A 72,089-nucleotide genomic window follows, 5' to 3' on the forward strand; every position below is an offset into this window, starting at 1 on the left:
CCTCGTGGAGAGTGGGTTTCCTGGGCCTGTTCTCCCACTGTCGCACAGCAGTCCTTCTAGCTTCCTTGTTGTCCTGTGCCTCTGTCCCCTGAACTGTGTGCCCACTGACCCCAGGTCTCTGTTCTTCCTGGGTTTGTGGGGTTGCCTGGGGTCCCTGTAGTGGTGGACTCGCTGCTGATTGATGTGCCCTGGGGACAGTGGCATGAGCCCGCTGGGTAGGTGCTGTGGTGGTGTTTCCTGAGGGGGGAGGCTCTGTGATGGATTGGGACTGTGGCAGGGGAACCAACTGTACAGAGGCCCCTGATGGGCCAGGTTGGTCATCCTGATCCAGGCGTGCAGAGCTGCTGTCATCACTGTGGGCCTTTTCAGGGGGGACTGGATGCAGCTGGCACCTCCTCTCCAGTGACCTTGAGTAGGGGTGCTGTTGGGATGCAAATGCATTGTTAATGTATCTGTATGGGCCACATTGTGAATGGGTAGGTTTCCATCTCTGATTGTGATTTCTCTGTTGGCTTGCCCTTGTGTGAGTTGCAATTTTGTGGGCTGGGTGAGTCTCTCTGCTGGTTATGCTGTGGTTATGGGTGTCCATGCAGGTCTGTGATGGGTGTCCATGCATTGGTGTTACATGCAAGGCTTGGTATTGGGAGGGGTGGGTTGTGAAATTGGGGTAGATGTGAGTTGGTGGAGTGATGGGTAGGAGTTTGTGATGGCATGCAGGTAGGGTGGGGGGGATATAATAGTAAAGATTTGCCTTACCAGACTCCAGTCCTCCTGCTACTCCTGCCAGGCCCTTAGGATGCATGATCGCCAAGACTTGCTCCTCCCATGTTGTTAGTTGTGGGGGAGGAGGTGGGGGTCCACCGCCAGTCCTCTGTACAGCTACCTGGTATCTTGCAACCACGGAACACACCTTCCCCGTAGGTCATTCCACCCCTTCCTGATGTCATCCCTGGTTCTTGGGTGCTGTCCCACGGCGTTGACCCTGTCCACGATCCTCTGCCATAGCTCCATCTTCCTTGCTGTGGACGTCTGCTGCACTTGTGATCTGAAAAGCTGTGGCTCTACCCGGATGATTTCCTCCACCATGACCCTTAACACCTCCTCAGAAAACCTGGGGTGTCTTTGGGGTGGCATGGATGTGGGGTGAGTGATATGTGTGAGGATGTGTGGGGTGATGTGTGGGATGATGTGTTGTGGTGTATGCTGTGATGTGGGTGAATGGTGTATGGGTGATGGTGGCCTGTGCCTCTGATTGAGTGTTTGCCTCTTGCTTGTCTCTCTGTGCTTGGTCTCTTTTTATTCACTGTAAGGGGTTGTGGGTAATGTGTATGTGTGTTTTATATTGGAATGGGTGTGTGGGTGTGGTGTGTGTATGCGTGTCAGGTATGTTTTTTTTTAATTGTCCAATGTGGTGTAGTTTTGTAAGTGTGTGTGTATTTTGAGTGTGGTAGTGTGTACCGCCAATGGTTTACCGCGGTTGAAAAGACCTCCCCGGTGATTCGTGGGTCGTGGTACTGTGGGCGTAATGGTGTGGGTTTGGCTATCGCCATTTTATCACTGACCTTTGGTCTGGCGGACTTGTGTTTGTGTCTGTATAGTGACGGATTTCTATGTGTGGTCATAATACCCTTGGTGGATTACCGCCGCACTCATGGTATGTTGGCGGCTGTCAGCACAGCGGTATGCGGCATTTACCGCCAGTGTTGTAATGAGGGCCTATGAGCCTTTTTCTATCATCTTCCAGGAGAAGGTAGACAGTTCTTATTTGCTGCTGCAAATGGAATAGGAGGTGAAACTGTTGTCTCTATCCTGGCATACCTCCATGCTTGGATTCGGGACTAGAAGACTGATTATCCAGGTGAAGCTACTCTCCTGAAACTTTCATTAAAAGGGAAGAAGTTGTTTGGAGGCTAGCTGAATGCTACCACTACAAAGTCTTTCAAAGACTAGAAGAACACTTTTCCCTATAAGGGAGCTGCCCCAAATCCTATAGGTCTTGGAAAAGGGACCATTAGGATTTTTTTAGGAGGGGGATCCCACAGTTGGAGGGAGATTGTTGGGCTTTGGGAGCTTTTGGCATGCGTCCATGAGAGATCAACGGGTGCTCAGCCTACTCTGGTGAGGCTATTTGATTGAGTTCATTCCGAAACCTCTAGATTACGGAACTCTCCTTACCTCTACTCCCGGGAATCGACTACAGAGAGAGGCTTTATGGTCCAGTGTTGTAACTCTCTTGAAAAAAAGGACAATTGTGGAAGTTCTCACAGTGGAAAGGAAGATTTTTGCAGTCTGCAATAGGTTCATTGACCTTTCAGTTTCGGGTGCTCCTCTTTGGTCTAAAATCAGGACCAACGGTCTTTGCCAAAGTCCAAGCTCCTCTGAAGGGTTTTCAGCATCAGAAGGGCATAGCACTCCTTCCATATCTAGAACACTACCTGGTCCATGCTTGCAGTATTAGAACATCATGGGCTTCTGGTAAATCAGAAGAAGTCTTATCTGATGCGTGCTCAGGACCAGATTTTAATTGGTACAAGGTTTCTAAGCAGTGTAGTATTGGTTTTACTGACAGAGAAGAGGATCAACACGATTCACTCACATTTGTCTGAATTGATGGGGCAGGGCAATCCAATTACATCAGACTGAATGCAGGTGCAGGGTGAGCTTGCAACAACTGTTTTTCTGGTACCATGGGCCTGGTTCCATCTGAACTGGGTGGTGAGACACATTCTGACTCATTGGTCCCTGGTATCTCAGGATTTAACCATAAAGATACTGATTACAAATGTAGTGAGAGAGGAGCTTTCCTGATGGATGGAGTCTTCACACATCAGGAAAGGGATCAGCTTAATGTCTTAGATGCTGGTCATCTTGAAAATGCCAGGTTGGTGGGCGGGGGAGATTTAATTGGTGCACAGCAGGTGCAGGGGCTCTCGTCCTGGTAGGGATGGGCAACAACACATCCAAGTCTTGCCTAAAAAAAAAGGTGGGGCACAAGATCTCCAAATTGACAAGGATCTCTGATCACATTTGTCTGTGGGCACAGGACAGCTTACAGGAGCTGAGAGTGAATTGCATTAAGGGGAACTTGAATGTCAGTGCAGAAAAATTGAGCAGGGAAATTCCCTCCTTTCAGGATTTTTGTCTGACCAGGTGGGCCTTTCATAGGATTTGTCAGGAGGACAAGTAGCAGGTTTGTTCACTTCAGCACAGAATGCCCTTCTTCCCCTGCTCTGTTCGAGGGTGAGGGGAGGAGAGAGCTTAGGCAGAGGATGTCCTGTCTTGTCCTTGGCTAAAGGGGATCCTATATGACTTTCTGCCTTTCCCTTTTCTTCTGAGGTTCTTGATCAGGTTGAAGCAAGAGGATTCAATGGTGATACTGATAGCTCTACAAGACTCTGCTCTGCTTGGTACCATCTGTTGTCTATGAGGAGCAGTGAGAGGTTGCTTCTTCCAGGAGTTCCATCCCCATAATGTTTTCCTATCTTAAGAGCAAAGCATTGAGAATCCTGAGACTGACAGTATGGAGGGTGAAAGGGTAAGATAAAAGGTAAAGGGGGTCTCTCTGAAGGTGGCTTCCTCCATTCATGAATCTAGCAGAGTTTCCACACTTTCTTTCTATTAAAGATATTGGGCCAATTTTCAGAAATCGTTTATATCTAAACATTTAATCTCACATTCAGTTGAGCTGGTGAAGGTGCTGGATTTCCTACAGGATGGTTTTTGCTTTACTCTGGGATCAAAGATTTCTACTCTCAAGATCCAGGAAGCAGCCATTAGGGCTCTTTAGATGTCTTGGAGTAATTTGCAAGATGCAGATGGGCTCACTCAAAGGCTTTTTAAGGGTTTCTGAATCTGGTGTGCCCATAGTAGGATCATTTTTTTCATTCTGGAGGGGTTGCAGAACTCTCCTTTAGAACCACTTGAGAGGGAGGATTTGATATTACTTACCTTGAAAACATTCTTCTTGGTTGCAATTACATCAGGGGGGATGCTGGGGGAATTGGGTTCCTTATTGTTAAAGCATCCCTTTTTTAGGGTGTTCCAGTATAGGGTAATCTTACTTCCTGATCCTTATTTTAACCATAAGATAAGTTCAATATTTCACAGAGTGCAGAAGGTTATTTTACCTGTGTTTCTTCCTAATCCTTCTTCCCCGGAAAAGGTGTAGTTACATTCTTTGGATGTTACACAAGCTATTCTGATTTATTTCTATAGGGATTCTGATTTCAGGGTTTCTTCTTCTTTGTTTGTGAATTTTGGGCAAGCTAGGAAAGGGTCTACACCTTCGAATAAGACTCGGAGTAGGTGGATCATATCTTGGATAGCATGGCATATAGGGAGGTAAGAACTTCATGCCCATCAGGAATGGAAGGTAGATCCCATAGAGCCATGTCTACTTCCCTTGCAGAGACTCAAGGAGCATATTTGGTTGAAATTTGTAATGCTGCAACATAGGCTAACCTATCTACTTCTATGTGATGTTTTTGAAGTGATGCAGGAATTTGACCTGAGGAGGATTTTGGGTCAAAGTTGTGTATTTTATGAAGTAACAGGATGTTTGATTCCAGGATTAAATAAATTGAGTGTTACATGAATAATTAGTTGCCCTGATCAAAGTTATTGATAGTTAGTTCTCATTTTATAATTAATTCGGGGGGAAATGTGGGAGGTAGTAATGCTTTAATTACTTACTGGTAATTGCGTTACTCCAAGTATATTTTTACCCTAAGTAATTAAACCCTCCCTCCCTGTGATCACAAGGCCAAATGTATTAGGTGGGGGTGTTGTGTCAACTAAAACAGGAGGTTGGAAGGTGGGTAGGTGCTTTTAAGTTTGAAACTTGAAGTGTCTGTGAGGCATGGCCGTCTAATTTTGTAATTAATTATGGCAATTACAGTCAGAGTAATGCAATTACTGATATGTAATTGAAGCATTGTATCGTTATTTAACTGATGCAATAAAAAGCATCTGGTTTTTGACAGACTCCGAATCAGAGACCAAGCATTTTAACCTAATGGAAAATATGACTGTACAAATGCAAGTAAATGAAGCATCCACATCACAGGAAAAGACCACAAATGTGTAACAACATGAAAAAGGAAAAATGTGGCACAGTGACTTCAGGGTTATCAGTATAGGACCTCCTTTACAGGAGACATGACTGCTTCTCACTACATGACTAACTTACCTACAAAAGAGACCCAATGATTGGGCCATTCATGGATGACACACGAATTAAGAATGCTTCTAATTCATATAATTCAGTGTTCTTCAATGACAGGTTTCTGAATATATGCATATGATGGCCTGATGATGTTTTTACGCAAGTGAAGTCTTTCATAATTCTTGTTTTCACATCTATTTCACATAATTCTTCAACCCTCCCAGTTATACATTTGCACATAATTTTAATTGAGCAGTTACTGATTAATGCAGAACAAGACTTGCTGGACCAATGAAAGGGATGTCTGCCATCGGCTGCAAGACATTTTTGGCTTAAACTATTTTCTGGTGGGTATCTTAAGGGACCTTTGCATGCAAACTATGTCCTTGCATAGAGTTTTAACACAGGTGACAGTAAGAGTTTAGTAATCTGCATAATTCACATGAAAATTATGACCATTTTTTAAAGCAAAATATGCCACAGTGGGGCATCCACACATATGTAAATATACATATGGACCATGTACAGTGCTTGATTTGTAAAAAAAAAAAGAATCAGTGCCGGTGCCAAAGCATTTCTCAGAAGGCCATGGCTGGTGAACTTAAATGTGAGTGCATCAAATACCAAGGCTTTGTAATCTTTAGTCCATCAAATGTTTCCTTAATTCGCTGCCAGACACCCCTTCCCCCTTTGTGCAGGTTTCTGCTTTCTCCCTTTGTGAAGGTTTTTTTTTTATCTTTAACTTCCTCCTCCTTTCACCTTTGTGTGTTTTCCCTCTTTTGCTCTCAGGAGATGGCCGGTCGTTAAAATAAATTCCGGTTTCCAAAAATAAGTGCTGGTAGTCCCCACCATCAACCATTGGCTCAAATTAAGCACTGTCAATACAAAAGGACACATTTTCACTTGATAAAGGATAACATTTTAATTTTTAATGAAAATTCATAAGCACATGTCATGATTGAGCTAGCTTGGCCATGCTTTTCAAGCTTATGCAAAATCAGTTCAGCTCTGCCCTAAAATGAAAAGTCCAACCTATAGAGCAAGCCAGTGTCAAGTAATTCCAGTTGCATTTCGTTAGCTGCTGGCCAGAGATTCACTAATGTGATGTAGCTTTATTTCAAATGTACAGGAAACAAGGTATCATGGTCTGAAAACTCTTCACTAAAATGGAGATAAAATGGAGACAAGATAGGGTCAGATGTATAAAAGATATTTATGGTTGTACACCTTCCAATACTTTAAAAAATAGGACTTGAGACTGCAAACACCCTTTTTCATATGCACTAAACCATTTGGTATTTTGAAAAAGCTTTTTTTCTGAATTGCAAAATGGGTTCAGAAATCATTACCAAATCCAAGTATGGAAACAGCATGTTAGGGGGTTCCTCCCGAATTGCAATTTGGAAATCTCTGATCAATGGTTTGCAACAGTAATCGCAGTCACAAAACGTTCATCAGTCACTAAACCACGTTGGGTAGTAACTGATTCACAAAGGAAAAGGACTGCTTCCCCATTGGGATTCTGATGGCAGCTTCAGGGGAGATAGGGAGTGGTCCCGAGTTAAAGTGCATGTGCTCTTTCCCTAAAACATGTTAACATTGGCTTACCCACAACTGGCATATTTAATTTACTTATAGTTCCCTAGTTAAGCCTACTACATGTGTACAGGGCCTTCCAATCAAATGCTACTGGTGGGCCTGCAGCAGTGATTGTGCCACCCACATCAGTAGCACCTTTACACTTGTCTCAAGTTTGCCATTGCAGAGCCTCTGTGCACAGTTCTAAATCTCCATGTTGACCTGTCAAGCTAAACTTTTTGCCAGGCCCAATCCTTCCTTTTTAATGCATATTTTACCCTAAGGTAGGACCTGGACAGCCCAAGGGCAGAGTGCAGGGTATTTAAAACTTTAAACTTTAAATATAGACAGGTAGACTCTTGTGCATTCCATCCAGAAAGCCACACACAAAACGAGCTTAGTTGTGAATGAGTGGCCCCATCTGCATGTTTATTTCCTTCCCATCTTCTGCTACTACTACTACAGCTTCTGGATGTTGCAAATTGTGAGTTTTACCTTGCCAAGTGGTGCCAACCCAGTCCTGGATCCTTGCAAGTGGGGTCTGCAGCTGTTTCTAAAGAAATCTGCATATTGTCATCACTGCACCAATTGGAATCTCACATCTCTCTTCAATGCTGACAAATCACTGCTGGCACTGAGGACAAGGGTATCACAGCACCAACTGCAGGGCTCAGAAGTGGCGCCCTCAGTCCCGATGCATCACCTTTGTATCATCGGTTGCCTGGCTTGATGCCGCTGCATCACGTTCATCTGAAAGGGTTCACTGCCACACTGCTGCTCAATGACATTGCATTGATAACTGTGTGGCTCGATGATTTCGTATCCATAACTGCACAGATGAGAACTGGCACATCGCCTTTGCATTGCCCCCCTCTGCTCCTCGCATCGGATCTTTGATGTCGATGCAACCCTCAACACAAGTGGGACAAGGTTGATCCCTGGTTCTAGCCCATGCTTCATTGTTGTCAGCCTCATCTTTTGGATTTACCCCTCTCTAGTGTGACCAGATTGTCCCAGTTGGCTCTTTAAGTTTCTATTTGTAGATATTCTTTAAAAAATCATATCCCAACTTTTACTTAATAGATTCATGTAGTTTTGGTCTTGTTTTGTTTATTAAATTAAGGTCTAGTTTTCTGTGCATTATTTTTGTATGGTGTTTTCACTGTTTTACTGTGTTGAGGGTTGCACAAATACTTTATACATTGCCTGCTAAGTTAAGCCTGGCTGCTGTGTGCCAAGCTATTAGAAGGTTACCACAGGTTAATTTATAATGTGTATCAGACTTACCAAAACTAGGATTGTGGTTACTGCTTGGACAGGGTGCATACCTCTGCCAATCACAAACCCAATTTCTAACACTGTGAGTTCAGTCAATCACAAGTGCAATTGCACTTGATGCCATGCTCCAATTGCACTTGATGCCACTTTCAGAGTAACAATGTCTAGTGTTTCAGATTATTTATGAAATCTAAACATAAATGCCTTGCACATGTCTCAGAGCTGCTGCCGGCACAAACACTGCTGTCAAGTGCATCTATGTCATGTGACACCTTCAGGAAGTCATAACTGTTTGCCAACAACACTTTCCATTCTGTCTCTCATAGTTTTCTTCATTCCATTATCAGCATACACTTAAAATAACATCATGCACAATTATGTTGAATAAATATCCAGGACAGTGCCCCACATGATATAGAGGTAGGCAGCACTTGTGCACATTGAGCCCTAAACCTGCTTTGTAAGGGAGTCTTAACCTGTTGATAGCTTACTGTGCTCTACCTCGTTTGGTGGGCAGGCTGTGCTGCTTCATCTACTGTACCTGTTTTGTATTACAGAAGATAGGGAAATGATGAAAGGGAGTGAGACAGACAGACGGAAATGAACAACGGAGAAAGGGAAGAAAAAGAAGGATAGAGTGAAAAAAACTAGTAGGATAAAGAAACAGAAAAGGCACAGAATTAAACAACAAGGTGATGCAGAACAATTTAGAAAGGCAATCAGCAGGAAGAACCTAATAAGAACGAGTGAAGGGTACAGTAGAAAAACAGTGGAAATTGACCTCTCTTGATGTCTTAGTGGTAGAAAAGGTTATAAAGCTTTGCAATATAATAGCTCAATGAATGTCACAATACTGGGAAATCAATGCATGATATACGTCAAAGTGTGATGTTGTGTCTGGGAATTTGAGGCATTGTCTGGTATTCGGATACAGTTGTTGGGCATTCTTGTATATCTGAGGACGTAAATGGGCATGTGAAAGTTAATCCTGGACATTTGAGATTTCTCATGCATATCAGGTTTTAATTGGGCATTTAAGTTTCTACATACTCATTGTCTAGCATTTTACATATGGACATGACTAGTTTACTTTTTTACCCCTAGCTAATCTTGCTGCTCCCTGTGCAATGTTCATGTGGCACCTTAGCTACTCCTTTTTTCTGATTTAGTTTATTTTTACATTATTAAAACATATAATTGACCTTGCATTTATTGTGGTTTTTGACATTTATGTCACTTCCTGTGATACCGTCATGGACAAATGGCGTATTGGTGGTCATTACAACCCTGGCGGATGGTGTTAAAGTGGCGGTAAGACCCCCAACAGGCCGGCGGTAAAAAATTTGGAATTACGACCGTGGCGGAAACCGCCAACAAAGACAGCCACTTTAACACTCCGACCGCCACGGTGGTACAAACAAACAGCTCGGCGGTCACCGCCAACAGACAGGCGGAGGACAATGTACTGCCCACACTATTATGACAGGCCAATCCACCACCTTTTCCGGGGTGGATTCACCGCGGATAAAAACACGGCGGAAACAGGAATTTCAAAGGAAAAACGCTCACCTCTACACACTCCACGAGGAAGGAGGACACCATGGACCCGGAACTCCAAATTCTCCCTGCGATAGTCTTCCTGCTCCTGTACCAGGAGCACCAACGCCGGCGGCGAAGACCACGGTGAGTACTGCACCTACGACACAGGGGAGGCAAAAAACAGCGACACACACACGCAGCCCGCAACACCCCCACCCCACCCTCACCCACTACAACACACACGCTAATGCATATCTATACATTATAGTTACGCCCCCCAACCCCCCCGGAAGAATGCAAAGACAAAAGGAAATGAGTGTAAACAATGTAATATATCAAAATTCAGTAAGCAAAAATATACATATATACACTATTAACAAAATATACACCAAGATTAGTAATCCAGGTATTGCACCATTCGTAGTCCGTGGACCACTGGGCCCAAAATGCATGGGCGAGGCCCACACACAATACCAGATCAAAACAGAGAGAACACTGCAGGGGCATCAGATAGAAATACAACAGGCACCTCAGGGGGGAGGAAAGAGGGGGCACCTCAGCCGGATGAGTGCAAGACGCCAGATCCACGAGGGGCCTCCATGCCCATTGATGTATCCTGGGGAGTGAAAAGCCACAGTCTCTCAAGTAGATAACATTCTCCACTGGTTTCTGGAGGGGGCTTTGTGCCCAGAGTGCTTCATCCTGCTAAGGACAGACGTAGTGGATGTGTTTCTCCACTGGTTCTGGAGGGGGACTTGTGCCCAGAGTGCTTCATCCTGCCAAGGACTGAGGTAGTGGATGTGTATCTCCACTGGTTCTGGAGGGGGACTGGTGTCCAGAGTGCTTCATCCTGCCAAGGACAGACGTAGTGGATGCATGTCTCCACTGGTTCTGGAGGGGGACTGGTGCCCAGAGTGCATCACTCACCCCGTGACGGTCCCTGTTGTGTCAGTGCCCCTGCCGCTCATGGGCTAGCGGTGCTTGAGTTGGCGGTTCTTACCCTGTTCAGCGGTGCTGGAGTTGGCGGTCCTTGCCCTGTTCAGCGGTGCTTGCCCTGTTCAGCGGTGCTTGAGTTGGAGGTCCTTGCCCTGTTCAGAAGTGCTTGCCCTGTTCAGCGGTGCTTGAGTTGGCGGTCCTTGCCCTGTTCAGCGGTGCTTGCCCTGTTCAACGGTGCTTGAGTTGGCGGTCCTTCATTGCCCAGCTGGGCTGGGCCTGGCGGTCCTTCATTGGGCAGCTGGGCTGTAGCTGGCGGGGCCATCCTGGGCAGCTGGGCTGTGGCTGGTGGGGCCCTCCTGGGCAGCTGGGCTGGGGCTGGCGGTGGCCTCCTGGGCAGCGATGATGGGGCTGGCGGTGGCCTCCTGGGCAGTGACGATGGGGCTGGCGGGGGCCTCCTGGGCAGCGACGATGGGGCTGGCAGGGCCCTCCTGGGCTGCGACGATGGGGCTGGTGAGGGCCTCCTGGGCAGCAACGATGGGGCTGGCGGGGGCCCCCTGGACAGCGGGGATGATGTTGGTCTTCTCCTCCATGCTGCTCCTCCCAGACTTGCTGGGTTTCTTCTGGCCCTTCCCCACCTTGGGAGGAGTCACAGCTGAGTCCACACTCCCACCGGGACCCCTGGGAGCGGCTTGGGTGGCTGGAGTCTTCCCCTTCTCCCGCCGGGCACTGGCCAACTTCTGGTGCTTCACCGGGGGGGGGGGACTGGCTGTGCTGTGGCTCCGTGCCACACTGGGTGTCCTGTTGGCCGGTGCACTCCACATACCTGTGTCAACAGGCACCACTGGTCCCGGAGATGTTGTGGCTGAGGTGCTAGTTCGGGACCTATGAGTTGGACAGGGGGGTGGTGGGAAATAGTTTAAGGGTGGACAGGAAAAGTTGTTTGGAGACACTGGGATGGGTAGCTGGAGGGGGTTTGGGAGTGGAGGAAGAGGTGGTGGTTGTAGGAGGTGTACGTTTTGTGGCTTTGGGTGCAGGTGAGTGCGCTGGCGGCTGTTGTGAGGTGGATGTATGTTGGGTGGGTGTGTGCCTGCGTTTGTGTATCTTCGGAGGGGGCGTCACAGACACACTGGGAGAGGACACAGGGGACGTGTGAATGGTAGTGGGGTGGTGACTGCACGTGAGTGGGGTATGGTGGTGGGTGTGCTGGTGCGGGACGTAGTGACTGTAGAGGTAGTGCATGCAGGTGTGAGTGTAGACGAGACTGGGAGGGAGGAGGGAGACGACGAGGAGGGGGACAGAGTGGAGGCAGTGGATGTTGGTGTGTCTGTATGTGTGCGATTCTTGCGTGAGTGCCTGTGGGATGTGTGATGCTTATGTTTGCATGAGCTTCCCTTGTGTGGTGAGGTGTGTGCAGGCTGGTCTGATGGTGTGCTTGGGATAGGCAGAGGTACAGGGGATTGGGTCTGGGTGGAGGAAGTTGGAGGAGGGAGGCTAGACACAGGGACAATGGCTGCCATCAGTGCTTCGGCCAGAGTTTGAAAGGATCGGTGAAGGGCCGCCTGACCAGAATGAATGCCCTCTAGGAATGCATTGGTTTGTTGCAACTGCCTTTCTACACCTTGGATGGCATTCAAAATGGTAGACTGCCCAACAGGGAGGGACCTGAGGAGGTCAATGGCCTCCTCACTGAGGGCATCAGGGGTGACTGGGGCACGGGCTGAGGTGCCTGGGGCGAAGGTGATGCCCACCCTCCTGGGTGAGCGGGCACGGGGCGAAGGCTGAGGGGCTGCTGGGAGGGCGGTGCTGGGAGGGGGGTTGCGGCTGTACCTGTAGAAGTGGGGGCCAGAGATGTTGCCGCCACCACAAGGGAGCTCCCATCAGAGGACGAGTCTGTGTCGCTGGTTTCAGCTCCTGTCCCCTCCGTGGTGCTCCCCTCGCCCTCTGTCCCACTGGTGTTTTCTGAGTCCGTAATGTGGCCCTCCACGGCCATGTGGGATGCAGCTCCCCCGTGCTCCGGTGCCACTGCTCCTCCGCCTGATGATGCTATTGCACACAAGAACAGGAAGACCGCAAAAAAGGGGAGGGACAGAAGAAAGACATGTTGAGTGAATGGATTACCGCTATCCTTGGTGGACAAGACAGACACAGAAGCCCCCTGCACTACGTCACGCTGTTGGGCTCTACAGTGCAATTCCTGGGAAATGGCCTACAAGGCTATGGATGACATATGCACACATAGATGACACAGGTGCATGAATAGCTGTACTTGGCACTCTACAGAGGTGGGGTGGGGGGCCACAGGGCCATGCCTTACGGAGGGACCTAGCCTACGGAACTCGCCCTGGCCTAGGGAAAGCCACAGCCCTCCTCCCCCACCCAGACACCTCCACTGCACGCAAAGTCAGCTGAATGAGAGTGTACTCACCCCCTTGTGTCTGCGTTGATGCCCTCAAGCGCCCATCCAACTCCTGGTAGGCCACCACCAGGATCCTGAACATCAGTGGGGTCATGGTTCGACGGGCACCCATTCCACGTTGGGAGGCCATCCCCAGCTGAGCCTCTGCCGTTTTCTTGCTCCAGCGGCAAATGTCCTCCGATCTTTTCCAGCAGTGGGTGCTCCGTCTGTGGTGGACCCCCAGGGTACGGACGTCCTTGGTGATGGCACGCCAAATATCCTTCTTCTGGTGGGCACTGACCTACATGAAATATACAGGGGAAGAAGAGAAGTCATTACCAACTGCGCCGTCCAAGTGAGTGGCCCCCATCCCTACCCTTGCCATGTGGCACATTCACCCACCGTCATTCATGCATGCAGAACTCTGCCCCCTTCCTTCTTACAACCAGCCCTCTCCACACAGGCATAGCCCATACAACATGCTCCCTGTGTACTTACCTGTTGGTCTGGAGGACCGTAGAGTAGCGAGTACTGGGGGAGGACCCCATCGACGAGCTTCTCCAACTCCTCCGATGTGAAGGCAGGGGCCCTTTCACCGGACGCATGAGCCATTGTCTCTTCCAGACCGAGGTCACAGCAGCACTTGCAGTGTAGGTCCTCTCCTGTCGAAGATCAGGTATTGAGTGATTCAACAGATAGAAAATGTCGGTCACGTCCGCGGCGGTCACCTCCGCGGCGGTGCGTATCATCACCGCCGGCGCACTTCACCATGGCTCCTGGGACCCATAGGGTCCAATGTTAACCAATGCAGCATTGCGCCGCGGTCTTCGACCGCCTACCGCAACGGTGTACAACGCCAGCGCAGTTACCTCCCACTTTACAGGTCAGGCAGCCGCCTTTTCAGGGGCCCACATGGCCTAATTACCAACTGCATCACACATACCTAGGCCTAGTCTCAACACACATACAGGCCAGATTTTGTGTATGAATGGTGTTCTGGGTAGACTGTGGGTACATACCTCTGAGATGTTTGACTCTGTGCTCGCTGTTGTCCTTCATAGGCACCGTCTGCTGGGACATGTGAGGAGATAGCGGAATCCTCCGGTGTACCGACCGCTGGTGGACCTGTCGACAATGGAGGAAAGAAATTTGATTATCACCTACAGGTTTGACCGTGCCACAATCCAGGATCTGTGTACCCAGTTGGAGCCTGACCTGATGTCAGCAATCCGCCATCCCACAGGAATCCCCCCTCAAGTGCAGGTCCTATCAGCGCTCCATTTCCTTGCCAGTGGGTCTTTTCAAACAACTGTGGCCATGGCTTCAGGGATGTCCCAGCCTATGTTTTCAAACGTATTGTCCAGAGTGTTGTCTACCCTGCTGAAACACATGCGGAGCTACATCGTTTTCCCTCAGGAGGAGGTTTTGCCTACAGTGAAATGTGACTTCAATGCCCTTGGACATATCCCCAACACCATAGGTGCCATTGATGGGACCCATGTGGCTTTGGTCCCCCCCCCACAGGAGTGAACAGGTGTACAGGAACCAGAAGAGTTATCATTCCATGAATATACAGATGGTATGTTTGGCAGACCAGTACATCTCCCATGTGAATGCCATGTTTCCTGGCTCAGTGCATGAAGCCTACATCCTGCGGAATAGCAGCATCCCTTATGTGATGGGTCAACTCTAGAGGCACCGTGTGTGGCTATTAGGTGACTCTGGTTACCCCAACCCGTCACGGCTACTGACCCCAGTGAGGTATCCCAGGACAAGGCCAGGTTCAGGTGCCTCCATATGACAGGTGGATCCCTATTCTACTCACTAAAGAAGGTGTGCCAGATCATCGTGGCCTGCTGTATGCTTCACAACTTGGCTCTGCGACGACAGGTGCCTTTTCTGCAGGAGGATGGTCCAGATGGCGGTGTTGTGGCAGCTGTGGAGTCTGGGGACAGTGATGAGGAGGAAGCAGAGGAAGAACACATGCAGAACAGGAACTCAGTCATCCAGCAATATTTCCAGTGAAACACAGGTGAGAATACATTCCTGCCTACTACATGTACTTTTACACTTCTACCTCTATCCTGTCTGTCGATTTCACCCAGTGTATGGTCACTGAGTTGTCACTTTCCCTTACGGTTTCACTGGTGTGGGTCCCAACGTGTGTCATCTGCTTAGATTCCTCATGGACTAGAGCTGTGTGACATAGGTATGTTGACATTACTATTTCATGAACATTTTGTCACTGTAATTGCAAATACACTATTTCGAAATCGCAGACAGACTCCAGATCTTTTAGTGCTTTAGATGTGTTTATTTAACTACAAAATATTGGAGGGGAAGTTAAGTGGTGAAGGGTGACGGCGGAGGAGTGTCCATGGCAGAGTCCAGTTTATTAGTCTCACAGGTGCATTGCCCATATGGGCATAGGAAGTGGAGCTGGGGCAGTTTCAATATGGACAGGGTGACAAAGTGGGACAGTGGGATGACAATCAGGGTGGTCTCATTTATTGGTGGGGGTCTTGGCATCGTGCTCTGTCTTGTTCCTGGATCTCAGAGACCGTTTGCGGGGTGGTTCTCCGTCTGCAGGGGGTGGGGTGCTGGTGTGGTGGTCCTGTGGCGGTGCCTCCTGTCCACTAGCGCCGGCGGAGATGGTGGGCAGTTCATCGTCCATGCTAGTGTCAGGGGCCCCTTGTAGTGCCACAGTGTCCCTCCTGGTGTTCAGTACTTCCTTCAGCACCCCTACAATGGTGCCCAGGGTGGAGCTGATGGTTCTGAGCTCCTCCCTGAGCCCCAAATACTGTTCCTCCTGCAGGCGCTGGGTCTCCTGAAACTTGGCCAGTACCGTTGCCATCGTCTCCTGGGAGTGGTGGTATGCTCCCATGATGGAGGAGAGGGCCTCGTGGAGAGTGGGTTCCCTTGGCCTGTCTCCCCCCTGTCGCACAGCAGCCCTCCCAGTTCCCCTGTGTTCCTGGGCCTCCGTCCCCTTGACCGTGTGCCCACTGCCACTGCCCCCAGGTCCCTGTTGTTGTTGGGGTGGTGGGTTATCCTGGGTTCCCTGTAGTGGTGGACACACAGCTGATTGACGTGTCCTGGAATGGAGGTATGGGCACGCTGGGTGGGTGCTGTGCTGGTGTTTCGAGAGGGGGGAAGGTCTGTGGTGGCCTGTGCCTGTGTGAGGGGAACCAATTGTCCTGAGGCCCCCGATGGTCCGGGCCGGTCATCTGGATCCAGGTGGACAGAGGTGCTGTCATCACTATGGGCCTCTTCTGTGGGTGGAGTGGTGATGTCTGGACCCTCCTGTCTGGTGACGTTGGGTAGTGGTCCTGCAGGGGTGTAAAGGCATGATTATTGCATCTGTGTGTTTCATGGTGTGCAAAGGGTGGGTGACCATGTACCCCAGTCCTGGCATTCCTGTGTGTGAGCTTGTGTGATGATGGTTTAGGGGGGTGTATGGGTATGTGCAGTGGGCATGCTTTAGTGATGGGTGTCCATGCGTTGTTGTTGCATGCAGGGCTTGGTGTTGGGATGTGTGGTTTGTGATATTGGTACATTTGTGGGGAGTTGGAGTGATAGGGGTGGGGGCGAGGGTGGGGGTATGTGATAGCATGCAGGTAGGGTGGGGGATGTAATAGTTAAGATTTGACTTACCAGAGTCCATTCCTCCACCGACTCCTGCGAGGCCCTCAGGATGCAGAATCGCCAAGACCTGCTCCTCCCATGTTGTTAGTTGTGGGGGAGGAAGTGGGAGTCCGCCGCCAGTCTGCTAAACCGCCTGGTAGAGTCTTGAGACCACGGAACGCACCTTCCCCCGTAGGTCATTCCACCTCTTCCTGATGTCCTCCCGATTTTTTGGGTGTTGTCCCACTGCGTTGACCCTGTCGACTATTCTTCGCCATAGCTCCATCTTCCTTGCAATTGAGGTGTGCTGCACCTGTGATCCAAATAGCTGTAGCTCTACCCAGACGATTTCCTCAACCATGACCCTGAGCTCCTCCTCCGAGAACCTGGGGTGTCTTTGCCGTGCCATGGGGTGGTGTCGGTGAAGTGTGGGGTGGGTTGTGTGGTGATAAGTGTGGTGATATGTAGTGGTGTGTGGTGTTTTGTGCGTGGAAGTAGTGTGGGTGATGGTGTAGTGTGCCTGTGGATGCTAGTTTGTTGATGGTGGTGTCTCTCTCTGGCCTTCTCTCTGTAATTGTGGTTGTAGGGGTTTGTGGGTGATGTGGGTGTGTGTTTTTTATTGTATTGAGTGTGTGGGAGTGGTGTGTGTATGTGTATCAGGTGTGTGTATTTTGAATTGTCCAATGTGGTGGTTTTTTGTAGATGTGTGTGTATTTTGAGTGCGGCGGTGTGTACCGCCAATGGAATACCGCGGTTGAAAGACCGCTGCGTCGATTCGTGTGTTGTGATAGTGTGGGCGTATTTCTGTTGGCGTGATGATAGAGGTTTTGTTTTCGCCAGTTTATCACTGACCTTTGGTGTGGCGGAATTGTGTGGGTGTCTGAATTTTGTTGGATTCCGAGATGTGTGTCATAATAGCTGTGGCGGAATTCTGCGTCGGCGGGGGTGTGTTGGCGGTCTTCTGCACAGCGGTAAGCGGATTTTACCACCAATGTTGTAATGACCCCCATAGTGTCATCAGGGTCGAAGGATGTGTGATTTTACATCTTGTGATGTCATCAGGAGCAGAGGGCATGTGATGTCACTTCCGCTTCCCTTGGCATTTTGATGAATTGACATCCATAAGTCACACTCAGGGAGGCCAAAATATATGTTGTCAGCATAGTTTAATCTTCCACCAATAGCACAAGCCATACTGGTCTTTGTTAGAAATGGGGTCTCTAGTTGGCAGAGGTATACACCCTTGTCCAAGTCGGGACCACAATCTTATTCAGGGTAGGTCACAAGCAATCCAAATAATCATGTGCCCACCCTCTGGTAGCTTGGCACTGAGCAGTAAGATTTAACTTAGAAGGCAATGTGTAAAGTATTTGTACAATAAATCATACAGTGAGGTACTGAAAACACCCCAAAAATACACCACATAGGTTTAGAAAAATAGATAATATTTATCTCATATAAATAAGGTAAAAACGACAAAGATCCAATAAGCACAAGTTGAAATAGCACTTTAAAAGATTTAAAAGAGTCTTAATCCGTAGAAATACAGTATTCTTTTTGTTACAAACATTACCTGGTGTGCATCAAAAATAACGATGCACGGAGACCGCAGAAGAGGAGATGTGTTGAAAAATAAGGTGTGTGTCAGATTTTCCGACGTGGCAAATACGATGCATTGCTCCTTTCCATGCTGCAACAGGCTTGCATCATTTTTCAGCGTGCAGTTTTGTTTCCTTACTGCGATGCAGGGATATTTTGACACCCCGGGACGATGCAAGTAAAAAGCATTGATGCGTTGGAAGAAGGCACGGGCACTGCATCTAACTTTCTGTTGCAAGGCATGTGCTGTGTCGAATTTCCACTCGGCAAGTCAGGGCTGCGTTGTTCCGATCAGCTGTGCGACGATTTTTCAGTCGCAATGCAGGCTTCACGCTGATTTCGATGCACAAGGAGTTTTTTGACACTGAGACTTCAGAAAACAGGAGGCAAGCTCAATCCAAGCTCTTTGAGAGCACTTTTTGGGGAAAGCAGAGTCCTTCTCAGTAAAGTTAGAGGCCAGAAGGGCTGCAAGGCAACAGCAGGGCAGCAGTCTTCCTTAGCAAAACAGTCCAGAGGAGTTCTTTGGGCAGCCAGGCAGTTCCTCTTGACAGGATGCAGGTGTAGGTCCAGAAGTGTCTGGTTTGGTGGGGTCAGAGACCCACTTTATGTACCCAAAAATGCATTTGAAGTATGGGAGACATCAAAGATGTTTTTTAAGTGCACAAGTTCCCCTTTCAGCTCAGTCCTATCTGCCAGGGTCGCAGAAGGGAGTTTAGCAGTCCATTGTGTGAGGCCATGCCATTGGCCTTTGAAATGTAAGTGTCAGTCCCTCCACCCTTCCAGCCCAGGAAGACCCTTTCAATATGCAGATAAATGCAGGTGTGACTGAGTGTCCTGTGTTTGTGATTGTCTGGGTGAAAAGCACAAGGGAGCTGTCAACTAGCACAGACCAGACGTTGAATGGAGACAGTTTTAAGTATAGAGACATGCTCACTTTCTAAAAGTGGGATTTCTCAAATAGTAATATAAAATCCAACCTCACTAATAAGCAGGATTTTAAATTACTATTGTGGCCATACTAAACAAGACCTGCTTACCCCTTACAGATCAGAATCTACCACTCTGTGAGAGAACAGGGCTGATTGCAGAGGCCCCCTAACTTTTTGCCCCCATTTTCCACATTTTGCTGGTGTTTTCCTGACTCTGATGGTGCCTGGGTACTGCTAACCAGTCCCAGGGCCTGTGCTCTGTATAAAATCAGTATTCAAATTAGGCTAATTATAATTGGCTAAGTCAACCTACCTATAAGTCCCTAGTTTATGGTAGGGCATGTAGGTTTAGGGACCCTAGCATAGTTTGTGCACCCATAGGTGCACTGCTGAGGTGCCCAGTGTCATTTTAAAGGCTGGCCTGCCTTGCTGGCTGCTTTGAAATTAAAGTTAAATGCAAATTCGACTTTGGAATTAAAAGTAGTTCCAAAGACTTAAACTACCTTATTTTTACATATAAGTCACCCATAAGGTGTGCCCTACGTGGACCTAGGGCTGTGTGCCATGTAACTATAAGCAGGGACCTTATAGAATAGTTTTATAAGCCCTGGTGAGGTAAAACAGCCAAATGTGTTTTCCCTCATTGAATTGAATGGTCTCCATGGGCTAGAATGGGGAGACTTTATTTTAATTTTTAAAATCCTCTTAAGTAACAGATACAAGAAGTTTGGTATCAAATGAATTGTTATAATAAATCCCACAACTTCCAGTTGTGGGATTTAATATAACTTGTTCAGGTAAAGAGTTTTAAACTTTACCTGAAAAGTTGCCAACTCCAGCCCTGCAGTGTTTCTGCTGCTCTGCTATGATTGGCCAGCCTCTGGAAGCCTGACCAGGCTGCCTTGATGAGGTGTGAAGTGGCCTGGCTCCACACAAAGAGATGTGCCTGGGGGAGGAGATCTCCCCTCAGCAGATGGGGAAGCAGGAAAAGGGAGGGCTGACAAACTGGTCTTCAAAGGCAGAGAAGGACATTTGGAGCAACACCCTCACATCCTGCAAACCCAGACAATTAGGTGCCCCCTTGATTAGATTAGGAGAGGGGTGTGTTTAAGATTTTTAGCCACACCAGTGGGTGGGCTCAGCCAGATGTAACCTTCAAAAATCACTTTCAGCCATTATGGATTTTTGAGGAATGTTGCTCCCTGGGATTGATTTTTGCCACACTTCCCAGGAAGTGGTCATCACAGGGGGAAGGACCCTGCCCCTGATTGGAGAACCAGGACCCCCCTGTTTTTCACCCAGGAGCAAGGATAAATCTGGCAGACCTGCACCCACACCTCAGATACCTATCAGATTCCAGCAAGGATGAACTACAGGAGAAGAAGGACTACCCTGCTGGACCCCTGACCTGCACCTGGACACTGCACTCTGGAGGACTGCACCAGCTGCACACTTGGGCTTCACCACTTAAAGGACTTTACTTGCCTTCTACTGCTTCAAGAAGGGACTCCCTGTTTGCTACAGGTACAAAGGAGCCGTCCAGAGTCCCCTGCATCAAGTCTTGCAAGCAGAGCACAGCTGACCAGCGTCCAGTGGGCATTTGAGGATTCTGACTAGGTGCATTCTGGGAATTGTAGTCCCAACTCCCAAGGAGCAACTCAGAGCTTCTGGAACCTTGGATCAAGTTGTAGGCACTTCAAGGACACAAAAAGGACCTCTGGAAGAAGATCCAGAAGTTTGGAGACATTGGAGCAACTCCATAAGTTGAAGAGGTGCATTGTGGGAGTTGTAGTTCCAGACCCCAAGAGGCACACCAGAGCCTCTGAAACCTTGGCTGGTGCTGTGGACCACTTTCCTGAATCAAACACTTCTGAAAGTAAGTGTGACAGTGTTACCTCATTGGTGGCCTGAACTCTAGACTTTGTCCCTTTCCAGTGTGACCTTTTTAACCCTTTGAGCGCTAGTTGCTTCTATGTGCTAGAAAGCATTAATTCTTTAAAAAATTCATATCTCCAGTTCCCCTCATCCGATTTTATTCGTGTTGGTGTGATTTAAAAGATAAAAATATAATCTATTTTTATAAATTGTTTTGGGATTTTTAAACTGTTTCCTGTGTTTCATTTAATTATTGTTTTGTGATATTTAAATGTTTTACGCTTTGTCTCCTAAGTTCAGCCTTGTCGCTTGTTGCCAAGCTACCAAGGGTTGAGCTATGTTTAATTTACTGAGACCTAACTGGACCTAAGTGGTGGTCAGTGGCCTATTGCTAAGAGTAGGTACTTACCTGCCCTTACCAATAACCCATTTTCCAACACACCCAAAAAGTATATTAGGGCAGTTCTAATGCTAGTCTATGAAAGGTACAGGCCTCACAGTAGTGGAAAATGAATTTCACAGTTTTTCACTACCAGGACATATCAAACACATATGTACATTTCCTGCCTTTTACCTACATAGCACCCTGCCCTATGGATTACCTTGGGTCTACCTTAGGGGTGATATGTATTAAAAGGGGAGTTTAAGGCTTAGCGAGTACTTTTAAATGCCAAGTCGAAGTAGCAGTGAAACTGCACACACTGGCCTTGCTATGGCAGGCCTGAGACATGGTTAAGGGGCTACTTTTGTGGGTGGCACAATTGGTGCTGCAGGCCCACTAACAGAATCTAATTTACAGGCCCTGGGCACATGTAGTGCACTTTACTAGGGACTTGCAAGTAAATCAAATATACCAATTGGGGATGAACCAGTGTTACCATGTTTAAGGGAAAGAGCATATGCACTTTAGCACTGATTAGCAGTGGTACAATGCGCAGAGTCCTAAAATTAACAAAAACAGTTTCAGAAAAGTGGAGAGAGGCAGGCAAAAGGTTGAGGGATGACCACCCTAAGGTTGTATAACTGTTGTTATAGCTTTAGATGACAATGAAGGTCGAATCTTCTTAGTAGTTCACAAAATGAATATACATTTCAAACCAACCACATTTTTTTGAGGCCTAAAAGAAAGCTGTTGATCAACCAGCACCCAAAAACTTTTTACAGCTGGCTTTTGACTGAAGGACTCGTCCATATTGAAATGTTTTTATTTAACACAATGATTTATGTGTATTCAGGGTCTATTTTAGATGGTTATTGCTTATCCAAGAGCTAACAATGCACATCATATCTTTTAGACCTAGCATTCTTTGCATGTCTCCCCTGACTTATTTGACTTCTGACTTCCTGTATGCTGACTTCATGTTTTCTGTGCACTTTACCGATGCTAACCAGTGTTAACTTGCATGTGCTCTCTGCTTAAAACATGGTAACATTAGCTTATTTACAATTGGCATCCATACACAAAGGAAGCTTAGGTGTGATGAGCGGCCATCTGCATGTTGTTGGGTCATCCTGGGTAGGATGTGTGAGAGGGGCTGACACTTACACCTGAATGGGCTGGGTCCAGTTACCACACAAAGGGCTGCGTAACCCCCTGTATCGAGTCTAGAGCCAGGGCAGGAAGAGCAGGGACTCTGTGCACTGCAAAGGCCTCTCTTTGAAATCTTCCTAACTTCAGAGGTATCGCTGGGTATGAGAACTGGACTTCTGACCCCACCAAACCAGTAAACCTCGGGACCTGAGGACATTCTGCCAGGAACAAGGACTGCTGTGCTGCTGAAGGGGCTCTCACTCTGGTAGACTCTGCTGGAATTTGCTGGACTCCTGCTGTGCTACACCTGCCCTATGACCTGCTGTCCTCCTTGCCTGGGAATGAGAAGTACTGGACTCTACATCCCCAGAACCAAAGTGACTCCATGGTCTTGCCGGCTTGCCTTCTGTTCAAAAGTCTCATAAAAAATGTCAGTTCACCCTGCAACAGCACCTGGACTTTTCTTTGTGCATGTCTTGCCCTGTGAAGTGGTGCCAACCCAGTCCTGGTCCCTTGGAAGTGGGTGTAAACTGCTGCAACTTTAAAATCCATGCATCACCATTGATATGCCAGTCAAAACTGATGCATCTCCCCTTGATGCTGATGCATCGCCACTGCCGCTGAAGACAAAGACATTGCATCACCGGCTGCACAATCAACAAGGATGTCAATGCCAAGAAACCCCCAACGATGTATCTCGGATCGCACGGCTCAGTACCAATGCATCACCTCCATCCAGCCAGATCAACAGCAACGCATTGCCTCCCTTGCTCCATGCATCGGGCATTTGACTTACCCTGACTAGGTCTGTGGTTCCTAATTGGACAGGGTGCATACATCTGCCAACCAGAAACCCACTTTCTAACAATGGCAACCATTACAAGTTTGGCGGGCGGTGGAGGCCACCTGCCAATTTTGTACCACCATCAGGCCACCTGTGCGGCCTAAACACCAACAGCCCTATTAGGAGTTTGCTGCAGGGCCTGCGGTGAACAGGGCCTTAACACTGACACCGGCTCATAAACAATGCAGTGGGTGCAACAGCCTTGGTTGTGCTTTCCACTGCCCTTAATTCAGGCAGTGGAAAGTGCGACGGAGCTGACCATGGGGACTCCTGCACAGCCCATGCCAATTGCATGGGCCGTGCAGGGGCTCCAATGGGGCCCCAAGCACCCCATTTCCTTCAGACTTTGCATGCAGGGCTACTGCCATGCCTAGGCTCATGGAAAAGGCACTCGTAATCCCCAGGCCAGTGTTGCAAGCAGCACTGCCCTGGTGGATTACAACCGACGAGACCACCAGGCTGTTGCCTAGCAGCAACCTGGTAATGCCAGCGGTCCTACCGTGGCACTTTTGCCATGGACATAATGTCATGGCCAGACCGCCACTTTGACGGCGGTCCCAGTGCGACTGTGACCCTGGCGGTCTGGGACTGCCAGGATCATAATATAATTAGGCACAATGGGGGTCATTACAACATTGGCGGTAAAAGCTGCTTACCGCCGTGCAGAAGACCGCCAATACACCGCCGCGGCCGTAGAATTCCGCCACAGCTATTATGACCCACAGCACGGAATCCGCCGAAATTCAGACACCCACAAAAGTCGGCCACAACAAAGGTCAGTGATAAACTGGCAAAAACAAAACCTCCACCCTCACGCCAACAGAAACACGCCCATGCTATCACGACCCACGAATCCATGCGGCGGTCTTTTAACCGCGGTATTCCATTGGCGGTACACACCGCCGGGCTCAAAATACACACACATCTCCAAAACACCGCCACATTGGACAATTCAAAATACACACACCTGATACACATACAAACAACACTCCCACACACCCAACACGATATAAAACACACACCCATATCACCCACAAACCCCTACGACCAAAAACTGAAGACGAAGGCGACAGACAGAGACTACAGCAATAGACAACCCCACCACACAGAGGCACCCAACACCATCACCCATACAACATCCACGCTCAAAACACCCCACACCACCACACATCACCACACTCATCAACACATACACCACTCCACACATCACCTACACCACCCCATGTCACGCCAAAGACACCCCAGGTTTTCCAAGGAGGAGCTCAGGGTCATGGTGGAGGAAATCTTACGGGTAGAGCCACAGCTATTTGGAGCACAGGTGCAGCACACCTCCATAGCCAGGAAGATGGAGCTATGGCGAAGAATCGTCGACAGGGTCAACGCTGTGGGACAGCATCCAAGAAATCGTGAGGACATCAGGAAGAGGTGGAACAACCTACGGGGGAAGGTGTGTTCAGTAGTCTCCAGGCACAACATCGCGATTCAGCGGACTGGCGGCGGACCCCCACCTCCTCCCTCACAACTAACAACATGGGAGGAGCAGGTCTTGACCATCATGCATCCAGAGGGCCTCGGAGGAGTCGGTGGAGGAATGGACACTGGTAAGTCAAATCTTAACTATCTAACCTACCTGCATGCTATCACACACCCCCACCCTCACACCCTCCCCTATCACTTCAACTCCTCACTAATGTACTAATAACACAAACCACACATCCCAACACCAAGCCCTGCATGACACAACTAAGCATGGACACCCATCACTAAAGCATGCTCACTGCACATACCCATAACAACCCCCCAACCATCATCACACAAGCCCCAACACAGGAATGCTTGCACTGGGGTACACGCACACCCACCAATTGCACACCATGACACACACACATGCAATAATCATGCTCTTATACCCCTGCAGGACCACTACGTAACGTCACCACACAGGAGGGTCCAGATATCTCCACTCCACCCACAGAAGAGGCCCACAGTGACGACAGCAGCTCTGGCCAACTGGATCCAGATGACCAGCCAGGACCATTGTGGGCATCGGTACAGTCGGTTCCCCTTGCACAGCCCAACACTGACCTTCTACCCTCTGGTAACACCAGCACAGCACCCACCCAGCGGGCCCATACCTCCGTACCCAGGACACGTCAATCAGCTGTGTGTCCACCACTACAGGGAACCCAGGATAACCCACCACCCCAACAACAACAGGGACCTGGGGGCAGTGGCATTGGGCACACGGTCCAGGGGACGGAGGCACAGGAACACAGGGGAACTGGGAGGGCTACTGTGCGACAGGGGGCGGACAGGCCAAGGGAACCCACTCTCCACGAGGCCCTCTCCTCCATCATGGGAGCATACCACCACTCCCAGGAGACAATGGCTACGGTCCTGGCCAAGTTTCAGGAGACCCAGCGCCTGCAGGAGGAACAGTATTTGGGGTTCTGGAAGGAGCTCAGAACCATCAGCTCCGCCCTGGGCACCATCGTAGGGGTGCTGAAGGACATAAAAAAGACCATGAGGGACACGTGGCACTCCAAGGGGCCCCTGACACTAGCATGGACGATGAACTGCCCACCACCTCCGCCGGCGCTAGTGGACAGGACGACCCCGCCACAGAACCACCACACCAGCACCCCACCCCCTGCAAACGGAGAACCACACCGCAAGCGGTCCCTGAGATCCAGGAACAGGACAGAGCAAGATGGCAAGACCGCCGCCAGGAAATGAGACCACCCTGATTGTCCTCCCACTGTCTCACTTTGTTACCCTGTCCAGATTGGAACTGCCCCAGCTCGACTTCCTATGCCCGTATGGGCAGTGCACCTGTGAGACTAATAGACTGGACTATGCCATGGACATTCCTCCACCATCACCCATCACCATTTTGCTACCCCCTACAATAATTAGCACTTCAATAAACACCCTTGAACCACAAAACAATCTGGAATCAGTCTGTGATTTTGAAAATGTGTATTAGCAATGACAGTGACAAAATGCGTTTTCAATTGTAATGCCAACATACCTATGTCACACATCACAAGTCCATGAAGGATGCAAGCAGATGACACACGTTGGTAACCACACCTGTGAAACCGTAATGGAAATGTACAACTCAGTTACCAAATACTGCTTCTAATTGACAGACAGGATAGAGGAAGAAGTGTGAAAGTGAATATAATAGTAAAAAAGTTGTTCTCACCTGTGTGTCACTGGAAATATTGCTGTATGACTGACTCCCTGTTGTCTATGTCTTCTTCCTCAGCTTCCTCCTCATCACTGTCCACAGGCTCCACAGCTGCCACAACACCGTCATCTGGACCATCCTCCTGCAGAAAAGGCACCTGCCGTCGCAAAGCAAGATTGTGAAGCATCGAGCAGGCGATGATGATCTGGCACACCTTCCTTGGTGAGTAGAATAGGGAACCACCTGTCATATGGAGGCACCTGAACCTGGCCTTCAGGAGGCCGAAAGTGCATTTGATCACCCTCCTAGTCCGTCCATGGGCCTCATTGTAGCGTTCCTCTGCCCTGGTCCTGGGATTCCTCACTGGGGTCAATAGCCAGGACAGCTTGGGGTAACCAGAGTCCCCTAATAGCCACACACGGTGCCTCTGGAGTTGACCCATCACATACGGGATGCTGCCATTCCGCAGGATGTAGGCATCATGCACAGAGCCAGGGAACATAGCATTTACCTGGGAGATGTACTGGTCTGCCAAACATTCCATCTGTACATTCATCGAATGATAACTCTTCCGGTTCCTGTACACCTGTTCACTCCTGCATGAGGGGACCAGAGCTACATGGGTGCCATCAATAGCACCTATGATGTTGGGGATATGTCCCAGGGCATAGAAGTCACCTTTAGCTGTAGCCAAATCCTCCACATGAGGGAAAACGATGTAGCTCCTTACGTTTTTCAGCAGGGCAGACAACACTCTGGACAACACGTTGGAAAACATAGGCTGGGACATCCCTGATGTCATGGCCACTATTGTCTGAAATGACCCACTTGCAAGGAAATGGAGCACTGATAGCACCTACACTTCAGGGGGTATTCTTGTGGGATGGCGGATTGGTGAGATCAGGTCTGGCTCCAACTGGGTACACAGATCCTGGATTGTGGCACGGTCAAACCTGTAGGTGATGATCAAATGTCGCTCCTCCGTTGTTAACAGGTCCACCAACGGTCGGTACACCAGAGGATTCCGCCATCTCCTTAAATGTCCCAGCTGACGGTGCCTAAGAAAAACAACAGTGACCACAGAGTCAACAAATTCTAAGGTATGTACCCACAGCTACACAGAACACAACACCAAATACAAAACTCTTCCTGTATGTGTGTTGAGTGTAGGTCTAGGTATGTGTGACGCAGTAGTAAATTAAGCCATGTGGGCCCCTGAAATGGCGGCTGCCTGACCTCTAAAGTGGGACAATGGGATGTGAGGTATCTGCGCTGGCGTTGTACACCGTCACGGTAGGTGGTCGTAGACCGTGGCGCAATGCTGCATTGGTTAACATTGGACCCTACGGGTCCCAGGAGCCAATGATGAAGTGCGCCGGCTGTGATGATACGCACCGCCGCGGACGTGACCGCCGCGGACGTGACCGCCATTTTCTATCTGTTCAATCACTCGATACCTGATCTCCGACAGGAGAGGACCTACACTGCAAGTGCTGCTGTGACCTCTTTCTGGAAGAGACAATGGCTGCTGCGTCTGGGGAAAGGGCCCCTGCCTTCACTGCTCAGCAGATGGAGAAGCTAGTTGACGGGGTCCTCCCCCAGTACACGCTACTCTACGGTCCTCCAGACCAACAGGTAAGTACACAGGGAGCACGTTGTATGGGCTATGCTGGGTGGAGAGGGCTGGATGTCAGTAGGAAGGGGGCAGAGTTCTGCGACCATGAAGGACTGTGAATGCATGTGCCACATGGCAAGGGTAGGGATGGGGGCCACTCACTTCGACGGTGCAGTTTGTAATGACTTCTCTTCTTACCCTGTACATGTCATGTAGGTCAGCGCCCACCAGAAGAAGGACATGTAGCGTGCCATCACCAAGGACGTACGGACCCTGGGGGGCACCCACTGCCATAAAAGATGGGAGGACATTCGGCTCTGGAGCAAAAAGACGGCGGAGGCTCAGCTGGGGATGGCCTCCCAACGTGGGAGGGGTGCCCATCGCACCATGACCCCCCTGATATTCCGGATCCTGGCGGTGGCCTACCCGGAGTTGGATGGGCGCTTGAGGGCATCACAGCAGACACAAGGGGGTGAGTACACTCTCATTCTGCGGACTTTGCGCGCAGTGGAGGGGTCTGGGTGGGAGAGGAGGGCTGTGGGTTTCCCTAGGCCTGGGCGAGTTACGTAGGCTAGGCCCCTTCGTAAGGCATGGCCCTGTGCCCCTCCACCCCACCTCTGTAGAGTGCCAAGTACAGGTATACATGCCCCTGTGTCATCTATGTGGACAGATGACACTCATAGCCATGTTAGCCATATCCCAGGAATTGCATCTGCAGAGGCCAAGAGCACGGCGTAGTGCAGGGGGCTGCTGTGTCTGTATTGTCCGCCAATGGTAGCGGTAAGCCATACACTCAACCTGTCTTTCTTCTGTCGCCCCCCCCCCTTTTTGTGCTCTCCCTGTTCTTTTGTGCATCAGCATCATCAGGCGGAGGTACAGTGGCACCGGAGCACGAGGGAGCTGCATCCCACATGGCCATGGAGGGCCACACCACAGACTCTGAATACACCAGTGGGACGGAGGGCGAGGGGAGCTTCACGTTGTTCACCGGATCAGCAAACAGCGACACAGACTCGTCCGCCGATGGGAGCTCCCTTGTGGTGGCGGCACCATCTGTGCCCCCCACTTCTACAGGTACAGCCGCCACCCCCCCTACCAGCACCGCCCTCCCTGCAGCCCCTCAGCCTTCGCTCCGTGCCCGCTCACCCAGGAGGGTGGGCATCACCTTCGCCCCAGGCACCTCAGCCCCTGCCCCTGTTACCCCTGCTGACCTCAGTGAGGAGGCCTTTGACCTCCTCAGGTCACTCACTGGTGGGCAGTCTGCCATTGTGAATGCCATCCAGGGTGTAGAAAGGGAGTTGCAACACACTAATGCATTCCTGGAGGGCATTCATTCTGGTCAGGCTGCCCATCATCGAACCCTGCAATCTCAGCACTGATGGCAGCCATTGTCCCTGTGTCTAGCCTCCCCCCTCCAACTTCCTCCACACAGACCCAATCCCCTGTACCCCAGCCTATCCCAAGCACACCATCAGACAAGCATGCACACACCTCAATTCACAAAAGTAGCTCAGGCAAACATAAGTACCACACATCCCACAGGTACTCACACAAGCATCACCCACATACAGACACAGCAACATCCACCGACTCCACTGTGTCCCCCTCCTTGTCATCTCCCTCCTCCCTCCCAGTGTCGTCTACATTCTCACCTGCATGCACTACATCTACAGGCACTAGGACTCGCACCAGAATACCCAGCACCACACCCCGCTCACCTGCACTCACTACCCCCACTACCATTTAAACGTCCCCTGTGTCCACTCCCAGTGTGTCTGTGACGCCCCCTCCCAAAGTACACAAACGCGGGCACCCACACACCCAACATCCATCCACCTCACGACAGCCTCCAGTACCTGCACCTGCACCCAAATCATCTAAAGTTACATCTCCTACAACCACCTCCTCTTCCTCCACTCCCAGACCCCCTCCAGCTACCCATCCCAGTGTTCGTCAGAAACTCTTCCTCAGCAACGTTGACCTCTTTCCCACCACCCCACCCCTCCAATTCATAGGTCCGTAGTAGCACCTCAGCCAAAAAATGTCCGGTATCAGTAGTGCGTGTTAAAGGTGTGTGGAGTGCACCGGCCACCAGGGCAGCCAGTGTGACTCGGAGCCAAAGCACTGCCAGTCCACCCCCTGTAAAGCACCTTAAGTTGGAAAGTGGCCGACGGGAGAGGGTGAAGACTCCTGCCGGCAAAACAGCTCACAAGGGTCCCGGGGGGAGTGCCGAGTCAGCTGTGACTCCTCCCAAGGTGGTGAAGGGGCAGAAGTCGTCTCCAAAGTCTGGTAAGAGCAGCACGGCGGAGAAGGCCACCATCCTCCCTGCCGGCCGGGACGCCACCGCCAGCACTGTCGTCACTGGTCCGGAGACCACCGCCAGAGTCAGTGCCCTGGAGGGCAGGAGTATCGTCACTGGTCCGGAGACCACCGCCAGAGTCATTGCCCTGGAGGGCACCAGTATCGTAACTGGTCCGGAGACCACCGCCAGCGTCAGTGACCTGGAGGGCCCCGGCAGCCACAGCCCCGCTGGGCACTGAGGGACCGTCATGCCACACACCGCTGCACAGGTCAGAGACAGCAAAGGCAAGCACCGCTGAACAGGGCAAAGACCGCCATGGTGAAGACCGCTGAACAGGGCAAAGACAGCAAAGGCAAGCACTGCTGAACAGGGCAAAGACCGCCATGGTGAAGACTGCTGAACAGGGCAAAGCACCGCTGAACAGGTCAGAGACAGCAAAGGCAAGCACCACTGAACAGGGCAAAGACCGCCATGGTGAAGACCGCTGAACAGGTCAGAGACAGCAAAGGCAAGCACCGCTGAACAGGGCAAAGACCGCCATGGTGGAGTCCGCTGAACAGGGCAAAGCACCGCTGAACAGGTCAGAGACAGCAAAGGCAAACACCGCTGAACAGGGCAAAGACCGCCATGGTGAAGACCGCTGAACAGGGCAAAGACAGCAAAGGCAAGCACCGCTGAACAGGGCAAAGACCGCCATGGTGAAGCCCGCTGAACAGGCAAAGCACCGCTGAACAGGTCAGAGACAGCGAAGGCAAGCACCGCTGAACAGGGCAAAGACCGCCATGGTGAAGACCGCTGAAAAGGGCAAAGACAGCAAAGGCAAGCACTGCTGAACAGGGCAAAGACCGCCAAATCAAGCATCTTTAGCCCATGTGCAGCTGGGACAGTGACGGAACTGGGAGTAACACAGGGAGCGTGATGCACTCTGGGCACCATTCCCCCTCCAGAACCAGTGGAGACCTGCATGCACTTCCTCGGTCCATAACAGGATGAAGCACTCTGGGCACCAGTCCCCCTCCAGAACCAGTGGAGACCTGCATCCACTCTTTCTGTCCTTCACAGGATGAAGCACTCTGGGCACCAGTCCCCCTCCAGAAACCAGTGGAGAGACTGTGGCTTTGCACTCCCCAGGATGGTACAGTGGGCAAACCACCCACTGGAGAGACTTGAGAGACTGTGGCTTTGCACTCCCCAGGATAAAGCAGTTGGCAACCCACCCACTGGAGAGACTTGAGAGACTGTGGCTTTGCACTCCCCAGGATAAAGCAGTGGGCAACCCACCCAATGGAGAGACTTGAGAGACTCTGGCTTTGCACTCCCCAGGATAAAGGAGTGGGCAAACCACACACTGGAGAGACTTGAGAGACTGTGGCTTTGCACTCCCCAGGATAAAGCAGTGGGCAAACCACCCACTGGAGAGACTTGAGAGACTGTGGCTTTGCACTCCCCAGGATAAAGCAGTGGGCAAACCACCCACTGGAGAGACTTGAGAGACTGTCGCTTTGCACACCCCAGGATAAAGCAGTGGGCAACCCACCCACTGGAGAGACTTGAGAGATTGTGGCTTTGCACTCCCCAGGATGGTACAGTGGGCAACCCACCCACTGTAGAGACTTGAGAGACTGTGGATTTGCACTCCCCAGGATGGTACAGTGGGCAAACCACCCACTGGAGAGACTTGAGAGACTGTGGCTTTGCACTCCCCAGGATGGTACAGTGGGCAACCCACCCACTGTAGAGACTTGAGAGACTGTGGCTTTGCACTCCCCAGGATACATCAATGGGCATGGAGCCCCGTCTTGGATCTGACGTGGTGCTGTAATCCGGCTGAGGTGCCCCCCCGTTCCCTTCCCCCTGAGGTGCCTGTTGTATTTCTATCTGATGCCCCTGCAGTGTTCTCTCCGTTTGTGGACAGGTATCTAGTGTGGGCCTCGCCCATGCATTTTGAGCCCAGTGGTCCACGGACATGATGTGCATACCTGCAGTACTAATTGTGATGTATGATTTTCAACTGTTTATATATATCTGTATGTATTTGGTTACTGTATTTTGATACATTACAATGTTTGAACTGATTTCCTTTTGTCTTTGCATTCTTCCGGGGGGGTTGTGGGTTGTTACTGTGCTGTTTGGAAATGCATTGGTGTGTGTGTTGTAGTGGGTGAGGGTCGGGTTGGGGGTGGGGGTGTTGCGTGTTTGTCCCCCTGACTTTTGCCTCCCCTATGTCGTAGGTGCAGTACTCACCGTTGTCTTCTGCGCCTACGTTGCTGGTGTTCGTAGTGGAGCAGGAAGACAAGCGCAGGGAGTATTTGTAGTTTGGGCTCCATGGTGGCCTCCTTCCTCGTGGTGTGTGTTAAGGTGAGCGTTTTCCCATTGCAAAAGCTGTTTCCGCCGTGTTTTTATCCATGGTGAATCTGCCCCAGAAAAGGTGGCGGATTGGCGGGTTGTGATACTGTGGGCGGTACATTGTCTTCAGCCTGTCTGTTGGCGGTGACCCCGGCGCTGCTTGTCTGTACCGCCGTGGCGGTCGGAGTGTTAAAGTGGCTGTCTATGTTGGCGGTTTCCGCCACAGTCATAATTCCCTTTTTTTGTCCGCAGCTTTAACACTGTCCGCCAGGGTTGTAATGACCACCAATATCTTTAAAATTATCTTGAACTGGTGCCAGGATATAAAGTTGAAGTAAGATCTGACAATCATTTGCAGAGCTAAAAATCTGACAATCGCTTTTTGACAATTCCTTTTGTGGTGGGCTAAATATACATATTAAAAAGATGGAGGGGAGAGAGCAGACCCTTCTGGGGCCCAGAACTCAATTTTTATTTCTGGCACGATAAATGGAGTACGTTGGATTGCCATGTCCTATTCTCTAAAAAATAGGTAAACAAATTGAACTCAGTCCCTGTGAGTCCTGCAGTTTCCAATTGATCATGTAGGATTTTATATTCTATCGTATCAAAAACTGCAAATAAATCAAGTAAAATCAAGGCAGGGTTATGAATATCATCCAAATGCCCTCTCAAGTCAACTATGACTGATAGACTCACTGCTTCCGTATTATGTTTAGGTTGGGAAACTGCTGGGTAGGAATCCAAATATTTAGGGCCTGATTTAGATGTTTACGGTATTACGGCCAATCCGACGCCTGGCAGTCCCAAGTACTCCATCAAGCTAACGCTGCTCCAACCACCATATTTAGTTCTATGGCTGTTCAGCTGGCGTCTGCTTCTGCAGAGTGTACTCCATTGCACTAGCTGTAACCCCGAGCCGACACAGTGGACTCCAATACTGGCAAGTAGCACTCTGTCACCGTTAGGATGGCAGCATTGCACCAACCATATTTATTTGTCATAGTCAAGCTTGCTGTGTAATGGGGGGGTCCCATGATTGTGGGAGTCCATTGCTGGACCCATTCAGCATTGGACTATGGCTGCAGCTATTGGATGAATGTAAGCAGCCCACAACTGATGTATATTGGACAATTTTGATTGCCTGCAAAACACACTGTAAAACACATTCCGTTTCAGACCAGGATCCTTTGCTATTCCACTGCTGACCACCATTCTGAGGATGACCTAACCACTGAGCAGCCAGTTTATTTTTATTTTTTTGCCTTTGTGTTTTCACTTTATTTTTTCCTTATTTTTCAAATCACTGTAGGGACACTAGTATATATATTTTTTATCACAGTGGCAGGGAGGAAGAGCCCACGTTTTACGAAAGGAGAATCGACAATCGTGGTGGATGAAATTATTAGAGGAAAGCTACAATTGTTTGAGCACAATAACAAAATGCTACAATATCTCAGAAAATGCAAATGTGGGACATAGTAGTGAACAGAGTGAATGCTGTAGCTAATAATCTGTGCACACAGGAGAAAATTAGGAAGAGGAGGAATGATCTGCGGGGGAGAGTCCAATCCCTATTTATACTATACACATAGGTGCACATATTATAAATGTGTTTTACATGTTCACTGTATTAATTTATAAAGGTATGTGTTACTCACTTTTTCACAAGTATTGGCATTAGTGTTTACAAATGCCTCCAACAACCATGAAACCCTGCTTTTGTCTCTGCAAAACAATAGTGCTGTGATGTTGCCCAATCTTCCTTTCCTTCCACATACGCACAAAAGACAAAGCTTTATGTTGTTGTCATTCACCATTACATGTATGTATAAACATTTCATCTGCTGTGTTGATCCAGTATGTTGTCATCTATTTGTAGCTCCATTGAATTCACCTTCTTGCTTGCAGAAATAATAGTGTGCATATTCTAAGGTCTCCAATCATGTTCTGTGGCATGCTGATTATGAGTATTATTGATACACAATTTAATTTGCAGTGTTCATATGATGACCAATGCCATTTAATCTAATAAGTTGCACCATGGTTTGTTTTGGAGACTGTTAGGCCTTGAAATGTCTCTGCTCTCAAGGCTCCTCTCTACTGTTTTGAATTGAACGTCTGGTGCATGGAATATACACTTCCTAAAAATATTTTCATTCTAGGTAATCTCTCCATCATTGATATTGAAGTGTGCCTCGGTGTACGTTAACCTGTATGAGTAAAATGTGAATAATCACACAAAGACCTCAAAATCTCAATAATCATATGTTTTTTCTTTTCTTCATGTTGCATCATCTGTAGCTGAAGAAAGATTTAAAGTACAATATAGACCTTTAACCCCTTCTGTGCACTGGACGTAATGGTTACGTCCAACGGCACAGTGCTCATGTGCTGAGGACGTAACCATTACGTCTTCGGCACTGAGCTCAGAGGGGGCATATTGTCCTATTTTTATGAGGCCATAAACCACTAGACACCAGGGAGTTTCTTTTTTTTATTGCAAATTCACAGAAGGGGAGCGACCCCTCAGGCAAGGGTTGCTCCCCGGGGGGGGGTGAATTTATTTTAGGCCATTTCTGCCCCCCCGCGGCAGATTGTCCTATTATTATTAGGGATAAAAAAAATGTTGTTTTGTTTTTTAGAGGTGGGGAGCGACCCCTTAGGCAAGGGTCGCTCCCCTGGGGGCAAATTGTATTTAAATAATTTCTGCCCCCCTTGGGGGCAGATCGGCTGATTTTTGTGAGACCAATCACCACTAGGCACCGGGGATCTTTTTTTTTGTGCCAGTTTCACGCAACAGGAGCGACCCCTTAGGCAAGGGTCACTCCCCAGGGAAAGCAAATTTATTTAAGGCCATTTCAGCCCCCCTTTGGGGCAGATCGGCCTATTGTTATTAGGACAATCTGCCCCGGGGTCAGAAACCTCTAGGCACCAGGGCAAATTTTTTTTGTTTTTGTTTTTTAGAGGTGGGGAGCGACCCCTTAGGCAAGAGTCGCTCCCCTGGGGGGCAAATTGTATTTAGACCATTTCTGGGGGCAGATAGGCCGATCTTTGTTAGGCCAATCTGCCCCCAAGGGATGCAGAAACCACTAGGCACCAGGGATCTTTTTTCTTTTTTTTGCCCCAATTTCATGGAAGGGGAGCGACCCCTTAGGCAAGGGTCACTCCCGGGGGGGGGGGAGGGTTGGGGAATTTATTCTAGGCAAATTTATTCTAGGCCAATTTAATATTGTTATTAGGCCTATCTGCCCCTGGGGGGGGGCAGAAACCTCTAGTCACCAAGGATACTTTTTGTTTGTTTGTTTATGGGCATACCCCCACCCTAAATAAATAGGGCCAAAGTTGTTTTGCCTACCAGTGGGCAGATGGGGTAATTACCCCAGCTCCACACCCCGGGTGGGGGGGGGCAGAAAGTCTACTAGATGCCAGGGAATTAAAAAAAAAAGAAAATATTGGGGTGGTGGCTACCAACCAGTATGGGCCTAGTTATGCCCCCACCTCAAATGAAGGGGTAACAGTCTTTCAGCTCTCCCCCGCACTCTATAACATCTTATCCCACAGCAAGCAAGAAGACATTTGATTACTTTGGGTTTTGGTTTTACACATGGGCCATGAGAGCTCAGCTAACTCTTAAAATCGTCCCACTTGGAATGGTGAGGGCTGCATTTTATGGACTTTGGGACACTGCCATGTACAAAAATCCACAAGACCTAGACACATATGACAACTAAATATCTGGGTGATTCCATGGTGGTGTGTTTCACATGCACCCACACCATTTTCGTACCCACAATGCCCTGCAAACCTCCAACTTTGCTGGAAATTACACATTTTTCTAAAGTTTTTGTGATGGAACCTTCCAGAATCTGCAGGAATCCACAAAATCCCTACCACCCAGCATTGTATCATCTATACCGATAAAACTTCTGCTGCACTTGCCAGCCTAAAAATTTTTTTTTTGCAGACTGCCCTTTTGGACCCCCTTTTGTTCCCCCTCAATATTGACATGTTTTTGGCTCTTCCCTTTCATAAGCACTTGGCTAACCTACACAAATGAGGTATCATTTTTACTGGGAGACTGAGGGGAACGTTGGGTGGGATGAAATTTGTCCCAGTGCAGTGATCCGACACAGAAATGTGGGAAAAATGGGATGTTTGCTGAGGATTCTGGGTAAGAAAACATTGGGGGATCCACACAAGTCACACCTCCCTGGACTTCCTCGGGTGTCTACTTTTCAGAAATGTCTGGGTTTGGTAGGTTTCCCTAGATGGCTGCTGAGCCCAGGACCAAAAACGCAGGTGCCCCCTCACAAAAACAGGTAGCTTTGTATTTGATAATTTTGAAGTGTCCGGGTAGTGTTTTGGGGCATTTCCTTTCGTGGGCATTAGGCCTACCCACAAAAGTGAGGTACCATTTTTATCGGGAGACTTGGTGGAACGCTGGGTGGAAGGAAATTTGGGGCTCCTCTCTGATTCCAGAACTTTATGTCACTGAAATGAGAGGAACAAGTGTTTTTTGGCCAGATTTTGAGGTTTGCAAAGGATTCTGGGTAACAGAACCTGGTCAGAGCCCCACAAATCCCCCCATCTTGGATACCCCTAGGTGTCTAGATTTTAAAACTGCGCAGATTTGCTAGGTTTCCCTAGGTGCTGGCTGAGCTAGAAGCCAAAATCAACAGCTAGGCACTTTGCAAAAAACAGCTCTGTTTTCTTTGTGAAAATGTGATGTGTCCATGTTGTGTTTTGGGGTATTTCCTGTCGCGGTCGCTAAGCCTACCCCCACAAGTGAGGTACCATTTTTATCGGGAGACTTAGGGGAACGCTGGGTGGAAGGAAATTTGTGTCTCCTATCTGATTCCAGAACTTTCTGTCACCAAAATGAGTGTTTTTTTGGCCAAATGTTGAGGTTTGCAAAGGATTCTGGGTAACTGAACCTGGTCAGAGCCCCACAAGTCACCCCATCTTGGATTCCCCTAGGTGTCCAGTTTTCAAAACTGCACAGGTTTGCTAGGTTTCCCTAGGTGCCGGCTTAGCTAGAGGCCAAAATCCCCACGAGGCACTTTACAAAAAACAGCTCTGTTTTCTTTGTGAAAATGTGATGTATCCTCGTTGTGTTTTGGGGCATTTCCTGTTGCAGACTCTAGGTCTACCCCCGCAAGTGAGGTACCATTTTTATCGGGAGACTTGTGGGAACACAGAATAGCAAAACAAGTGTTATTGCCCCTTGTCTTTCTCTACATTTCTTTCTTCCAAATGTAAGACAGTGTATAAGAAAGACATCTATCTAAGAAATGCCCTGTAATTCACATGCTAGTATGGGCACTCCGGAATTCAGAGATGTGAAAATAACCACTGCTTCTCAACACCTTGTTTTGTGGCCATTTTGGAAATACAAAGGTTTTCTTGGTACCTATTTTTCACTTTTTATATTTCAGCAAATGAATTGCTGTATACTCGGTATAGAATGAAAACCCATCGCATGGTGCAGCTCATTTATTGTCTCTGGGTACCTAGGTTTCTTGATGAACCTACAAGCCCTATATATCCCCTCAACCAGAAGAGTCCAGCTGACGTAACGGTATATTGCTTTCTAAACTCTGACATTGCAGGAAAAAGTTACAAAGTAAAACGTGCAGAACAATTGCTGTTTTTTCACCTCTATTTCAATATTCTTTTATTTCAGCTGTTATTTTCTGTAGGAAACACTTGTAGGATCTACACAAACGACCCCTTGCTGAATTCAGAATTTTGTCTACTGTTCAGAATGCTTTCTGGGATCCAGCATTGGTTTCTTACCCATTTCGGTGACTAACTGGAAGGAGACTGAAAGCACAAAAAATAGTACAAATTGGGTATGTCCCAGTAAAATGTCACAATTGTGTTGAAAAATAGTTTTTTTGTCATTCAAGGCTGCCTGTTCCTGAAAGCTGGGAAGATGTTGATTTTACCACCGCAAACCCTTTGTTGATGTCATTTTCAGGGGAAAAACAACAAGCTTTCTTCTGCAGCTCTTTTTCCCATTTAAAAAAAATAATGACATTTTAGCTGTATTTTGGCTAATTTCTTGGTCTCCTTCAGGGGAACCCACAAAGTCTGGGTACCTCTAGAATCCCTAGGATGTTGGAAAAAAATCACACAACTTTGTCGTGGGTAGCTTATGTGAACAAAAAGCTATGAGGGCCTAAGCTTGAACTGCCCCAAATATCCAAAAAAAGGCTCGGCATGGGAGGGGAAAAGGCCTGGCAGCGAAGGGGTTAATGCCTTTATATTTTGTAATTCATATTAGGACCAACACCTAGGACCAGTGGACCACCGTCTGCAACTCGTGATACCCCCACTCCAGGCTAGGATCAAAAGTTCAATGATGACACCGCTCCTGTAAGTCTGGATGATGAAGTGATGCTGGTCCATCTGGCCTGTCTGGGCAGACAGCCCAGTGAGTCACACTCAGCCCACACTTACACCTCTCACCCAAGCTGCTATAGCAACTACACATATGGATACTTCTACTTACTGTGTCCAGAGGAACACAACTCCCATCTTGTGCCCCCCAGTCCTAGTGTCATGACCACACAAACTTGCCAAGTCAAATCAAAGAAGTGCATGAGAAAAGCAAAGAGACATCCTCAGTGGAGACAGCAAAGCCCAAACTGGAAGAAGGTTTGCAGAGTAATCTTGCGCTTATTTCAAAGGAAGAATTAAGAAGAGAAGATCCAAGATGGCCGCTGTGAGTCCTGAAGGTTAGTTACAGTTCTAGTCTTGCAATCGGTTGGTTGCTAGGTTACGAGCTCTCCAGCTGGAAGCCTTGCACTTCAACTGAGGTCTGACAGGAATTAGCTGTGTGTAGAGAGAGCGCGCTTCAGAACAGAAACTCCTGTGAGGTAAAATTACATTTGAAGATTATATTACAGAAAACAGATAAATATTGTCAAGGTTTATTCGAAGAGTTTGATAGTAGACCGTTCCCGTGGAAGTCGGCAAGGCTACAGAGTTAATGTATGAATTAACCTTATGCTTACAAGGTTCTTGTTTAAGATATTAAAGTCAAAGAAAAAACGAACTTTAAAAGAGCAAGTATCTACAAATGTCAAGGTTATAAACAAAGGCCAAGTTTAAAGGAGAAACGAACTGTTAACAAATAAGCATTTACAAATTCAATGGTAATAAACCAAAATAGAGTTTAAAAGAGAAACAAACTTAAATAAACAAGCATTTACAACTAAAAGTTATCGACAGATGTCGAAGTAAGGAAGGAGAAACTAACTGTAATAAACAAGCATTTACAAATACAAGTTATCAACAAATGTCGAAGTAAGAAAGGAGAAACAAACTTTAATAAACAAGCATTTACAAATACAAGTATTGACAGAAGTCACAATAAGACAGGAGAAATTAAATAATATCAGCTGATTTGAAGAACGCATTATCACCAACTATATATATATATATAGCAACATAAAACCAATCTCTAACAAAGGTTGAGAAGTTCTTCCAGAATCAGTAATAAGTATTTTTTAAGAAGAGCTATCATTTATAGAGAGAAGCAAGGCTACAGAGAACTCAGGGTGAGTGAAGAAATAATAGAATGAAAGAGAATTAAGTGTTGAGAGTAGAAAGTGAAAAACTGATGTTGTATGTCCCTAGTAATTGCGACTGTGACTCTTGCAGGTGCTGTATCCAATCTTAGATGTGAAGAGGCAGACTGAGTACTGGCGTTCATCATCTCTGTGGCAGTCTCTCTACCATCCCATTCCCCTTTCCCCCTCCGGGGTACTCAGCACAAAGGATTAATATTCGTTGTGAGTAGCTCGGGTCGGGACTGAGGAGTTATCTTCTGCTTCTGAGGAAATCGAATTGAAGTATCCTGACACCTAGCTACCATTGAGTAATCACCACCACCTCCAGTTGTGCCAGTATACAGACAACACTGTCTCAAGGGCACAGGGTAGTCGGGTAGGCCTCATGGGAGGGAATCACTGGGCCAGGAAAGTGAGCCCACTGGCATAATTGTCACCCAGGCCACGATTGACCAAGTTTTGGGAGCAAGACAAGAGCCCCAAGATGTGATGGGCCAGGTCCTAACAGAGACCCGGGACCTTAAGCAGGTGCAGCGGGAACACATTAGTGAGCTATAGAACCACAAATCCAATTTGTGATCCTTGACTGGGTGATGTTTCACATTTACCATCACTTGTTCAGGGCTTTTCCAGTACCATCCATCCCTGGCATGGTTCTTCTACATCAGGACATAATGCACCTTCTGCAGCCACAGACACGAAGGCCCTGCTACAACAGGAAACTGATCCAGCCACCCCATCTCTGCACCTGTGCTTACCCCAGGAGAAACCATTCATCCAGTAGAGGATGGCAAGATCTCCATCACCACCTCCAAGAGATGAAAAACCTATCTTCCTGCAGTGTGTGTCTACCATTCACTCTGTGGATTATTTCATGGACATGTTTTCCTTTTCAGAGCAGAGATGTACTTTGGACTCAAAGTAATTTGTGCTCAACAAATATAGTTTGTTTGATCCAACATGATTTACTTTTGTTTTTCATGACTGTACATTTTTCTTTCTAGTTTCAAAGCTTTTGTACTCATGTTTTCGTTCAAAATAAATACGCATAAACCATAGTGAAAGTTGTGTATTTATTGCGGTAATTTCTTTTCTATGTCTTCTGTCAAACAATATGATACTAAAACAAACAATAGATACCAACTTGGTAATATGATCCCCATGTTAAAAAAGATGAGAAAGAACTAATGAAATATGAATGTATTGGTGTCATACATTTCTAGGTAACAAGTCTGTAATACAATCAAATATGCATTTCACAAACCATGAAGAAGCCAAACAGTCTGCGCCAGTTAGAAGTTGACAATCAAGAACCTTGACGCCATGGATGAAAGGGAATATTTCATTAAATCAAATTAAATAGGCAAACTATTATTGATGCATGACCTCAGCTGGAGATGGACATCCTTCACAGTCTTCGACCTCTGCGAAGATTGGGATGTTTCATCACAGGGCAATGTTGTGCAGTATGCACCCGGCAACCATGATATGGCACACCTTATCAGGTGAGTAGAGGAGGGCTCCACCGGTCCTGTCCAGACACCGAAATATGGCCTTCAGGAGCCCAAAAGCCCACTCCACGGGTCTCCATGTTCTTCTAAGGGCCTCATTGAAGGGGACTTCCTCTGGCGCTGTTGGATTTCTCAGGCATGCCACCATCCACGGTTGGTTAGGGTACACTGAGTCTCCTACATGGAAGCAATAAATTGATAGATTAAAATCATATACATCCACTGTATATCCCTAAACTGGGATGAAAGCAAATGATCCTCAAGTCATACTGTACTTACCAACAAGCCAGGCCCCCTCATGTCCAAGGTATGACATTTGCAGGAGTATGGAGGTGTTCCGTAGTACAAAGGAAAAATGTATTGACCCAAGAAAGTGGGCACAAACACATGAGATGTATTATTCCAGTAAGCAGACAACTTGCACATTGATGGAATGGAAGTTTCTCTGATTGCAGTAGACATGTTCCCTGGTGTGTGGTGGCACTAAGGCAATATGTATGCCATCAATTACTCCAAACACATGTGGTAGGCTACACACATCATAACATTCTCACTTTACACTGGCCAAATCCTGAGCTCTTTCAAACTGGATGAGGCTGTTGATGTGTCTCATCATTGAAGCAAGGACGTCTTGTAGCACACCACTGAAAGTTGGCTGTGACATGCCTCCAGATACTGCCACAATATATTGAAAAGAACTGGTGGCCACAAAATGAAGAACTGCCATGCGTTTCACTATTGATGTTATTGCTGTTGTGTTCCTATTGTGAGGCATGAGATCAGGCTCCAGCTGCTGACACAATTCCAATATATTTTGTCTATTTAATCAGAACTTTTTGATTATGTCCCTTTGCTTGTTGGTGGCAAGGTCTGAAAACAGTCTGAAGACTTGAGGAAAACTTATTCTACCTATCCCTTGGTTCACATGTCTGCATTTAAGGAAAACAAACTATCAATAAAAATTTGTCACAAAAGACTTTCACAATCAACACACATCTTTGCTACTGCAAATCAATGTTTTTACATTTCTGACATGTTTTACAAATAATGTGGGAATAATACAGATATTATTTGCTGTTAGACATTTCATCCTTGGTGTGGTCTCCCTAAACTTTTTGCCTCTGATTCCCAGGTTGTTGATGTGTGCTGGACTCTGTTTTTGCAGTTTTTGTTGCTCTGGGTACTTTACCAGTGCTAACCAGTGCTAAAGTGCAAGTGCTCCTATACAAAATGTTTATGCAATTGGATCATCCATTATTGGCATATTTGATTTACTGTTAAGTCCCTAGTACAGTGCACTAGATGTGCTTAGGGCTTGTAAATCAAATGCTACTAGTGGGCCTGCAGCACTGGTTGTGCCACCAACAATAATATCTCTGTAAACATGGCTCGGACCTGCCACTGCAGTGTCTTCGTGTGCAGTTTTGAACTGCCAATTCGACTTGGCAAGTGTACCCACTTGCCAAGCCTAAACCTTCCCTTTTCTTACATGTAAGGCACCCTTAAGGTAGGCCTTAGGTAGCTCCATGGGCAGGGTGCAGTGTATGTTTAAGGTAGGACATGTACTAATGTGTTTTATATGCCCTAAGAGTGAAATACTGCTAAATTCCGTTTTCACTGTTGCAAGGCATATCCCTCTCATAGGTTAACATGGGAGCTGCCTTTAAATATGATTAAAGTGTAGATTCCCTTTGGGAGCAGATTGACATGTGGAGTTTGGGGTCTCTGAGCTCACCATTTAAAAATACATCTTTTAGTGAAGTTGATTTTGAGATTGTGTGTTTGAAAATACCACTTTTAGAAAGAGAGCATTTTCTTGCTTAAAACATTCTGTAACTCTACCTGTTTGTGGATTCTCTATCTGGGTCAGTTTGACAGTTGAGCAGTTTGCACCTCTCTCTAGACAGTGACACAAAGGGAGCTGGGTGTAGCCTGCATATCCCGATGAGCCATCTGTGCCAGGAAGGAGGGGAGGAGTGGTCACTCACACCCGAAAGGGCTGTGCCTGCCCTCACACAATGCAGCCTCAAACCCCCTGGTGTGTGATTGGGCCTGGGCAAGGCAGGATTTCACAAACAAGAGAGACTTTTCTTTGGAATAAGCATACTTCAAAGGGCAAAATGGGTATAAGTAGGGCACCCAAAACCGCAGACTTTAGAATACTTCTGGAAATCAAGACGAACCTTTGCCTGGAGAAGAGCTGAAAAGCTGCGGAAGAAGAGCTGCCCTGCCTGTGACTGTGCTTTGTGGAGCTATCCTGCAGTTGCTGCTTCTGCTTGTGCTTGTGCAAGAGGACAAAGACTGGACTTTGTATGCTTTCCTGCTTGTGAAGAACTCTCCAAGGGCTTGAATTAGAGCTTGCCTCCTGTTGTCGAAGTGTCAGGGACAGCAAAGACTTCTCTCTGCCAGCACCTGGAGCCTCTGCTGCGACTCCTACCCTACCAAGTGGTGCCCATCCAGTTCCTGAGACCTGAAAGGAGAAGCTGGCAGAACAAGAGTAAGAAATCCACGCACAGACTGCCGTGCGGGAAAAAGAACAACGCAAATCAGACACACGGCTGAAAAATCAACACGTCGCCGGCTTTGCGGCTGAAATCGATGCTCGTCTGCAGCGTGGCTGGAAGATCGATGCACGTGGCTCTAGAAACGAAACACATCATTGCTGACAAAGGCTGGTGAGATCGCAACCCGCGCTGCATGGTTTTCGAATCATTGTGCGGCAGGATTTCCAACGCAAACATCGCTGAGCATGCAAAAACGATGCAAAACCTGCCCAGACCCAAGAGTGCTGTTCGGATCGACGCATTGCTCTCCTGCGGAGAGAAGAAATGACACACACCAACCTGACCGAGGAGAAATGACGCACGGTCTTGTTCGTGAGTGATATCGACACATCGCAAGCCCCTTTTGACGCACCTTCGCCTGTGCGGGGTTATTTTTGATGCACCCAGGTACATTTCTACGCTAACAGCATTAGCGTTGTGTTTAAAATCACATGAAGACTCTTTTTGTTTTTTAATTGATAACTTGTGTATGGTGGATTTTTGTCGCTTAGGTCTTGTTTTGTTTAGATAAATATTTTCTATTTTTCTAAACCTGTGTTGTGTCATTTTATAGTGTTTTCATTGAATTACTGTGTGTACGAATAATTTACACCTAGCACCCTGAAGTTAAGCCTGCCTGCATGTGCCAAGCTACCAAGGGGGTGAGCGGGGGTTAGCTGAAGGTGATTCTCTTTTACCCTGACTAGAGTGAGGGTTCTTGCTTGGACAGGGGGTAACCTGACTGCCAACCAAAGACCCCATTTCTAACATTGGTGATCAGGGGATGGGATTGGACTTGTATTTCTACTTGACATCTAGTGATTACGTGTACACTACTGTTTTGAGTTCGGACCACTACGTGACCACATACTGCTTGTCTTGTGATTTTTGCTTTTCTCTTTGGGACTTCTTTTTGTTATATTTCTTGTGAGATCCCTTGATTGACTTTTTCTTTTAAACTTCATTTTGGAACTTGTTTTTCTGCCTTTGGAACTTTGCACTTTTTTTAAAACTCTTAACCATGTCTCAATCTGGAGATGCATCAGCTGGAGCTGCTTTTAACACAGAGAAATTGGAGAGCTACACAGTGGCTCAGTTGAAGCAGTTCTGTAAGGATTTTGCCTGCCCCATTAAGAGCTCATCCAAGAAGGAGGAGCTGAGGGCCTGGGTGACAGCCAAACAAACCGAGGGTCACACAGAGGAGGAGCAGGAAGGGGAAGAAGGGGTGCAAGTCACTCACAATGATGTAGTGGATGGGCCTGTTATGTCCAGGGAGAGAGTCTCCAGGGCAGGTAGCAGTGTGTCATCCAAGGGTCTAACTCCTGAAGAGTTACAGGACAGACAGGCAGAGAAAGAATACCAATTGGAGGTGGAGCTCAGTCTAGAGATGGAAGAGAAAAGGATGGCCATTGAGGAAAGGCTCATGAGCTTAGCTTAAAGGAGCTAGATCAGAGAAGCCAGTCTAGTAGAGATGGTGGCAGGAACAGCACAGTGTAGCCTGAAAGGAGGGTGCACATTCCTAAAGACCTTGTGAAGGATTACAACAGTGAGGATGACATATACTTGTGGTTCAAGGGGTATGAGTCTGCTCTCCACATGAATCTGGACCCTGAAGCTCATTGGGGGGGGGGGGTGGCGGGCCTGTGGAAGTACTTTGAGGTAGAGGGGAGGGATACACTGACAGCCTTAGATGATGCTCAGAATCTCACCTACACTATCATGAAGGATGCCCTACTCACAAGATATGGTCTCACTCCTGAGCAAAATAAGGACAAGTTTAGGTCCTATAATAAGAAGGAATGCCAAACATGGTTGGAATGTGTTGATTCTTTTTGCAGGTCACTGGATGGTTGGGTGAAGGGCAGTAAGGTAACAACGTATGAGGGACTTTACAATTTGATTGCTTGGGAGCACTTGTCCATTTTATGTTTTCCAGAGCTGCGCCAGCACCTGATTGACAGCAAGCTGACTGACCCCAGGAAGCTTGCACAGGAAGGGGACCGCTGGGAGAGCACCAAGGTCCAAAAGAGGTATGGGAGAGACCACACCAAGGGTGGACAGGGTCCCTCTCAGAAGAAAGGGGGATAAGGGTAAACAGGGGGAGTTCTCTAAAGGGCCCCAAATTGATTCCCAGGGTTAAGATTCCCAGCCCCCCAGTGAGAAGGAGCCATGGTTCTCCAAAGGGAAGCCAGTGGCAAGGGGGTCTCCCATGTAAGTGCTATGCATGTGACCAGGTGGGTCATGTGAGGGGGGACCTCAAATACCCAGAGAGTATACCAGAACACACTGGTGCGCAGTTCCAGGGTTTGGCTAGTGTAGCACTTGGGGAGGAGCTGGTTCCAAGTGGGTGGGAGCCAGCTGAGATGACCCTTGTCTCACTAGGGGACAGTGAGATGGTCCAGAGAACCCTCCTGTCTGAGAACACTAAAAAGTACAGGCAGTGGGTGATTATCAATGGACAGAGAACGGAGGCTCTGAGAGACACAGGAGCCAGTGTGACCACAGTGAGGAGTCACTTGGTGTCTGAAGAGCAGATTGATCCCCGGATACTTCACCAAGTAGTTGCAGTGGACAACTCAGACCGCCTGTGGCGCAGGTTCCTTCTGAATGGGGGGGGGTCTCAGGTTCCTTGAAAGTAGCTGTGAGTCCAACCATGTCTTTAGATTGTTTGCTTGGCAATGACCTGGAGGATTCCCCCTGGAAGGAGGTGACATTCGGAGATGTTGGGTCTGCCTGGGTGGGTATGCGTATTTACCAGGTCAATGGCAGCCCCTCAGGCTGGTCAAGAGCCCCTGGAGGACCTGCCTGCACCTCATTCCTGGTGTCTAGTGGTTGGCATAAGTATTGCGTGTGTGTCTTGTAATTTGTATCAGTGCTTTTGTTTTTCTGTGCTTCTTTTCTATTTATTGCCTTCTTCGGTTCTCTGCCTGTTTTATTGCCTGTTTTTACTGTCCCCTGCAGCCCTGCTCCCTCCCACCCCCATTTGCCACTGCCTCCCGCCTCCCAGCTGCTCCTCCCTCCCACCTCCCCTTCTTAATGGCAGCCGCTGCGGGCCAGAGGCACGCCATAGGCAAGCCTGTCTGCACCCTTCCGCTCCTGGACTGCACCCAGCGCCAGTCCCCCTGCCCTTCGTGCCTCCCATGCCACCAGACACCTCTACAACGCAACAGAACTCATCGCGCTCAACCCAGGCCACCCCACCGCCTGCGTCCAGACCTCCCCTAGGCACACCCATGGACTTTCTCCTGCTGAATGTGCCACTTCACCGCCGCTCAAGCCACCAAGCACCACAACAGCGCCACCCATCTCAACCACCTCAGCTGCATCCTCCTCAACACCCGCTCCATCCACAAGCATGCCATCGAACTCTGGGACCTGCTCACATCAACATTCCCAGACATCGCATTCTTCACTGAAACCTGGATGAATCCCTCATTGGAACCAGACATCGCTCTAGGCATCCCTGAGGGCTACAAAATCACCTGAAGAGACCGCACCAACAAACCAGGAGGAGGAATCGCCATAGTCCACAAAAGCTCCATCAGGATCGCAACCAACACCCATGACACCCTAGATACTGCAGAACACCTGCACTTCCAGGTATATGTCAACGCCAACACCACCCTGAGAGGAAACCTCATCTACAGACCCCCGCCCACAATTCTGCAATGCCATTGCCGACACTATCAGCACCCACGCCCTCCCCTCCACGAATAACATGCTCCTCGGCGACATGAACTTCCACCTGGAGGCCACCGATGACAGCAACTCCTCAGCCCTACTGGACAACCTGAGCAACCTCGGCCTCAAGCAACTGGTCACCTCGCCCACCCACTCAGCCAGTCACACACTTGACCGCCATCTTCTCCTCCAGCAGCCACGTCACCTTCACTCACACCACCGAACTCCACTGGATCGACCACCGTTTTCACTTTTTCCTCCAGAAACTCATCACCAACAGCATCAGATCCCTCACAGCAAGTGGAACAAGATCTCCAAGGACCAATTGATCTCCAACCTTGCCCACGACCTACCACCCAAAACCAACGACCCCAACAACGCCACCCTCAACCTCAAGCAATGGTTAATCGACTGCGCCAACACCCTCGCTCAACTCAGGAAATCCACCAATACCTGCCCCAACAAAAAAGCTCCCTGGTTCACCGCAGACCTTCAGGCCTCCAAATGAGAATGCTGGAAAGCAGAGGAGATCTGGCACCTAGAACAAACAGAAAGCAACCACGCCGCCCTCAAATCCGCCATCCGCAAACATCACCAGCTCATCCGGACCACCAAAAGATCTTTCTACAAAGAACAAATTGACAACACCCACAATAGCAAGGAGCTCTTCAGCATCATCAAGGAACTCACCGACCCCAAACCCTGCTCTGCCAAACCCCCTACTCACAAGAGCTCTGCGACTCCCTCGCCACCTTCTTTCACCGCAAGATCACAGACATCCATGGAAGCTTCGCACCGCCATCTCCCACCACCACCACTGCCAAAGTCGACCCCATCACACCCACCCACACCAAAGTCCTGAGCGCCTGGACCCCCACCAATGATGAGGAAACCCCCAAGACCATGAGCTCCATCCACTCCGGCTCTCCGCTGACCCCTGCCCTCACCACATATTCAATAAAGCCAGCCAAATCATTGCTACCCAGCTCCGTACCATCACCAACAGCTCCTTCGAGACCACCATCTTCCCGGAGAGCTGGAAACTCGCCAAAGTCAACGCCCTGCTCAAAAAGCCCAAAGCTGACCCCGAAGACTACCGGGCAATCTCCCTACCCCTCTTCCATGTGAGGTCATCTAGAAGATAGTCAACAACCGACTATCCCGTTTCTTGGAGGACAACAACCTACTCGACATCTCCCAGTCTGGCATCCTCAAGAACCACTGCACAGGGGCCCACCCTTAACGCCTGCACTTACGACATCAGGAGCAGGCTCGACAAAGGGTAAACCGTTGCACTCATCCTCCTTGACCTTTCCGCAGCCTTCGACACCGCCTGTCACCACAACCTACGCACACGCCTCTACAATGCTGGAATCCACCAAAGAGCCCTGGATTGGCTCAAATCCTTCCTCTCTGGAAGAACCCAAAGGGTCCACCTCCCCCTGTTCCTGTCTAAAGCCACCAGGACCATTTGCGGAGTCCCCCAGGGATCCTCACTCAGCCCCACCCTCTTCAATGTCTACATGGCACCGCTCGCCAACATCGTCTGATCCCACGGCCTCAACATCATTTCCTATGCAGATGACACTCAGCTCATCCTCTCTCTCATGAAGGACCCCGCAACCGCTAAGACCAACCTCCACACCGGACTTCACGCCATCGCCAACTGGATGGAAGCAAGCCACCTCAAGCTGAACTCGGAGAAGACCGAGATCATCATCTATGGCCCCAACAGATCAGCATGGGACGACTCCTGGTGGCCTGCCACTCTGAGGTCGGCCCCAACGCCCACCACCCACGCACGCAACCTCAGCTTCATACTGCTCTCTATGACCAGCAAGCCAATGCCAACTCATCCTCAGGCTTCAACACCCTTCGCATGCTCTGCAAAAGACCTTCAGATGGATCCCCGTGGAAACCTAAAGAACGGTCACCCACGCCCTCGTCAGCAGCAGACTGGACTACGGCAACCCCCTCTATGCAGGAACAACGGCAAAGCTCCAAAAGAAACTCCAGGGCATCCAGAACACCTTAGCACGATTCATCCTCAACCTCCCTCACCACAAAGACATCTCAGCCCACCTCAGAGACCTCCACTGGTTCCCTGTCAACAAAAGGATTGTCTTCAAACTCCTGATCCACGCTCACAAAGCTCTCCACAACGCCTGCCTACCTCAACAAACGTCTCAACTTCCACATCCCGACACACCAGCTCCGCTCCGCCAATCTCACCCTCGCAACTGTCCCTCGCATCCTCCGTGCCACAACCAGAGGAAGATCCTTCTCCCACCTTGTCGCCAAAACCTGGAACTTGCTCCCCGTCAAACTACGCTTGACCCAAGACCTCCTGGCTTTCAGGAAGCGCCTCAAAACCTGGCCCTTTGAGCAGTAGCGCCCCCCAGCGCCTTGAGACACTTCTGGGTGAGTAGCGCGCTTAACAAATTACTGATTGATTGATTAATTGACTGGAGGCTGAAACAGGGGCCCAGGGGACTGCCAAAAAGAGGAAGGGCAGGGGGCACGGGAAACTGTCCCCAGAAGTTCCCACGGTCTGGCAAGAGGCACAACCTGAGTGTGACATCCCGGAGCCTACAGGGGAATAGTTGGCTGAACTGAGGGAGGTCCATGAGCTGTCACAGTGACAGCAGGAAGGGGGCCCATCAGGGAAACATTCTGTGCAGCACAGAAGACTTGCCCCACTCTGGAGGCAGCAGACCAGGCGGCTGGCAAGGAGCCCGGATCTCACCTGATCTACTGGGAGCATGGCCTCCTGTATAGTGAGCCTAAGGTTCCTGAACCTGTGTCAGCCCGTGTGCTGGTGGTACCCCAGTGCTTCAGGGCCTTCCTACTGGGGTTGGCTCATGATGTGCCTTTAGCTGGACATTTGGGGCGGGACAAGACCTTTGAGCGGCTTGTCACCCACTTTCACTGGCCCCTAATGCGCAGGCACTCAGATGCACATTGCAGGTCTTGCCAAACTTGTCATTCAAGTGGCAAGAGAGCGGGGAAAAGTAAGGCTCCCCTCCAACCTTTTCCTGTTGTTAGTACCCCCTTTGAAATGGTTTATATTGACATTGTGGGGCCTCTGCATCCCAAGACAGCCCTGGGCAACAGGTTCATCCTGGTCTTAGTGTATCATGCCACCCGGTACCCAGAAGCCATTCATCTGAGGTTAATCACCTCCTCTGTGGTGGGTCGTGCTTTGATGGGAGTGTTTACCCGCATGGGGTTCCCCAAGGAAGTGGTATCTGATAGGGGTACCAACTTCATATCCACATATTTGAAGTCTCTGCCGAGGGAGTGTGGGGTAACCTACAAGTACACAACCCCTTACCACCCCCAAAGCAATGGTCTGGTTGAGAGATTCAACCACATCTTGAAAGGCATGATCATTGGCCTGTCAGAGCCCTGGAGGTGGAAGTGGGATGTCGTCTTGCCATGCCTTCTGTACGCTTACAGGGAGGTGCCTTAAAAGGGACTTGGGATTAGTCCCTCTGAGCTCACCTATGGCCACCCTGTGAGAGGACCTTTAAGTCTGGTGAAGGAGACTTTGGAAAAAGCTCATAATAAACCTCTCCAGGATGTATTTAGCTACATGCTGGCTCTGAGAAACCAGACTGCCCGCTTCAGGAGTCTCGCACAGGAGAACCTGGAAGCAGGCCAGGAGGATATGAAATGGTGGTATGACCATAATGCCACTCTGGTCGAGTTTCAACCTGGTCAGAAAGTGTGGGTGATGACACCAGTGGAGACTAGGGTGCTCCAAGACAAGTGGACTTATGAGGTGGTGGAGCGCAACAGTGAAGTCACCTATCTGGTGGACTTGCAGACTCCCAGGAACCTTTTAAGGGTCCTACATGTTAATCGCCTCAAACCCCAAATTAAGCGGGCTGAACTGTCCATGCTCCTTGCCCCAGATGATGGGGTGGAGGAGGAGAATGAGCCTCTTCCTGACCTCCTGTCTGCAGGAGGAAAAGATGGGTCTGTGGAAGGAGTGATCCTCTCCCCCTCCCTGACTGCAGAGCAGCAGAGGGACTGTCGCCAGGTGTTGGGACAGTTCGCCTCCTGTTTTCCCTGATCCCAGGGGTCACACACTTGTGCACATATGATGTGGACACTGGGGACATTCCACCCATTAAACAGAAAGTTTACAGGGTGACTGACAGGGTAAGGGCAAGCATTATGGATGAGGTATCCAAAATGTTATCCCTAGGGGTTATTGAGCATTCAAGCCGTCCTTGGGCCAGCCCAGTGGTATTGGTCCCAAAGGCTGCTGCATCTGGTGCCACTCCAGAACTCAGGTTCTGTGTGGACTACCGGGGTCTCAATGTGGTGAGAAAGACTGATGCACACCCCATCCCCCAAGCTGATAAGCTCATTGACCGGTTGGGAGCTGCCAACTACCTCAGCACATTTGTATTAACGTCTGGGTATTTGAAGATTGCCTTGACTGAGGGGGCCAAGGAGAGGTCTGCATTTTCTACCCCAGATGGGCACTTTCAATTTAAAGTGATGCCATTTGGGATGAAGAATGCCCCTGCCACCTTTCAGAGGTTGGTCAACCAGGTGTTGGCTGGGCTGAATGAGTTCAGTGCCGCCTGCCTGGATGACATTATTGTCTTTAGTTCCTCCTGGAAGGAACATCTGCAACATCTCTGCAGAGTGTGGGAGGCCCTGCAGAAGGCAGGCCTCACTATTAAGGCAAGCAAGTGCCAAATAGGGCAGAGTGCTGTGGTGTACTTGGGACACCAGGTAGGGAGTGGCCAGCTGGCACCCCTACAGCCAAACATTGACACAATTCTGGCTTGGGAGCCTCCCAAAAGCCAGACTGAGGTGAGAGCCTTTTTAGGCCTCACTGGCTACTACAGGAGGTGTGTCAAGGGATATGGTACTATAGTTACCCCCTTGACTGAGTTGACTTCTAAGAAGCAACCAAAGAAGGTGATCTGGACAGAGGCTTGCCATGCCGCTTTTGATGCCCTGAAGGCTGCGATGTGCACAGCACCTGTGCTGAAGGCACCTGACTACTCTAAGGAGTTTGTTGTGCAAACAGATGCCTCAGAGCATGGTACTGGAGCAGTACTCTCACGGCCTAATGAAGAGGGCCTAGATCAACCCATAGCCTTCATTAGCAGGAGGTTACTTTATAGGGAACGTAAGTAGAGTGTCATAGAACGTGAAGCGTTTGCTGTGGTCTGGGTGCTGAGTAGGCTAAGGCCCTAGTTGTTTGGGACTCACTTCTGGGTTCAGACAGACCACAGGCCCCTCCGGTGGTTATTGCAGATGAGGGGTGAGAATCCAAAATTGTTGAGGTGGTCCATTTCGATATAGGGGATGGACTTTACGGTGGAACACCGCCCTGGTACAGAACACGCCAATGCTGACGGTCTGTCCAGATTCTTCCGCCTTAGTGATGAGAACTCCCATGAGGTTGGGTAGTTGCTCCCTACTTTCAGCTGGGGGGAAACGTGTTAGACTTTTCATCCTTGGCGTGGTCTCCCTTAACATTCGTTTTTGGATATTTTTATTTTAAAATTACCATGAACTGAAGTACTACATACAGCGCAGCATTGTCAATGTCAAGCACAGTAATGGTTCACTGTTTTATGTGTATTACATTGCCAAAAATAGTGCTGTACATATCTGAGATATGTATACAAAGTAGCCACCCTTTCAAGTGCTAGTGATGCACAAACAATTTAAAAATACAGAGCTAAACATCCTAAAATGGCATGCCTGACCTTGCCATCAGGACATTTGCTATCCAAATGCCATTGGCAGCCGTTGACCATGTAGTAGATGGAACACTCCACGATGGACCCTGCCGTAGGCTAACCTGTGTGACGGCAATGCATGCAAGCCAATTGCTGTGTCCGTCTCCATCTCGGATCGGGGACGCCATGTACTTGTACACAGCATATTGAAAGAAAGCTCACTTGCTTCCTAACACTGCAGCCAACAAGACCTCTCCATTTAATTGCTCCTGTTACCAACCTCTGGAAACAGGATGCCAGGCAAAGAAGGTGACAGGGCCCCTGACTTCTCCCCTGAGGAGGTGGAGCTCCTCTCCAGGGAGGTCCTGTCTCTGTACGGGCAGCTGTATGGGAACCCTGAGGAACAGGTACTTGTTTGAATGGGAAAAGTTTGCCAAAGTAACTTGTTACCTCTCTGTCCACAAGCTATTTGGTCCCTTTTTGTTCATGAGTGAAGTGTTGTGATTGGAGTGTGGTGAACTGAATGATTTAGCTTAGTACAGGGTATTATTTCAGTATGCTAGAAATGTATGTGCGTCGAAATGAAAAGTCACCTGAAAGAATTAACTGAGTTTTCAGTGCAGTTACTCACAATTCCAGGTTCAATTAAGCATACTGTAAGCCCCCTACTTCCAATGGTTAGCAGGCACTGTACCATCAGTTTAAGTGGAATATAAGGTCCAAGAAGAATCTCTAAAGTTACAGAGTTGTCTGGTGCTGTTCTGTCAACTGTATGTACAGCCCATATTTTAGAACAGGAGTATCTTCATGTCTTACATATGTCATGGTGCAACATATGGGGAAAGGTAATTCCTATGCTGCCAGTCCAAAAGATCCATACTCATAATCAGCCATACAAGTATGTCCCATTACAAAACATACACATGTTTATATATCACCCAAAACCGTGCTAACATAGACACATGGCAGCCTTCCCATACTGCCCTTATTCACTTTATGTGGTGCAAACCATAGTATCTGACTCTTAGAAGGTTAGGCATGAAGAAAATGTAGTTGTGCGTGTGGTTGTGTACAAACAATATACAGATTGTTTAGCCTTTAGGAGCTCAAAATGAGTTGGACTGATCTGGATTGGGTCTCACTAAATGAAAGGTTTCCTATCCCTGGCTTAGATGATGTTTGTGGCTTGGTTAGATAACATGAGGAGAAAGGAAGTGTTGAGGCTACTCCACGGATCACTGCAAATTAGTGTTTCTTAGGCACTTTGAAATGTTTGTAAATAATCTATACTTACTGTTCTGGGAATGGATTTGAGAGATGCAACAAAATTGTGTCACTACACTACAGACAAACAAAATCACTCAAAATATATTTTGTTGTATTTTAATCTCTTCCACGCAGGTGAACACCCATCAGAAATGGGATTTGTTTAAGGCCACTGTGAAGAAAGTGTGGACCCTGGGGGTCTTTAAGCAGCATAACCTGCATTGCAGTCAGAGGTGGGAGGAACTCTGACACTGAACCAGGAAGTCAGCAGAAGTCCAGCTTGGCCAAGCCTCCCAACAACAAAAGCATGTGCACCATACCCTGACTCCCACTAATGGCCTGCATCCTTGCAATGGCCTATCCAGAGCTTGATGTGCAGTTGAGGGCCCAACAGAAGCATCAAGGCGGTGAGCTACTGCATGTAGCTAATCCTGTTATCTAACCTATTTTATTTACAGCAATGTTGTTTGGCATCAACATGATGGGTGACACACATTCAACCCAGATTAGGATTTCCGGGGGGTGCAAGATTTTCAAATTATGTCTGATGCTATGTTTGGTGTATTCTTTTGTGCTAAAGAGTGCCTGCATTTTTTCATGTTATGAGGGACATTTTTACCAAACATTCTCCATTTGAGGATGGGTCAGGTGTGATGCTCCATCTCTAATGCAAGTAGGCCATGTAGGCCCTATTCCTGCTGGCATGGCATAGTAAGCACTTATGAGAAAATTCATGTTTCAGACTTTCCATTGGTAAGTTGATACAATGAAAATATGATCATGAACATCTGCACCAAAAGGACTGGAATTGTATACAATGGCATCATTCTTTATCTGAAATATGTTAGAAATATGATTCAATAGCAAAGTTCAATTCACTTCATGTAGACAGTAACATATTGTCATGAAACATCACTCCTTCCCAAATGTGCATGTAAGCTAGTCTGTGCCAACCAGCATGAATTTTCTTGACAGACTGTAGTAATTGAAACAGCCAGACATGTGTCTACATTGGTGACAGAGTTACACATACACTAAATTACACTTAAGTTTTGTTAGTTATGTCCAGATGAGAAAGAAATTATGGTGAGAAAAGTGATACTTAAAAGGTCAATTGCAGATAGAAGATTCCATCACATAGATGTTAGAGTATCCCATCTTGATGGGTCAATATCAGGCCCAAAACATGCCTCTTTTGGATATGTGGAAATGCTTCTGCTCTGTAGTGAAGTGGTGTAGGAATCTATCCAGGCCTAGGTATTTACCAATGCTGACAAAACCATTTGACATGCTGAGAAATAAAAGTGAATAAGAGACAAAAGGTATATATGACATGGGAGCTAGTAATGGGGAATTTCTAGAATGTGAACAAATGGTTTGTGGAATTCTTCCCCACAGGCATTTGATACTGATGATTAAGAAACCAAGGCCCAAATGTAAGAAAAGTGGTGCTGCATTATATGCAGCACCACTTTTTTTGTGCCCCCCTAACTCCACCACCCACTTTTTTATCTCCACCTTCCCTCTTGCTCCCCCCCAGTTGGCTATAGCCACTCCCTTAAAGGGGTGGTGTCACCATTGTGACAGGCACCTCCATCCTGTCCCTGTCTCCAAGGCTGTGCTTAATGAGGAAGCTATTGATTTATTGCGGACTATGACTGTAGGCCAGACCGCAGTACTGAATGCCATTCAGATGCTTAGTGGTCAGGTGACGCAGATGCTAGCTTACCTTGATGGCAGTCACACAGCAATGTCTAGCCTCCATCTGTCATTCCAGATTCTGGCCTTCTCATTGACCACACTCTCACACCCACCCCACCCTCATGCCCCAATTTCCATCCCTTCCCCATCACAAATCCCTCTTAACAGCCAGATCCACAGCATACACACACCTTTTCAAGCACCCACTCAAAAACACACAGTCAGCACACCGTCACGTAAACACAAACAGAATGAGAAACACAGACTCACACACATGCAGACACCACACACCCCACCACCACCACAAGCATACCCACAGACATCACACCGATCCCTACACACATATGCCTACTCACTACCAGCACACCCGTGGACACCACACTCGCCTCAACACAGATACCCACACACACCACAACCACACCTGCAGACACAACACCCACCACAGTACACACATGCATAGCACATCCAGAGATACCGCAACCACAAATAGGACCTCCATAGCAGACACATCCACATACACACACATAATGTACAGAAACACACACACTAACCCCCACAACAGACACCCAGTAAACATAAACCAAAACATATACGACAAACACTAGACCCTCAGGCACTCAGATCATCAACAGATATGTGCACAACAGACACTGTCACTTCCTCCCTCCTCCCAACCCCAACTCCCTTCCGAACACCCTACCTGCTTCCTTAAGGAGGACCTCATGTTTGGCCAGACCCTGACCCTTCCTCATCCCAGACCACCCCTCCCAAGTGTAGGTCCACCCCACCCAAACATCTTTGAACCCCTTCCACACTGCAACATACCCCTTCCTCATCCCAACCCACCCCTTCCTAAGCCAACCTCACCCCTCCCAAATCCAAAGCCACCCCTCCCAAATCCAAAGCCACCCCTACCAAACCCAAGGACCCCCCTAAATAATATAATTGGGGTGCCTGTTCTCTGCCCATAGATGTCTCTTCCAGAGGAAGTTTATTTTGGCAGTGCTAATAGGAGACAAGTTATGGGCATGCAACCCATACTTTGGACTTTATGTCATTGAATATTTGCTGTTTTCTTATTGTTTATAAAAAAGAAAAATTATGAGAGTTATCTCATATATGTACAGTAAAGACGATCTTAATTCTTAATTTTAATATACCTTTGTCATGGCCTTATTTTTGGATTGTTACTAATTGTTTGCTGATTATGTTATTTCTGCTAAAGTGTGTGATGCATGACCCCTTTTTCATAAAATACATACTTAATAAATTGCAATTTTCTTGGGTGTGTAACAGACACTGGCTAATTCTATGCATGTTAGAACAACTGTGCACAATGTTAAATATTTTTTTTCTGTGGATTAAAATCTGCATATTTTATTTGTAAAATATGTCCTCTTAGCATGAATAATCATATTTTTTTAACTAAGCATGCCATCTTTGAGGGCTTGCTTACTTATGTTGTTGGTGTTCAAGATATCTGAGTTGTAGTGTAGCTCCTTCTAACTCATCAGTAAACCCGGGGGCTAACAGTGATCTTTTATTCACTACATAAGTCACCAAAATGTTTGTAACAAAACATGAAAAGTATAAACCATTCTTTCTGATTAGCCCATTGAAACCATTTACAGCTATCTTTAGGGAACGTTGATATCTAATTTCTAAAGTGGTATAAGATCAAACTGCATCTGCATCAATGTTTTGGGCATATGGAATGTTGGAAATGGCTAAACACAATGAGTTATTAAACCACCATGAAATGTGCAATAAGACTTACAGTGGCTACTCATAATTTTTATCGAATAGTAGGTGTTAGAAATGGGGTCTCTAGTTGGTAGTGCGTTGTACCCAAGTAGGGACCCTCACTCTAGTCAGGGTAAGGGAATCACACAGCTAAGATAATGACTTCTCACCCCCTTGGTAGCGTGGCACAAGCAGTCTGGTTTATCTCAGAGGCAATGGTTAAAGTATTTGTACACACACAGTAACACAGTGAAAACACCACAAAGTACTCCACACTAGTTTAGAAAAATAGCCAATATTTATCTCAGTAAAACAAGACCAAAACAACAAACAACAAAGATCCAATATACACAAGTAAAGATGTGGATTTTTGATGATTAACTGTAGTGTAGCATTTAGAAACACAATAGCTTCAACAACTTGATGGAGCCTCTTCCAACAGTCAGGCACCAACTGCGAGGGAGCCCGAGCCAGCTATGTCATATAGACCCCAGTTACAGTACCTTGGAAAATGATGAGGAGACAAAGACGTTGCATGGCATTGAGGGGGTGAGGCATCGCTGGAGCCGGTGCAGCATCAGTTCCTAACTGACACTGTGGAGGTGAGGTGTTGGTTCCTTATGCTGTATAGCTATTTTTAGCCATACTTGAGACACATTACTTTAGCAAACTAGGCCTTCCCAGTTACATAATTCAGCATCGCTTATTTTTCTAGCTTTAGCCACATTAGCAGTGTTGTTTTATTTTCTCTATCTATCTTTTCTTTCGCCTTTAAAAGCATCTTGTTCTTAGTAATGCATTCATTTCACTTTGTGCTTTCCTAAAGGCAGCAGTTAGATAGGGTTGCCGGCAAATTGGTACACTGTGCCTCCGCCATTCACAGAAACATACATATCCTTACATGGGGACATTTGTCATATAACATCTATTGTTTCATTATAAAAACACTTTTCCATCCCATGTACATTGGAGGAGGATTCCAGCCAGATGACCACGACTGCATGCTGATTGCTGATTGCCTTTGTTACAGGTGCTTGCTTAGACGACTGAATCCCTGTCCTATATATATGGGGACGGTGTCTTCTTGACTACAGGCTTCCTTGCTCAGTTATGGGGGATGATGTCTTCAAGGGGGAAAACCTGAAGGGTGGATTAGGGAATATTATGCTGTGCTCTAACGTAGCTTAGGTAGGGAAAATATATATCACTCATAGTGACAGTATGGTGGGACTGTTTTTGTGTTTCACACTCCTAATCACCCTTTTGTTTTTATTGTGATTTAACATCCTAGTTATTGCAATACATGCCATTTTAGCTAAGATGCAGTTACTTCAATAAATCCATATTGAACTATATTCTGCATCTGTTTGTCTTTGCCTGTGTGATACTGATGTAACTGAGAGAAAGGGATGAGATCTGATCGACCATGAGTCCCCTGAGGAGTCTTTTCTTGTCATGTGCCCGGTTGCCGCAATCATCCCTGTTCTTGGGCAGAGATGAGACACTGCTAGTTAACTAGAAAACCCGGATTAGGCCGCAGGCATCACATGGTGTGGAATTGTACTTAATACCCCACAATTCAGGTGATTCTGCCACCCAAATCCAGCAGCCTCATTAGAACGAGAACATGCACAACACTTACAGCTAGGCAGGGGAGGTGAGGTGAGGCATTTGTTCCTTGCAGTTGCAGGGGAGGTGATGAGGCGTTGGCGGGGAAGCAACAGTTCCTTATGACAAGCGGGGCCAATGAATCCAGCAGATCAAGACGCAAGCTGTCATCTTTGTGGTGTCACAGTCACACCACAGAATCAAAGGTGCTGCAGCAGAGTCGGGTATTAAGGACATTGGTGACACAGCACTCTGGACTCACACAGTGGTGGAACTTCGGAGGCACTGCAGCAGCATCAGGGCATCATTATAGGTTGGAGTTGTTGCACTCAGTGGGGACCATGGTTCCGGTGCAAGCAGTAGCACTGGGACAGAGGGTGGTGCCAGTTCGAATGTCGCACTGGATATTGATGTAGCAGTTTCTTCCTGGTTGCACCAGAACTCACTTCCAAGGGCCAGGGTACTGGATTTTGTACCAGTTGGCAAGTCAGGCAAGTGGAGGCATTTGCCAGGTCAAAGTGGCAGTTTAAAGCTGCACACACAGCCACTGCAGTAGCAGGTGTGAGACATGAGTGCAGGGCTACTCATGTGAGTGGCATAATCAGTACAACAGGCTTATTAGTAGCATTTTATTTACAGGCCATGGGCACACCTGGTGCACTATATTAGAAACTTACTTGTAGATCAAATATGCCAATCATGGAGAAACCAATCACCAATACAAAGTAGATAGTGAGCACTTGCACCCTAGCACTGGTCAGCACCAGTGGCGGTTGATGGTATCAAAAACTGGTGGGGCACTACATACATTTACATTACATGCATTACATACATTACATAATTACATCAAAACACATTACAATAAACAAAAATGAGAAAAATTAAGTTTCACTTACCTTATCCTGCAGCATGTCCTCAATGCACTCCAGTCCCAGGCTCCAGACTCCTCCGAGTGTGAGGTGACGTCACAAAACCAGCTACCATTTTTCATTTCAGACACTGCTGTCATGCTGTTAAGCAGCATGAGTGAAGCATCTGGATTGGCTGGATCAGGCTGGCCCAGCGCTGCTAAAGGCAGTGGAGCCCTGTGCCTGCTCTCCAATCCAGCTGTCTTAGACACCTGGGTTGAGAGGTTTGAATTGTGCATGTCAGTCTGGTCGTAGCAAGGTAGCCGGCCAAACCTACATGTTAATTTCAATCACAGGGGCCACTCCTCATTGCTGCCAATCAGCAGCAATTACGCATTGGCCCCGCCCCCACATTCGATACGGCAGAGAGTACAAAATGAAATGGTAATAAAATTATGCTTTTACTGTGCTATTTTCACTATTTCTGCAGCAGTGTAGTAGGGGGACCACTCATATGGAGGAACTGATGCTAGTCATCAGTGGTAGACTGCTCAGAGTCCTAAGAACCAGCAAAAACAGGTCAGTAAAAATGGGAGGAAGAAGGAAAAAAAGCTTGGGGATAACCCTGCAAAAAGGGCCAGGTCCAATCGTGGGATAGACACAAATAAGCACATGTGTGCACATTCACTTCTTCCCATTCACTCACAAGTGTGCACACACTAACACCCACCCACCCATAGGCACACTGACTCATATCTATCTATTGACAAGCTCATGTACTCACACCCACCATTCACAAGCACACAATTGCACACACCCATTCACTCGCACACAAATATAGATACATTCTTATATTCATACATGCATCATGCAGCCAAAGTTTTTTTAAAGTTTTAAATATAAATAACGGCAAAGAGCGCAAAGCATGAAAAATGTGCAGTCATAGGTAAAGGCTGGCTGTAGTCGAATCACGGTCAGATATAGGAAGCTGGGTTTGTCCTTGTCAAAGAGTTACCTTCTATTCTTAAAAACAGTTCTGGACGTTGATGGGTCATTGATTGGTTTGTCAGTGTTGAAGGCAGAAGTCTAAAGCTCATTTTTTCATTAAGCTTACACAAGAAAAAACATTAATCGAGGAGAATATATGTCCAGCATGGTACTGAAAAAACATATTTAGCAACCACTAACAATCAGGTGTAATACATATTTTAAAATTTGCTGAAGAAAAACTAAAAACAGGACAGGAGTGATACTACATATGATGAAGCAGCAGAGAAAACCCTGCTATAAAGTGCAATTATACATCTCAATATCCTTCTAAAATAAAAACAAATAATAACGATAAAGTGAAAACAGCCTCAGTGTATGTGAATGCAGCTGCCGTACCAAGTTCAGATTAAAGTGCAATAGAATAAAGGGCCATGTGCAAAATGGACAACATATGATCAATTACAATAAAATGCAACAATCGTGATGGTTAAGAATGCAGCTAACGCTCCAAGTTCTGGTTAAAATACGGTAGAATAGTATGCCATGTGCCTCGAAATCTCCCCAGATGCTTTAGAGTAAATTGTAACATGCGATTCAAACCGAACTGCCAAAAAAACCAGTATGGATAAAGTTCAAGTATGGTGTACTGGATGCTACTAAAGACAGATGAAGTATCGTACCAGAACACTTAGCAGGAACTTCTAAAGGGGCAGTCCAAACCTGATCTAATATAGGCCACGAAAAGTAAGGTGCAATGTGCAAAAACAACAACCTATATAACCGGAAAATAACAACTCTAATGCCCTATGTTGTGTAGAAAAAGCACTTAGCATGAACTGCTAATTGAACCCTCTGAAACCCGAAATAGATTTAAGGGACTTGAAATGGGACCAGATCGCCGCGAACCTGTTCAAACCTCAACAGGTGTTGCATAGGCTTCTTTGAATTTTTTGTCCTAGTTTTTTTCTCGCACCATCTCTGCAAGGTAGGGTCCTTGCTTATCCTTCCAATTTTCGAGAAATAAGGACCGGGCTACTATTAACACGATTGAAATAAACAACTGCCCAGCCTTATTGATTACCTGACTCTCCTTCAGCACCCCTAATAGTGCTTGGCTGACATTACCAACCATTGTAATCTTTACTCCTTTACTTATAGTGGAGAACAGCCCCTCCCAAACATAACTTAATTTTGGACACATATAAACAATTTGGAGCCATCATCCCCTTTGCAGTGAAAAACATTGGTCGTGAATGTCTGGGTACATTCTATACAGGACATCAGGAGTGTATCAGCCACTGAGAGAGAACGGCCATTCTCTTAAAATTTGCCACTTTCAGCGACTTGTCCTCCATCTTGGGGATAACCTGCCAATCATCCTCTATAAGTCTACATTGACTTTTCACATAAATTATTTCGAAAAACTTAGGAACAATATCCTGAGTCGAAGTAGTACGCAGGATGCTGTACCAGTTCCCAATACCTATAAGCTTGCTCTTGATCAGTAAATAAATAACCTGGTATGGTTCCAGATTTAGATCAAAGGAATTTAAAAAATGGGTTAGCTGGAAAAAAGCTCTACCCAAAGCTCAACCTTGGTCCCCACACCTCAGCATTACCTTCTGCTGGGCTATTATTTTCCTCTTATAGAAAAATTCCCTAACTCCTTAAAGCTGTGTGATACCCAACATGACACCACAACCTTCGATAAAGATAGAACAAATTGGTTACATTATTAAATATGGAGGTAATTAAACCTGCTGGAATCTGATAGAACTTGTGTATGGCAATCATCCTACTACCCAACTCCTGAAGTGTCTTAGACAGTTTTCTAGTTTTCTTTGGCCGTTTAGCCATTTTAATAAAAGCAGGGAGACTAATTGCAACTTCTTGCACCGCTTTCTTAAGTAAAAAATCATCCAGTACCCTCCTATCTTCCAGTACTAAATCAAAAAGCACTGCTTGATAGTACGTCCACATATGGGGAAGCGCTAGGCCTCAATGAGCCTTCTCAAGCTGTAAAATGGCAAACTTAGCCCTTGGAGACTTCTTATTCCATTTAAATCTTCTAAAAAGGGAATTTCCTGAAAATAGGTACTATTAATTTTGATAGGGATTTTGGAAAACGAAAAATAGAAACAAGGTTAATATTGACATCTTGACTATTGCCACCCTTCTGATAAATGTCAGAAAGAGGAGAGACCATCTATCCAGTAATTCTTGTGCCTTTCTCCACATAACGACGTAGTTTAGCTAAAATAGCAAGGAACAATTACTAATGACGTATAGCCCCAGCCTGATGTTGTAGGAATACTGTTGGAGTGTAGTTTTTATAATCAGAATTAACAAGAAATGTTTATGAACTAATGCATAATAATGGCGCATAGAAAATGTATTAATGTGTTTTACTAAATGTGAGTCCGCAATGTGCCCGCGGGGAGTGGTCACCAATGTATACGGTGATTAATGAAATTGACAAATAATGAAATATTAGTGTACTAATGTATGATTTTATACTAGTATTAAGAGTTATATGTTAAGGTTTTGCTAATTAATCACTAGGCCGTAGTTAGCATGAGTCGGGGCCCAGCTGTCTGGTTTCATATTAAATGTGTTTTTCTAACGTGCAGTGTGCTGACTTGCTGAAGGGCATGTAGTCGTATTTTTCCGGAAGCTAGAAGATGAGTGTAACCGTAGTAGATTCATTCTCATGAAACTCGATTTGCTCAAGGAGACATTCTTGCTGAACGCAACAGTGTAAACTTGCAACAGGTACAAGGTCGCCTAAACTGGTATAGACAATGGAACTACTGACTGGGTCTGTGAGAGGACCACGAGAACATGAAATCATACCGGACATTTTACCTGCTGGAGAAGTCAATCACAGGAGCCAATAAACTACGTGAGAACTGTTATGAGGTGACAATATTGATGGGGTGATCAGTAAACTATTGGATGGAGATAGTGGTGCGCCAAAATCTGCCCAATTGGAAATTGGGGGACTGTAAAAAAAGTTTGATATAAAATTCATGGACACGAGGATAAATCAGCCCTTAGATGCCATTCCGAGCCATTCCAAGCTATTACGAGCCATTTTGCCATTGCATGCTCACTTTGTTACTCTATCCGAAGACTTTGTTGTTTGACTCTTCAAACCATCCTTACTTTGCCTTGCCCTATTTATACTTTTCCTCCTTATGAGGGAAGTATTCCCTTGTACCCAGTCTTGCTGAGCTTTGCTGTGTTTCTTGGCTGATGGCGAATCAACCGATGTCCTGAGGACGAAGACTGACTCTGTATGCTGACCCATTACGGAGGGTAACTATAGGATGATGAATTTGTAATTGTCTGTTTGCTTTTCTCTCTAGGTACCAACTGCTTCTTTTGACAGAGACCATAGATATATGTTTTCTAAATTTGTGTTGCCATAATTGTTTTGCATGAAGCCCAACATGCCAATGCTAATTCGAGGTTAGTTAAGGAGTTCACTGAACGGACGCAAATAGACAAATGACTGAATCTATGTTTTGTTGAATAACGTTAATACTGGTAACTCCTCCACTGATGCATTAAAAAGAAAAATGTCCTTTTTACTTTGGTTCACCTTGTAACCACCAAACCCGTATATTCCACTAACAGATCGAATCCCCCTGCATGTTTGCTTTATCAGCCTTGAGGAACAAAAGAAAACCATATTGTCTGCAAACAACTTTAATTTGGACATCCACTCCACTGTTGGTCTTATCCTAGGTGCACTACAGAATTTAAGTGCTAACAGCTTGATAAAAAAGGCAAATAGTATTGGGGACAGGGGACATCCCTGATGGGTGCCCATATTAATAGAAACATTATCAACCAAACTAGAATTTACTACTACCTTGGCCTGCCCTCCCTGGTACAAGTTCTTAAGCATTGTAACAAATTGCAAAGGGAAGCCAAATTTGAGGAATGGAGAAATAAAACATCCCAGTTGACTAGGTCAAACTCCTTCTCAGCATCAACTGTAATTACTGCTGCATGAGTTTGGTTACATGAAATGAAATCTATTGCATGAATCAAAAAAAGTGAATTTGTATTTGCATTTGCAGCCATGAGGTTATTGGAAACAAAGCTGCTCTGATCCTTGTGGATCAATGCCAGGCCTGCTGGGGTAATATGTGTGGCCCATATATTAGGCAAAAGCTTATAGTCAAAATTAAGCAGACTAATGGGTCTATAAGAGTTGTCGTTCCATGGAGAGTTATCTTTTTTGACAATACAGACAATAATAGAATCCTTAAAGGAAAAGTGACCTACCTTCAATCAATCAATCAATATATTCTTTATTCTGCAACATTTGCCATGTAAGCAACAGAGCAATTAATACATACAGGTATCATACAACACAAATAAAAGTGTCACAATATAAAACTAGAAACAATTTAAAAAGTCAGTAAATATTCAGAATAAAACATGAAATTAATTACAATTTAAGGATGACACACTAATACCACTACAGTAGTATATCTTTGTATCGTTGTCTAATTTTCATAGCCTTAGTAAGGAAGTTTAGAACAGCAAATATATACAGTTAAATAGCCCAGTTTCAAAGGGCACTGGTTACTGTGCAAGTAGCAAAAATTAGGAGGGGAAGCCAGTTAGTTTTAGCATTGGGCATTCCAATGAAAACTTCCAAAACTTCAACTTCTGTTATTTTCCCCATCACTGCCATGGATAATTAATAGGAGCACTATGGCAGTGTTAACAAATTAAATTACTGTGCTATGCAAGAGGAGGACACGTGATATGTAGTTTCATATAGTTGTTTATCATTATTATTATTTTTTGTCCTCATTCATCCCAAGCACCAGGTCTTTCTTCACTCTTGTGATCAACCTGCCTCCTTAACCAGGGAGGGAGCCTTCTTCTCTCTCTCTCATCTACCCGTCACGGGAGGGGTACACATACCACCCTGATTTCATAGCTATGAGAGACACGAAAGAAGAAGAATCATCGGATAAAATTACATGTGTTTACCATGTGTTCCTCCAACCAATCTTTAAATGGTGACCAAAATTTCTTTGACTTAGTAATCCCCTTTACCGTGTCCATTTTAAATACATATATAAATTGATCCAACCACTCTTTATAGGAGGGAGTGACCTTATGTACCCATTTCCTACAAATTTCTCGCCTTGCTAATAATATAGCGTAGAACAGCCATTTCTGCAAATCACTCCCTAGTTTCCTATCTGATCTAATCTTCCAAAAATAACTAATAATAAGGTAATCTTAACCTCAACCCCCAATACCTTTGAAATCGTATACCTCACTGCCTACCAAAAAGGTTGAATTATCGGACATTCCATAAACATACGAACATCCGTGGCCTTTTCCACACCACACTTTCAGCATTTAATCACCTCTCCCTCCCCCATTTTGAAAGCCTACAAGGTGACAAGTATGCCCTATGTATTACAAATAAATGATTTCTTCTAAACAGGGCAGGTTTAACCACTTGGTATAAGGTACGCATAGACACCTGCCAGACCTCGCACAACTGCATTTCTGGTAAAAAATCACCCCATAGATCTTTGGCTAACTTAAATTCCCCATCTCCTAATTCCTCCATTTCCCAATACCAAGTAGCCACTACTTTTTTTTTGGGGGGGGGGAATCTTCCGTAATCTTTTCCTCTATCTGAAACTGCCGGCCACAACTCTTACTACCCTTCCGAACCCACCCATTCAGTTGTAGGTACTTTAGTTTTAACAAACCCCAACCTGTTTTCATTCAGATTACCTCCCAAGGGAGTAAACCCCCTTTCTTAACTAACTCACCCCAGCATTTGAAACATGCATTCTTGATTGTAATGGCCAACGCATCTTTAAGGCACTCTGGCGTGCATGGTGAATCCCAAATGGGAGCCCGACTACTGTAATAATCCATCTTAAACATACACCTTATGTTGTACCATAATTTTGCTGCATGCCTCAAAACCTTTAACTTAATTTTTTTGAAAAATGTAGGATCCCCAAATTTGAACAAAAAATTGTTAGAGCCCCCCTTCACTTCCACTAGCATGGCCTTATACATAAACCCCACCTCTGTGGTGTCTAGGGAGGAGCAAAGCATCCTAACGTTTTTAAGTTGAAACACCCAACCATATAACTGCAAATCAGGTAACGCTAATCCCCCTTTTTCCCTTCTTTTATGTAACTTCTTCCAAGAAATTTTTAGTCACTACTGTGCCCATATAAATGAGTTTATATCTTGTTAAAATTTGACTATCAATGTTTTATCAAATTGCAAAGGGATTGAATTAAATACAAAACTAACCTTGGCCAAAATTATCATCTTCACTAAATTTATTCTATCCAAAATTACAAAGTTAAATACATCCAGCTTTTCATCAAATTGCAACAATCCCTACGCACTTTTATAAGATTAGCATCAGCAATTTACTCAATATCTTGCACTATCTTGATACCGAGTTATCTCATTTCACTTTTTATCAATGGGCATTCTGACCTCTGATTCCATACCATAGTTACTGTCTTATCGGCATTAATCTGATAACCCGAAACTTTGCAGAAATCCTCAACTATATCCACAACTGCTGGCAATGCTGCATGTAAATCCGATGTACACAATAGCAAATCATCAGCATATAGGGAGACTTTTTTCTCCCATCCACCATACAAACAAGATGGGTTCCTCTGCTCTTGCCTTATTCTTCTGGCCAGAGGTTCAATATATAAATTAAACAATATCGGTGAAAGTGGGCAACCCAGTCTCGTGCTCCTAAAAATTTGGATGGTAGAAGTCAAACTCCCATTTACTAAGACCCTAGCTGTCGGGTTCAAATAAATTTGGCTTATCATCTGACAAAATGTACCCCCAAAACCAGATTCTTTTAAAATAGTAGCTAGAAAGTCCAAGTTCACCCTATCAAAACCCTTTGAGGCATCCAGCGTTAACACTGCTAAGGGGAGACTAAGGCGGTCTTTACAACATTGGTGGTAAAAGCCGCTTACCGCCGTGCAGAAGACCGCCAACACACTGCTGCGGATTTCCGCCACAGCTATTATGACCCACATTTCGGAATACACCAAAATTCAGACACCCACACAAGTCTGCCACACCAAAGGTCAGTGATAAACTGGCGAAAACAAAACCTCCACTGTCATGCCAACAGGAATACGCCCACACTATCACAACACACGACTCCACGCGGCGGTCTTTCAACCGTGGTATTCCATTGGCGGTACACACTGCCGCGCTCAAAATACACACACATTTACAAAACACTACCACATTGGACAAATCGAAATACACACACCTGATACACATAAACACACCACTCCCACACACCCATTACAATATAAAACACACACCCACATCACCCACAAACCCCCACAACCAAAAATACAGAAAGAAGGCCAGAGAGAGACAGCACCAGCAAGAACAACAACATCCACAGGCACACAAGACCATCACCCACAGAACTTCCACGCACCTCACACAACACACCACTACATATCAGCACACTTATCACCACACCCTCCACCCCACACATCACCTACACCACCCCATGGCACGGCAAAGACACCCCAGGTTCTCGGAGGAGGAGCTCAGGGTCCTGGTGGAGGTAATCGTCCGGGTAGAGCCACAGCTATTCAGAGCACAGGTGCAGCAAACCTCCATTGCAAGGAAGATGGAGCTATGGCGAAGAATAGTGGACAGGGTCAACGCAGTGGGACAGCACCCAAGAAATCGGGAGGACATCAGGAAGAGGTGGAACGACCTATGGGGGAAGGTGCATTCCGTGGTCTCAAGACACCACCAGGCGGTTCAGCGGACTGGCGGCGGACCCCCACCTCCTCCCCCACAACTAACAACATGGGAGGAGCAGGTCTTGGCGATTCTGCATCCTGAGGGCCTCGCAGGAGTAGGTGGAGGAATGGACTCTGGTAAGACAAATGTTAATTATTACATCCCCCACCCTACCTGCATGCTATCACATACCCCCACCCTCACCCCCAGCACCCCAACTCCTCACATATGTCTCAACATCACAAACCACCCATCCCAACACCAAGCCCTGCATGCAACAACAAAGCATGGACACCCATCACTAAAGCATGCCCACTGCGCATACCCATACAACCCCCTAAACCATCATCACACAAGGTCCCAAACAGGAATGCAAGCACTGGGGTACATGGTCACCCACCCATTGCACACCATGACACACACAGATGTAATAACCATCCTTTTATACCCCTGCAGGACCCCTACCCAATGTCACCGGACAGGAGGGTCCACACATGTCCACACCACCACAGAGGAGGCCCACAGTGATGACAGCAGCTCTGTCCAACTGGATCTAGATGACCAGCCCGGCCCATCGGGGACCTCAGGACAGTCTGGTCCCCTCACCCAGTCACAGGCCACCACAGGACTTCCCCCCTGTGGAAACACCAGCACAGCACCCACCCAGCGGGCCCATAGCTCCGTCCCCAGGACACGTTAATCAGCAGTGTGTCCACCACTACAGGGACCCCAGGATAACCCACCACACCAACAACAACAGGGACCTGGGGGCAGTGGTAGTGGGCACACGGTCCAGGGGACGGAGGCCCAGGAACACAGGGGAACTGGGAGGGCTGCTGTGCGACAGGGGGCGGACAGGCCAAGGGAACCCACTCTCCACGAGGCCCTCTCCTCCATCTTAGGAGCCTACCACCACTCCCAGGAGACAATGGCAACGGTACTGGCCAAGTTTCAGGAGACCCAGCGCCTGCAGGAGGAACAGTACATAGGTTTCAGGGAGGAACTCAGAACCATCAGCTCCACCCTGGGCACCATCGTAGGGGTGCTGAAGGAACTACTCAACACCAGGAGAGACACTGTGGCACTACAAGGGGCCCCTGACACTAGCATGGACAATGAACTGCCCACCACCTCCGCCGGCGCTAGTGGACAGGACACCCCGCCACAGGACCACCACACCAGCACCCCACCCCCTGCAGAGGGAGAACCACCCCGCAAACGGTCCCTGAGATCCAGGACAAAGACAGAGCATGATGCCAAGACCCCCGCCAAGAAATTAGACCAACCTGATTGTCATCCTACTGTCCCACTTTGTCACCCTGTCCATCCTTAAACTGCCCCAGCTCCACTTCCTATGCCCATTTGGGCAATGCACCTGTGAGACTAATAGACTGAACTCTGCCATGGACATTCCTCCGCCATCACCCCTCACCATTTCACTAGCTCCTCCAATATTGAGCACTTAAATAAAAAAACTTAAAGCACACAGCAATCTGGAGTCTGTCTGTGATTTCGAAATAGTGTAATAGCAATTACAGTGACAAAATGCTCTTTCAATTATAATGTCAACATACCTATGTCACACAGCTCTAGTCCATGAGGAATCTAAGCAGATGTCACACAGTGGGACCCACATCTGTGAAATCGTAAGGGGAAGTGACAACTCAGTGACCATACACTGGTGAAAACGACAGACAGTAGAGAGGAAGTAGTGTTTAAGTACATGTAGTATGCAGGTCTGTACTCTTACCTGTGTCTCACTGAAAATATTGCTGGATCACTGAGTCCCTGTTGTTCATGTCTTCTTCCTCTGCTTCCTTGTCTTCACTGTCCACAGGCTCCACAGCTGCAACAACAAAGCCATCTGGACCATCCTCCTGCAGTAAAGGCACCAAGTTATGAAGCATACAGCAGGCCACGATGATCTGGCACACCTTCTTTGGTGAGTAGAATAGGGATCCACCTGTCATATGGAGGCACCTGAACCTGGCCTTCAGGAGGCCAAAGGTCCGCTCGATCACCCTCCTAGTTCGCCCATGGGCCTCATTTTAGCGTTCCTCTGCCCTTGTCCTGGGATTCCTCACTGGGGTCAGTGGCCATGACAGGTTGGGGTAACCAGAGTCAACTGCAAATGGTGAGGGACAACTGTTAGACATGCACTAACCTGGAGGGATATCCCCAGACCCAGAAAAACATTCCCACTGACTTGCCTCCAGGTGCTCACCTAATAGCCACACACGGCGCTTCTGGAGTTGACCCATCACATAAGGGATGCTGCTATTCCGCAGGATGTAGGTGTCATGCACTGAGCCAGGGAACTTGGCATTCACATGGGAGATGTAAT

The sequence above is a fragment of the Pleurodeles waltl genome, chromosome 10 (assembly GCF_031143425.1).
Source record: "Pleurodeles waltl isolate 20211129_DDA chromosome 10, aPleWal1.hap1.20221129, whole genome shotgun sequence".
Lineage (NCBI taxonomy): Eukaryota > Metazoa > Chordata > Amphibia > Caudata > Salamandridae > Pleurodeles > Pleurodeles waltl.